Genomic DNA, 54384 nt, shown 5'->3' with positions numbered 1-54384 from the left:
TCGATCGCATTCCCTCTCTATCGCACCAATACAACAGTGCGAGCGAAATGGGCTGTAAACGTCAAGTGCCAATTCGTGGTACGGCTACTGACAATGACAAAACGTAATGCCTAAGATGTTGTGGCCAATGATGATGATGATGACATACCTATTTCAAAAAGGACCGATGAGATACCCAATTAAACGCAGACGACAGTTGCACATAGTTATTTAATTTTGTCTCTTGAGGGTAGTACAGGAAATTCACCTAATTAGTGTACCGCACAAACTTTGTTCGCGGTCCACTTATGGGATCACATCGGTCTTGCAAATCAGTTACAAACGGTGTAAAATGCAGGTGAAAGACGAGTGAAATTTGCATAGGATTATTAATAACGTCAACGCGACGAAAACATGAGTCGAAATCTAATAAATTATAAAATGGACATAATAAATTCAAAAGAACACGACAAAGGACTCGCTCGAATAGAAATAAATAAACTACAAAAAACCATAACTATGTCAAAAAGCATGTTTATATGTCGCCGCCGTCGCCGGGGATATTACGTGGTGCTTGCATAATTTATATCTAGTCGGCTATAAATATTATATGAAAGTTAACGGGTTGTAAATACATCAATGGCGGTAGTACTAATAGCAGAATTATATAAAGTGTAGATAAATTATATAAAGGTGAACGTATAGAGATTTGAAATAGGTGAAACCTTTGTGGAAACGTCTTTCTTGAAACTACCTTGTTATTATTGCAGATTATTTGATGAGTTTGTATTTTTACAAGCTTATTTCTAAGTTTGTTTACTTAATAAAATTGCAAACTATGTCTGACTATTGTTTTCGAACTGTACGAGTATGACACCCCGCTACGTGCCGCTACTGATAGATATAATATATATTCTACCTACATTAACATACCGCATCTCTAATTGACCTTTCTCCGAAAAATGTCTGCTAAATGGCTACCAAATAGAATTTAACCACTATATATTTACGTTTGAAATTTTATGGATTCCTTAAAACTAACAACAAAGAACTTACCTACAGATTATTTATATTTTCGTCATAACAGTTAAGTACGCGAGCCTGATTGCAGACCTTATTGATTGCACAACTCTTTCAGACATTTAATAACATTCTTATCTTCTTGCCCGTAACTCCAAGTCTCGGGCTAGGCAGTATCGTATAGCAGTAGCCATTCGATTTTAGGCATATATGTAGGTACAGTCAATAGTATCGGATGTGACTACACGTTAAAAGTATCTACTAATATCTAATAGCTTTACAAATAGAGATATATGTCTACTTATATGTTAACTTTTGAAAGCAAATGGTAGAGATATCTCTATAAAAATATTAAAGGGTGTGCCCCAGTGGCGAGTTGATTTTTCCGCTACTATGCATACTAACTGTAGGTAAACATTCTGAGAAAACCCACTATAAGTATTACGTGTAGACTAGACCAAACCCATCTTGCTACATTTTCCAACGGACCCCGCAGTACCACGGCCGGGGAGCGGTAGTTTTTAATAAATTCCCGCACAGCGCGGCCATTTTTCATTCTGCTCATTACGGCAACCCTTTGCGATCCACCCCTGTAGCGTTGGCAAGCGAAGGGAAAACTATGTCTGGTGCAAAACTGGACATTTCACACTTTAAAGTTTAGGTACATGCGGCCTAGCATAATGAAAAATAATACAAGCTAAAACTTTGCATTTTGATAGATCAAGAGATCATGCAGTCTATACAATAGAAATAAAAACAAAAGGCTACCTAATTTAGATACCTAATCGCCAAGGCCCCATGAAACTGAGTAGAAATGACCCAAAAGTTCTCCTGAGAGAACTCTCAGGTAACGTGTCCCATCGCTTTGTGCAATTTATCTTATTCATCATACATCATCTCCACTCACCATAAAATATACATTAGGTAACCAAAACGCAAAATCTCGCAAAATTCTATTAAAATGACATATCTGTTATCGTACCCACAAGCTTTTTGAAAAATGTGCGATTAGATAGACTATCTAACTCAGGTGTGGATTGTAAATTCATACGGAGGATCTAAGAATGAAAATATAAAATATCTTAAAGTTAAATGTTGTTTTGCAATCAGTACCCGCGCCGCGGCATTTTTCATCCCGGCCTGATTACATCCACTGTAGTGTTAATATAGGGAGCTGGAACTATTGTGGGTACCTAGGGGTACCTATACTTATTAGTCTACGTACAACCTATATGTATAGGATATACATACATATATGGCATCTGATCTGTGAAGCTAGATGTAATTTACATGCAAATGAGAGTTTTTCTCTCGAAATAAGAATTCTATTAGGAGATATAATCAATAAACTAAATCTTTATAGACCTTAAGCAAAAAAGCACTCACAGAACATTGAATTGATAGTAAACAATGTTACTATGGTAGAGAATACCTGTAAATACAAATAGCATCGCTCATCATCATCACCAAAGCTCCTTTCAATGGAAAAAAGATGAGCAATTGGCAACCCTAATGTGAACACCATTGCCGACATTGCCATAACCATAAACATTCTACCAAGGAATGAGTTAAAAAATGCTTCCAATATGGTTATGTGCTTATGTGTTCTCTGTTTACCGCGTGTAACACAAAAAGGTCAAATTGTACAATGGAAAGCAGCAGCAGTATATGTGCAGTGTTCTCTTGGTCCTAAGTGACCTTGATGTATCGAAAGAGCCCGCTGTTGTTACTTACCTGTAACTAAAAATGTACTCGTAAGTCGTATGATCCCAATCCAATCGCAATGACCTTTCAAAGTCTCACGCCAAAGCTGACGCTGGACGGGTCAAATCGAATCCATTTCACCCCGTACCGACACCATACCATACCATGCAGACCTCATAAAACTGTTTACGGACTTACCTTTACGGCGGTCTTAAAGTGAAAAGTATTTTTTATGCGCCGTTTACGATGCAGTTACGGCTGGTTGGCGCCAACGTTTGGCAAACGTTTGAAGCCTGTGTTACGATATGATCGTGTTGATGGAATTAATAATTCTGCTCATTCATATTGTTTCGTGCAAATTTTCCCTTTTCTCATCATCTTATCGTATTTGCAATTGCAGCCTAAAGGAACCTCCGCTCTGGGGGTCTAGCCAAGATGACAATCGTTGGTAGAAAACGACAATCGAAACTTAAATAATGTATGCAAATAGTCACGTGACTATTCGCATTCATCCCGATTTTTTCTTTTCGTTTGTCGAATTGGCCTCTATGTTTCAAATGAAGGCTTCGTCACACAGGCGCGTTTTACGGGCGGGGCGTGAGCGTTTTGTATGTAAAAGCGGCGCGCTCCGCTCACGCCGCGCCCGGAAAACGCGCCTGTGTGCCGAAGCCTTCAGGTTCTGCGTTGTCTGTCTGTAATAATATCCTAATAGATTGCAGAATGTTTTTTCTTAACGGCCTACGCAAGTACGCATGCACTGCCCTCATCTTGTTAGACTCCACCCGCTGGCCAAGCCAACATTAGTCTTCAGTATCCCTGGTAGATTTCCCAACAATGCGTGATAGGAAACTTCGGAAGCAAAACACCAAAACACGGTGCCAAATATTTTATTTATTTAAGTATATAAACGCTTTTGACGACGCACATTCGCGTGTCAGCCCGCAGTTATGGCTCCAACCTGTCTTTGCAATGAAATTCCACAATTTTATATTAATCGCGATTTTTTACAGTTAGTTATAAAAAATAATGTCGCAGGTAAGGTGTTTTATCGCGACGCATTAACGGGCTAAGGCTAATAAACTTGCCTTCTTGTTCGTGAAACATTTTATATCGAATATGCTCTTTCCCAGTATAAGTAGACCTTCAAATTCACAGCCTTTTTGTGTAAGATGGTCCCTTAATTATTTTTTGCTGTCGTGTATACTCCGCTGCGCTCGGCAAAATGACTACTTAGTCGAGATTAGATTAGAGGAATTAGTCCAACTGCCATGAGTTTATAAGACCGGATACCAGAGGCCTTAAAGCTTGACAGGCCCTCCACTCCACCTTGGAATCCGTAGCAACCATGAGTACTTAATCGGTGATACAATGATTAAGTAAGGTCAATGTGGCTAATTCCGTCTCACTTCCGTCTACTAGCGTTTTTCTCGAACAACGAACAAAATTGATAAATTCATCGACAAAGCAGCGATTGCTTTTAGTTTCAGCAATTAAAAGCTAATGGGTTTTTTCCTACGATTGAAAATCAAAGAAATATGTATACGCTCGTGGACGGAATAGGCCCTATGACGGAATTAGCCACACTGATCTTACCTACCGTAAAATCACCCAACTGTAGTAGTCCAATAGTACAATTCTAATGTTAGTTTTAGTATTTTCTGTGTGTTACTCAATTTTAGGTCTACGCTGAACTGGGCAATGCAGCAGTTTAGGAACCTAATCTGCCTAGAACCTTAAATGGGCACTGTTTTTTTTTCATTACCAGCTTTTCTTAGTTCCCAGCCTTTCCAGGGCGGGACGCCTTAAATGCCTAAAACCGTCTGAAGACATTTCTCCATGACTTCTTCTATCAATTCTACTCCACTGTGGGCAACTTTAATTATTTTTAGCAACAGTTTAGGAACTTAATCTGACTCGAACCTTAAATAGGCACAGTTTATTCCATTGCCAGCTTCCTTCCTAGTTCCCAGGACGCCTTAAATGCCTGAAAGTGCCCGCGTGCCTCCGTCCCGGGCAAAAAGTTAAGAGCGGCTCCAGTCGGAAACTTTTGATAGCCATTCGCTCGATCACAGTGCGTCTTTTTAACCCCGGAATCCGGATCAAGGATGTTGCGAATATCCGCATCCGCAACCGCGGAACATCCGCATACGCATAAAATTGACGCGGAGTTTAATGCGGATGCGGATGTGGAACAGGTCGGTACAGGAACGTCTTGGCATCGGCGTAAGTGCTAGACTGCTAGGTAATTTAGTCATTAGCCAAAAAAACCTATTAGAAATGAGCAGTCAAGCGTGAGTGGGACTTAATGTACCGAACCCTTGGAACGCGAGTCCGACTCGCACTTGGCCGGTTTTTTGAAATAAAAATTACTAAAATGTAATTTTTGACGTTTTTCATGTACCTATCTTGACATCCGCATCCGCGTCCGCGGATGTCAAAAAATCGGCATACGCAAAATCCCTGATCCGGATGCAAAAAGTGTGTAGTTATGTTTGACGCCAATGTCTGTGGCATTGTAGCTCTCCAACGAATGGGCCGATTTCGATGCGTTTTTTACGTGAAAGCGAGTTTTCTTGCGGTGTTTCAGTTTGAAGAGTATCAGCTCTTTTCCAAAAGGATTTAAGGTATTCTTGACGTAAACTGCATTTTGTTGGCATTAAGCGTAGGGGGTTAAAAATTATATTTATACCTAGGTAGTTATTTAGATAGATACTTAAGTTGGGGGGCGTTCAAATATTACGTAGCGCAATTTTCGAAGTTTTTGGCCTCCCCTTCCGCCGTAACGTAACGTTTTCGTGTACAACCCGCCTATAGGACGCCGGACTGTAAGCCTGACCAGGCTTAGTGAAGCATGCAATCTCATATATATATTATACTACTCTTTGATGCAAACTAAATATTACAGCTACGAATTAAACGCACTGTCATGTCGAACGGGGTATAATCTCAATCTGTCAACCCTACCTCGGCGCGCCGTAGCCTTCACTACAAAAACGCCGCCGCGCTCAAAGCGGTGCCGCGTCAGTCTGGCCTGCAGGGTTGTCACTCGTAGGACCACCAACCTACCTGAGAGCTATGTAGGCCAAAAATACAATCTATCTTAATAGAGTAAGGTTCATTTTGCGTTGTGCAGTAACACAAACTTACCTGACGTTTCGACAAGCAATGATAAGCTCTATCGAAGTATGATAAAGTTGAGTTTCGATATCAGCAACGTATGTCACTGAGAAACATAAGCGAGGTATGAAATAAGAATAAGCTATGGCACAGATTATATAATAGTTCTTACGAACAGATACTTATCTCTCAAAGAAAACGCAAATACCTACCGTTTTGATACCTACACAAAAATACAATGGAGTGACCTTCAACGCGCCGCGCGCGCCAGCACAACGCTAGGGTTGCCGACGCTTAGAAATGATTTTACAAATAAGTAGGTACCTACTTAAACTATTCTATAGAAGATACCTACCTAAAATATAAGTGTTAGTTGTCCAACTTGCATTAGAACTTGCCATATAAAATCATAGCGTACAATAACTATACATGAGTAAGATAAGTTGCAATTAGTTATTATAATATTCCGTTTATGCGTTTTATTCCGACAAGTGACTGCGAAACATTTTAAAAGCTGCAGCAACCGCAGTGTTTACGCCGTTGTAGGTATATAAACTAGGTACTTATATTGAGAATGTCTATACTATACTTTTCCTATCTATCGGAAGAGCAATAACGGCTTTTTTATTAATTTTGTTGTTTCTGCATCCATCGACACTACAAGCTGTGTTATTTGTTCGTAAAGAAGACATTTGCCATATTCGAGCGCGCGGCGACGCGACGTGCGTGCGTGAGCGCGTGTGGCAACCAACTGGCTTGCTTTTCTACCGTGAACGGGAACAGATTCGTAGGTATAAAACCGAGCTCGCGCGGAGAGTTCCATAGGCCTGGCTATGGTAGAGCTTATTTGCAACGTGGTAAAAACTTTGGGAGGCAACGAAAACGGATAAGTTAATGTCACATAATTATACATATATAATATTTGATATGTTATAATATATAGGTACCTATACTAGATATACCTACGTAAACATAGTTGGTAGAAAAGCGGTAAGTATGCATATTGCATAGAAAGAAAGTTACGCACACGCTAGCGAATATGTTAGTGCCAAACTAGTGGTGCAGAGTAGGTACTTAGGTGTTTATTCTAAGGAAGTTTTAGGGAGGTAAGCATGTTGGTAACCTATATCGGTGAATGCAGGTCAAATGAGGTACCTAGAAAAAGCGCCAAGCGCGAGTCGGACTTGCGCACGAAGGTTCCGTACCTACCCAAAAAACGGCAAAAAATCCTAAAATCACGTTTGTTGTATGGGACTTGGGAGCCCCACTTGTATATTTATTTTGTTGTTGTTATAGCGGCAACAGAAATACATCATCTGTGAAAATTTTAACTGTCTAGCTGTCACGGTTCATGAGATACAGCCTGGTGACAGACAGACGGACAGAGGAGTCTTAGTAATAGGGTTTTTACCCTTTGGGTACGGAACCCTAAAAAACTAGTTTCGTCGATTTTTAGGGTTCCGTACCCAAAGGGTAAAAACGGGACCCTATTACTAAGACTCCGCTGTCCGTCCGTCCGTCTGTCACCAGGCTGTATCTCACGAACCGTGATAGCTAGACAGTTGAAATTTTCACAGATGATGTGTTTCTGTTGCCGCTATAACAACAAATACTAAAAACAGAATAAAATAAAGATTTAAGTGGGGCTCCCATACAACAAACGTGATTTTTGACCGAAGTTAAGCAACGTCGGGCGGGGTCAGTACTTGGATGGGTGACCGTTTTTTTGCTTGTTTTGCTCTATTTTTTGTTGATGGTGCGGAACCCTCCGTGCGCGAGTCCGACTCGCACTTGGCCGGTTTTTTCCTTGTAAGGCCCAGTGTTCTCCCCGTAGTAGGTACTAATTACTTCATGGAACAGAGTTAAATTTCTTTTGTTTCGTTCGAGTTCAAAACAAAAGAAATTCAATTGATTTCAAATTCAACGGGCAATTTTGTTGATTGTGAAAAATAAAACAATTCACAATAAATTCCACATCTTTATATACAGGACCGTACATCGATACATACTTAGAAATAATTAACATTACTCTACATACAAATAGGTTAACTGATGTATCGAAACCGGAGCCACTACGCTATTCGTACAAAAATAAGTTATCTGTAGCGAATACAAACCATAGACAAAGCTAATTTTCCAATACCAATGGGTCATACACAGGCAATAAGAACTTTTTTCTTTGTGGCTTACTTAGACCGCCCAAATCTTACTTTCAGGAACAGAAAGGACGATTGAGAACACCACTCAGCGATGGATTTGACAATTTGGACACATTAGACACATATAAAACAATACAAAATGGTCATTAAGTCAAGCTGATGTATAGTCAACAGAAATATCGGGGCGGCCGAGGTGCTCAATAATATCTGAACTTTCTGAACACGCACTCTAGCGCCTTCACAACTTTTCACAATATATGCGTGTTAAGATATTTGTGGGCACCTTGCCGACCGATCTGATGGTAACTGTAAAAGTAGTTTTTAGTTGACCTTCTCGAAATAACCTCTAAATCATGCCCTGTCCTGTATAGACAAGAAACAAAATAATTCTTAACAAATCCCTAGCAGATTAGAGCGGCCATGAGCAGAGTTACAGACTAACCTTGCATGCGACGTATTTTGCTGGATGATATTGATGATGGTGAAAAAATATTGTGCATGTATATTTTTCAGTTTAACACAAAATTTATAAATTTATAAATTTATTTATATGTATTTCTGGTTTTTCTGATTTTTGTATTGTCCTACTAGAAGAACATGAATATAAAGTAAATGTTATTTTAGAAACTGTGGTTATGTGGTCATGTGGTTAAATAAAATGATAATAAATTAATTGGTACCAAAATTACTACTATGATTAATTACTATAACATATCTCTGAGAATGAACGAAACACGTAGGTTTTTTTGTTCTCCTGAAGTTAAACCATAAGACAACAATTGGTATTGCAAATTACAGTTTGCCGATTTAAGCCTTGAAACACTTGTATCGACTCCAGGGCATAAAAGATTGAAAATGAAACAAATAATTGTAATAAAATTCTTTACCTCCCTTTATTGGATGTGGGTGTGAGCGCAAAGGAAACAAATCTATTTACAAATTTTACTTACGTACGGTCAATCCATTGGCAATCGGGAAATAAAATCTGCGGTCGTTAAGAATTTGTGTGAATCTTAGAGTAAAAAAAATTTCGCAAATTAATGATATTAAATTCCATGTACTAAAATGGATAGTTAGAAAATACGTTTTTGCGTTATTGGGTACCTACCTATAGTAGTTACTACAATTTCATAAAATACATAACGAATACTCTAAAACTAAGGAAAATTATACGACTTATAGCTAAAATAAATACTTAAAAAAACGCAAGGAATACAGAAAACAGATTTTTGGTAACTTATTTTAGCTAGGCATTAAAAATAATAATGGGATAAAGGAAAACTGCAGAAAATGTAGTTCGGAAATAATACCCAGAAGAATCCTAGATCCCTAAAGACCTTAATAATTTAAATCACAAAACAAATGATCTATTACACACGAAACTGCATCTAATTGCTATACAATGTGTGGTATTATAGAATCTATTTGCCTAGATTTTTTAATTGTCATATGCTTAAAACACATTCAGTTCTGTTTTTATTAATAAATCAAGGCATCAGAACAACAGCAAAACTTATATAAATCTAAAACGTCTTGGTACTGTTTATTGGTCTTTAAAAAGGTTACAATATGACAGCAAAATATAAATGTTATTCATTATATAAAAAAAATACATTAATGTCCTCTGCGACATCGACGGTCTAGTAAATAAAAATAGTACATATTAGCAATGCTGCTCTGCCTACTAAGTGATAAATTTATTATTTTTAAAGACCAATTATACACATGCCAATAAAAAATATTACATAAATAATGTACAAATTGTCGAGTGATGCATTATATGTTTAAAAAATATAAATTACATTTTTATTAATTTAATATCAATTAATTAATTTTGTGATAACATGTATCAACAGTTTAATTCAATTGTGCGTATTTTAATGACATTCATTTAAAATAATTGCTGATATGGCAATTCATTTTTAATAAGCCTATACATATTCCAACTTCCAAGTACACGTCTCATCTCCTCGTGAAAATAAACGTTGCGTTGGTACAATGTGATTGTACATGAATACACGAGTAACATGAATGAACAAAAAATTAAAAAAACGATACATCATGTTAGAAATCATGTGACAAATGTAGAGTTTATCCAAATAATTATCTTGTCTTAGACAAAAACCCTCCCGTAATAAAAAAAGAGATCAGCATTAAATACGTAGATTTCATGGAAAATACCAAAGAAAATATGTATAACTATTCTTATCAACATCGACCGTCAATTTGCTTCATGTATTTCTTCCAAAATGATCGGTCAAAACTGTCAGATCAATTGAGTGATTACATACACATTATACAAACAACTACTTTCTCAATTATATTTTCTGAACGATCGACCCTGTTATGGTTGGGGGTTTTGAATAAAGGAGAGGCTGCATTCAATTGCCAATGCAAAAAGAAATATGCACACGCACAGGTATTTGCCGATCCTCGATTATTTAAAGCATGTTTATGATCGCTCAATGGTTTTGCCTTTTTGTCCCTTATGAAGAACAATTCCGTTTACGTAGGATTGTAAAATAAAATTATTCATCAACTGTCAATTTGACAGATGGGTCGATACTGACAGCCTCACTTTTCACCAGTGACTACAAATAGTCCAAATCGATTATATTACATTGTGGCAGTGACCATGCTGGTCTTTCCAATATTTACACTTCCCACGTCGCGATTCTTAATTACATTCTATAAATTCATTTGAGCATTCCTACAATAGTTTGCACACATTTAGTATAGCTAACCGCCGCCGCCGCCGTTATCTTTCCTATTTTGTTACCAAGTTTTAATGAATAAAAAAACAATTGAGATTTTTTTCACAACAAAAAAAAAACATTTGTGATATCCACATAGTGTCATTAAAATAGTAACATTAAGAAAGTGAACGGCGTTTGAGTTACTAAATTATGTACAAACATTTTAAAAACGCTGATTCGCCACTTTTAGGTGAAACACTATGAAAATTCAACTTACTAGAAAAATAACATTTATGTTTAGCTTTATAAATATAACTTACAGTTATACATCTACGTAAAGAGAATTTCAAAGCCTCCGCAACTTTGTGCCAATTTTCAATTTGTTCGACCAAACCAAATGTACTTTATAAAGTACATATTATGGAAAACTAAAAATCGTCAATACATAAATTTACATCTTCGCAAATTTCATATTCACGATAAAAGATCCTACCTATTATTAGACGTAGTTGACTATAAAAGCTCTATTTTGTATTTTATAAATAACACCGACGCCGGATATAAAAGCTAAGAAAGTACGAGTAGTAGACACTTTTGCAATATTTCCTACGGAACAGCGAACTGGAAATACGTCTGGGGATACTTAGACATAGTCTATGTGTATGGGATTCCTCGTTCAGCGTGTTGAATCATGACTCATAGGGCCTTGGAGGTTTACAAGAGAAATGTAAGGAACTAGTGTACACAATTTTTCATTTACATGTAAGTATGCTACTATGCTTCTTTTTCTGAGATCGTGATGCTTTTCCGTTACGATTCTTTAAATTTGCTCATAAAAATGTATGACATACTTACATGTTATGTCATATGTCACATATGTGCACCTACTGCTCATTAATGAATAGTAATCGGAGATACTAACAGAAAATAATTGTCATTCAAAATTCATAAACTCGGAGTCTCGGAAAACCAAAGTTGATTTTAAAAATTCAACACAAAAAACGAAAATGTAATCCACGCAAGTACAATAGGCATATTTTCTCGTTTCATATTTGTAATTCGAACTTGCCTGAACAGAAGTAGGTACAATTTATTTCATGAGAGCTACGAATTTGTACTACACGTAGTACATACAGCTTTCGGGTATGGTATCAGATATTTTCCACTGACAACTATTTAAGCACAAAAAATAATAGTACCAACAGCAGCCAAACCTTTTGGAAGTGACCTGGATATCACGGACGCGCGTCGTTGGAGGATTCCACGTCACTGGAGCTACTGGACACTGATTTCTTGGGCTTGTATTCTGTAATGACCACAGTTACGCCGCTTACTGTTACCTGGTGGGAGAGAATATATTGTAACACTCGTTTTCGTAGGATATCTTGATAGTTCAGACGTGTGGATTTCCTTATTGGTAATATCTGTACAGTGGTTTTTATATGGATTTAAAAAAATAAAATTATTTAAAAACAGGTATCGTATTGGCCTTAGTTACCACACACCATGGCCTGATAGTGATATTTAAGTTTGGGGAAACCAGAGCCCATAACAACGAATCCACTGTTCGGGTCTGAGCGGAGCATGCGGTAAATGTTGCTAAGGCGGGAGGGTCACGGCTTCTTTTTGTGAGTTTGAGGACGGTATGCCGTATGGCGTATAGGGCGTATATATGAGGGCGTATAGACAGTATGTACCTCTCTGGTCTGCGCGGAGCTGCGGTCGACGTTGCTGAGGCGAGGGGGTCGCCGCTTCTTTTTGAGCGAGTTGGCAGAGCGAGGTCGCTTCTGCGAGCTGGTGGGGGCGGTGCCGCCTGACTACGGGCAAGTATAGACAGTATGTACCTCTCTGGTCTGCGCGGAGCTGCGGTCGACGTTGCTGAGGCGAGGGGGTCGCCGCTTCTTTTTGAGCGAGTTGGCGGAGCGAGATCTCTTCTTTGAACTTGGGGGCGGTGCCGCCTGACTACGGGCAAGTATAGCCAGTATGCAATGTATATCTCTGGTCTGCGCGGAGCTGCGGTCGACGTTGCTGAGGCGAGGGGGTCGCCGCTTCTTTTTGAGCGAGTTGGCGGAGCGAGGTCTTTTCTGTGAGCGGGTGTGGGCGTTGCCGCCTGACTACGGGCAAGTATAGACAGATGTACCTCTCTGGTCTGCGCGGAGCTGCGGTCGACGTTGCAGAGCCGAGGGGATCGCCGCTTCTTTTTGAGCGAGTTGGCGGAGCGAGGTCTCTTCTGCGAGCTGGTGGGGCGGTGCTGCCTGACTACGGGCAAGTATAGACAGTATGTACCTCTCTGGTCTGCGCGAAGCTGCGGTCGACGTTGCTGAGGCGCCCTCGCCTCAGCAACGTCGACCGCACGAAAAGAAGCGGCGACTCCCTAGTCGCCGCTTCTTTTTTAAACGAGTTGGCGGAGCGAGGTCTCTTCTGTGAGTTGGTGGGAGCGGTGCCGCCTGACTACGGGCAAGTATAGCCAGTATGTACCTCTCTGGTCTGCGCGGAGCTGCGGTCGACGTTGCTGAGGCGAGGGGGTCGCCGCTTCTTTTTGAGCGAGTTGGCGGAGCGAGGTCTCTTCTGCGAGCTGGTGGGGGCGGTGCCGGCCGCCTGCGCCGCCACCAGCGCCGGGTTGATGCGCGGCTTTCGGGTTGACGTGCCTGAACATACCACGTCAAGTTTATCTAACATTTTTCCCGAGTACTTTTGTGGGAAGTTCTACTCAAACCTTCTGAGCAGTGAATTAGGTATCGTACATAAAAGCGCAATACCGCCATCCCGGTGTTTTAGTTCTTTATATAGGTCACGGGTAGAGAAGTACTATTGTATCTGATTATTACTGTTAGCACGCGATCATTCTAATAAGGTAGGTAGGTTTGTTCTGTACCTACAGCACAGTGAATTAGGTATACCTATTCATAGTTGCGCTTTACCTCGATCTTAATGTTTAAGTACTTTGTATAGGACACCGGTTGAAAAAAATACTAGGTAATTTAAGATACCTAGTGTCTGATCGAAGTTTCGGTTTCAGCAGTATTGGGCATATGATTATGTACATACCTAGAAAATCATGTTTCGGCCGAAGGTTTGGTTTCCGCCGAAACTATAGTAAAACTGAACCGAAATTTAAGATCTCAGCACAGATTTATCTGCTCTCGCTATACGAAGCTGGCTAGAATCAATAAAATGATGAGACCAGAGTTAGGGGGCAGTCCATAAATTACGTCATCTATTTTTGACGATTTTCGACCCCCCCCCCCCCTAAAATCATCCAAAAATCATGTTTAGAATGACATCATCCAATGTCAAGACCCCCCCCCCCCTAATTTGAAATGACGTAATTTATGAATAGCCCCTAGGTACCTATACCTTACTACTTACCTAAACAGGTCTAAAAGGTAGCGCTGGTGGCCTAGCGGTAAGAGCATGCGACTTGCAATCCGGAGGTCGCGGGTTCGAACCCCGGCTCGTACCAATGAGTTTTTCGGAACTTATGTACGAAATATCATTTGATATTTACCAGTCGCTTTTCGGTGAAGGAAAACATCGTGAGGAAACCTGACTAATCCCAATACGGGCCTAGTTTACCCTCTGGGTTGGAAGGTCAGATGGCAGTCGCTTTCGTAAAAACTAGTGCCCACGCCAATTACTGGGATTAGTTGCCAAGCGGACCCCAGACTCCCATGAGCCGTGGCCAAAATGCCGGGACAACGCGAGGAAGAAGAAGAAGTCTAAAAGGTAGTAAAAACGTCTGCATATTATACATTCTGCATGTAACAATCGTAAAAAAGACATTAAAATTTGTTATAAATGTTATAGGTAAATAAAATTACAGCCGAGCCGTCCCAATCAATTTTTCTTAGAAAAAAAGTGGCTTAAAAAGGTTTCCAGGTCAGATAAAAAAATATCTGTTTAGTCAAATACATAGATAGAAATAATAATACTAACGCTACCTTGACTTGACTCGCTCCGAAGTCTGTACGGTTACCATCAGTTTTTCACTGACATAAACGCCGTCGAGAACGTAATTTACTTTCTATACATCTCGCTCGCACTCGCATATTAGTGCAAACGAGATGTATAGAGAGTAAATTACGTTCTCGACGGCGTTTATGTCAGTGACAAACTGATGGTAACCGTACTGATCAAATAAAACTAACAAGTGCATACGTGAACTTGTGTCCTACATTACCTGCGAAACGTCACCCGGGGTCAATGAATGCATTACGCACCCGACCAAATTAAAAACACGTGTTCATACAGATCCGCCAATACAACTAACAGCATTTTAATTTAGTCGGGTTATACGCGATGTTGGCGCCACTCGATATGCCGGCCGATTTCAGAACTAAATTTACGAGGGAATTTGTTTACATTACCGATATCGGTGCATTTTATGCGACATAAAATTTAAGTGCAAGTTGAAATTAGGAGGAAAAGTAAACTTTTGTGAAATAAAATAGATTTTTGTTTGTACGTATAAATGTGTGAGTTTAAAACAAAATGAGTTCGGTACAAATTCATACATGTCTTTTTTTTGCAGGTACCTAGCCTTAGGAATTAGAATAGGCCTTAGTACATCTACGTACACATAGATGCTGTGTGTTCCATTGTACGAACTTCTTAGGACTAGATAGACATTAGACACCTCAGACAAAACTTTAATCGATATTCCAATTCCAAGTAGGTACAACATTCAGGTTAACTTCACATCAAAGAATTTCGATATATCATAGCATCAGAGACGAATCTGCTTTGCGGTTGACGCAAAAACCGCAAAAATTCTCATACGTGGCTCGATAATGCACAGAAATGTTGAACCTACAGGTCGTTAACTCACAAAAGGACTTTAAGGACAAAGGGCAAATAACACTGCTATCAGTGCTATCTTTCTATCATAGTTACCTTTCCTGACGTCACACATCGAGCACTTGAAGGCTTCTGCATTGTTCCTGTACGTGCAAACGCTGCAATCCCAATAGTTTTCTTCAAGAACCTTAGAAGGCCTTTTGGCTCTCCGAATCGCATTTTTCTTGTCCATTTTCACTAACTTAAGTCTAATTATAACTAGCACACGTTAATCATGATACTTTAGAGTAACCACAGCAGTTCTTCAAGCACTTATTTAAGATATTCCTAATAGGAATCATTATTTTTGTTTTATCTTGCACGAAAACGTACACCACGGTTCGCCATGACAGCTCGTCATTGCTCGGTCGGTAAAACAGAGCAAGCGCCACTTGCCAATTGAGCGCTGCTTTACCGACGGAATTTAATTTTGCTAGTGGAATATAGATGGCGTTGTCTGACGTACATTCACAAAAATTCAACAAAATCGTTTCACCCATGTTTCACCCATATTTTTACACTTGACTGTACAAACTTGTTTTTCCATTATGTAAACTCAGCTACATAAAAACTGACATTTAATAACCAAATTTTTGCTTTTGTTTAACTCTACTAGGTAGGTACCTTACCCCTAGCCCTCTTATAGTTCGTTTTTTTTAGCATTAGAAATAAGGTAAACAATCTTGATGTGTCTTTTAATTGAAAAACACATTTTAAAAATAAGTTACGGTAAATATGTAACAATTATGAATCTAATACAATCTTCTATAGTCTTCTGCTTTCATAAGTAATAGTTATTGATTTTTAAAAAGTGTTTTTCAATTAAAAGACATGTCAAAATCGCTTACCTTCTTTCAAGTTCTTTCTAATGCTAAAAAAACGAACTTATAGGGTTAGATGTAGGTCGGTACTTACATATGCTTTGCTTATAGGTGTTCCATGGGCGGAAAGTTCAGACTGAAATTAACTTCGCATGACTGCTAGTTTCATATTTAAATGTGGACATGCGCCTAGTTAATTTGTTCATTATAAAAATATAATATTCATGCACTATTTATTGATACACGGTAAAATGGAACTTGCATTAATACTATGGCGTCTTTTGCATGCAAAATTATATACTAGGCCGTGGCAATTTAATCATTATGCCCTAACTAAGGTAAGGTAAAGCTGCATAATATTAGAGCAACTTTTTAATAATCTATGGTTAGGAAGTCTACGGACTAATTTCAGTGACATCGTAGATTTTTATGGGTGGCTCTATCTGTTTATTTATGCCATTTAAATTTAATGTAACGTTCCACATTGTTGATAGGAACTCGATTGAAGAACTACATTCGTTTTTAGCAGAATCTGTGCTTAAAAAAATTTCGAGTCTTATTTTTGAGTGCCGAGTCGAGTCTTTTTTCGAGTACTATGAACAGGACTCGAGTCTCTACAAAAGACTCAGGTGGATAACAAGTTGAATAAAACTCAAGTTTTGACTTAATTATTAGAGTCTGCATAACTGAGTCGAGTCTTTAAACAGAGGACTCAAAGGACTGGAGTCTTAACCAGTAGTTCCAGCATACTCTGTCGTTTGATAAGTCAGTGCAGTTAGATTAGTTAGACAGACTACGACTCTATGTTACAACCAAATATTGACGTGGTTTCTGCCAAGGAATTCCAAAACCGGATTAAAAGTGTCTGTAACTGAGGAGCATCGAGCAAAATCCTAAAATTCCAAAAAAATGCTTGGGCAGTTAAAGTACTACTCTAAGTAGGATGAAGATATTATGTAGAGGTTTAAAAAAATAATAGCGTAGTGTCGGTAGTGTGTACGTGTTACCCTGTCAAACGCTATTTTTCTAAACCCAAATGCATGTTATACATTACCTTTATTAGCAAAAGAGATAAGAATAAAAATAAATATAATATTTCTTCATTCAAGATTTTAAAGCTGCCTTACCTAGGAAAGAAATAATAAGTTAGGGTAGGCTAAATAAAGCCTTATCGTGGTCCACTTACGGTCTACAATAGAGTAACAAGTAAAAACAAACGAAAAACGCTCCACAGATAAAAAAGAGCTTTCATAATGGCTAGCAAAGGCAAAATTCTTAGAAAAGCGGTCCTTTTTACACCCGCTGTCTATGGACGCACAAACTCAACCGTGCAGTTAAAAACAGCGCTAACTCCTAAACATTCCTTCAAAACAGTATGCGATCGCGTTAGTTACAGATTTCGTCACTGGTAAAGTTAAGCTTGTTCTTTTCTATGTGAATTTCTTAGTTTATACCTGAGCGCAATTTTACTTAATGTTAGGTTGCGTTCAATTTTAAACATACCCCCGAGCCAGGTTTTGTGCAGGTTGGATTAATCATATGTATAAACAGTTTTTAACTTTTTTAAACTTTGCGTGAAATTTTCTATGGATTTAATTGCGAAATTGATTGTTTTCGATACTGATTGTAGGTTAGGAGCAACAAAATTAACAACTGTTAAGTTTTTGTTAGAATAAAAGCAATAACAATAACGATTATATTATTATTGTTTAGATAAGTGGTATTGTTGTAGCCAGGTAGTACTAAAGGTACCTACTCAATTATTGGTAGGTACCTACTACATTTAACGGCATTTTTTTGTCCAATGAGGATCAAGAATATCAATGTAATCATTTAATTTAAATAAAAATCATGATTTTATGGCTCCTCTACACGATGGGCCAACGCCGGCCACTGCAAGGGACGCAGCCATGCGGTAGAATGAGATAGCAATATCACTTGCTCCCATAAATGCGTCTCCCTTGGAGTGTCCGGCGTTGGCCCATCGTGTAGAGCACAGAACAAGTTAGAATGGCGATGCGAGCAGGGTACGTGTCGCCGCCAGTTATGAGCAAACGCTCGCATGCTAATACTCGCCCGCGTTGACCGAAAAACGTAAACATGCCGTTTGCGCCACAATAACGTTCAGATTAAGAAGCCAGACATCAAATCTGTCTAAAGGAGGCGTATCCATTCACCAGGCACACAAGTTTTTACTACCGTTGCGCGAGTGTTAGTAAATGTGTAGAGGAACGAGCGGCGACACCGTACACCGGTTCCGATACTAACTGCGCGCGATAGCCGTTCTAACCTCTTTAATATGTTCTGTGGTGTAGAGGAGCCATTACGTTATTGCCCGACCGAGAGAGAAGATCTCCGTTTTCAGCTTTGCCAAAAATGCTATTATATTCTCTACTAGAGTTCTCTTTTCTCTTTTATTTCAATCAAGGCGTAGTTAGAGATGCAATTTTCAAACTTCGGTGTTCGCGGTAGGCCCTCAGATCACATTTCTCAACCGATTCTCGATCGTGATTTACTGATATGGAAATATGGCGGACATGTAAAGCTTATTTACTACATTTTGTACTAGAGTTAGGTCAAGCTAAGTTGGCACCGATTTTGATAGCACAGACTGTGCAAGTGTTACCTTTAAAAAGTAACACTCGCACAGTCTGTGCTATCAAAATCGGTGCCAACTTAGCTTGGTCTAACTCTAACTGTACTTATTAAGTTCTAAACAGCATTTATCTAAGTGTGTATTTAAGTACAAAATACTAAATGATGTCTAAACTGAGTAATCTGACTCGGTTTTGTATATTTCCGAGTGGTTAGTTTTTTCTTATGCAAGAGAGCGCGATACAGAGGGGCTACCGCGAAAAACAAAATTCGCAAATTGCGGGGATCTTTCTCTTTTACTCAAATGAAGTTGTAATTAGAGTGACAGAGAAAAATGCCCGCAATTTGCGAACTTCGATTTTCGCGGTAATAGCCCATGACAGTTATGTTATGACAAATTTCAATTTGAACCAGCATTTGAACTCCTCAACAATAAAAAAAAAACACGAAGCCACAGACTTTATTACCATTTACCACAGATACTCAATAAACGGATCATTTTTCATTCTCTCGGATTTGTGGCGCAGAGTTGTGGCTTACGTTGGCGCCAAAACGTGCACAAAGTGCGAGTTTTGCAGGATTGTCATGTATCTTGTTGGGGGTGCTCAATTTGGTGTGGCGAGGTTTTTGATGGCGGTAAAGACCTCCCGGAAACATAAATGCTTATTTTTTGTGTACTTAGCGGAAAGGTGATTGGTAATATGGGCTATTATAGTTATTTATTTAAATAATATATATAGGTAAATTTGTTGGTCAAGCAGATCTTGTCAGTAGAAAAATGTAGGCGCGAACGGATATCGTCCCATAAAAAAATTGAATTTCGCGCCTTTTTCTACTGATAAGATTTGCTTGACCAGCTATATGTAAGTGTAATTTGGAATTATTCAAAAAATGGTCTACTGTTCAGTTTGTTTTCAAGTGAGGTTTATTGGTGGAATTGTGGTTTTCATGGCCGCTTTTAATGTCGATTTTCGAAAGGTACAATCTGTCTTATTAAATTGTTTATTTAAAATTGATGCAATATAAACAATTAAAGATAAACAATGCGAGCTTTTTGTAATGCCTAAAATAGCATATGCCCTCATATTGACGTAAGGTAACTAAAATCGTAAGAAAATCGAGAGTTTATTCGATAAATAAACTCTCGTCTCATCCTCGGTGGTCGTCATCATATCGTAAGTACTTGTCACTGTTGTTAAAATGTGTTATATTTGTATTGTTTTTTTATTTAAATAAAATCAAGCCTGGCTACACTTTACACCACTTAAGTACTTATTATGCATGTTGAAGAAACAGACCAGGAAAATCGGCAGCAAAATAATATGCAAAAATGTTTGGGAAAATTACTACGCTGATTCATTGTATGCCACTTAATGGCTTGAAAAACAAACACACTTTGTATTACTACATAACAACTGTACGTGTACATTCACATTAATCAATTAAATTAATACTAATGTAATGTAATGGCATTCATCGTCATACCAGGTGAGCAAGCTATTTGTTTTTTAGCCGCGCAATACCAGCTGAACTGCGCAAACATTAAAAACTAAACAAATGACAGACTATCATACCGTGACGTTAGCCCGTCAGGCATATCACAAAATGAACTTGACACGAAAAACAGTGTCGATTTCGTACTGATGGTTTCCAATAGAACCAATGGCCTGGAAACGTTAACGAAAACAAAAGCAAATCAAGCAGATTTAAGGTAAATTAATATTACTAAATCTTTTTTGCTTGAGATTTTGAGACACATGATCTTTTAGTCCACATACCTAAGGTCCTAAGTATGTTTATATACCTACTTATGTAGACAAAAAAAATTATGTCCTCTAAAAACACAAAACGTAACGAGTTTGGATTTTGCCTAATTGTAGGTTGTAAAAAAAATAGTAAGTATTGAAACAGCATGTAAAAACCACAAAACATTCTATCCAGCCTAGGGCTTCCAAATACCGGACTTCTCACAATACCGGTATTAATACCGAAACTGTCTTCATCAATACCGGGATCCCGGTATCCCGGTATTGGATATGAATCGCTTAAAAATATATAGTTTTATTAAAAAGGGGAATTAGAAAGGCTCACTGGAGTACCAGATATGTCCTAAAAGCTATTACTACAATAAACAATCAATACCGCCATCTGCAATAAATTTATTTCACACTCCAGGTTGGCAATAATTTTATCCAATTTGTTGACTTCACCTCACCACCAGTCACATTTGTAGTCCAACTGAACCAACCAAACAACATTTTTTTCAAATTTCCGTCAAAATTGGTTTGCCATTATCACAGTACAGTTATCCTTGATCTTTCGTTTTTTTTTTTTGATAAAATTATGAGAACTAATCACTTATGTTAATGTTAATGTCACTATCATCATAATTCATCACTCACATAACTTCAGGATTCATCCACCACCAACCTCCAAATATTTATCTGACGCATAGGCAACGATCTTGTTTCAATAATAAAATGAGGGCTAGAGACCACTTAGAGTTAGACCAAGAAAAGTCTGCAACGATTTTGACGGCATACGCAGTACGCAGTGCAAGTGTTATTTGTTCGTCATTATTTCATAGAAGTTTGAAAATAACACTTGCACTGCGCGTGCCATCAAAATCGCTGCAGACCCTTCCCGGTCCAACTCTAGATGCGTCTGACGTTTAGTAAGCTTTTTGATACAGCCGAATAATGGATTTAAATGGTTTATACTGCGCATTTCCCTCGTTTTATAAAATACCGGGATCCCGGTATTGCCTTTAAAAATACCGGTATTGAAAAATGCGTTTAAAAAGACGGGATCCCGGTATTTCGGGATCCCGGGATCCCGGTATTGGAAGCCCTAATCCAGCCAACTACAAACCTGAGATGACGCAGTTGAGCGTCCCTCGCACCCCTCACTTGTTGCGCAACGGGACTTATTGTTGCAGTTATACCGACGGCTCGCCCGATGGAAATGCTTTCCACAGAGTAAACAAAGAAAGCTGTAAAAATGTTTCGTGCAACTCGATACGAGTTTATTCGGTACAAAACTGGAAAACTGGGCGCACATTCGTGTTCGGGACTAACGTATAAGGAAATTCACGTGTACCTACCTATGTGAAAATATTTTGGTGTAGGTAGGTACAGCACACACTTAAATATTATTTACTAGCGACCCGCCCCGGTTTCGCACGGGTTAACAAATTATACATGAACCTAGCTTCCTCTTGAATCATCTATTAAAAAAATCAAAATCCGTTGCGTAGTTTTAAAGATCTAAGCATACCTATAGGAACAGACAGCGGGAAGCGACATAAGTTTTATACTATGTAGTGAATTATATTTTACTCAGTGATCAAAATATTCAGTTTCTGTTCATGTATATGTATATCATAAAAATAATCTACTATGTATGTACTTACAATTAGTTAAATGGGCGTTTTTTAAAATAAATATGTATCGAAAACCTGATTCTCACAGATCCTGGTGTTTTTGGGTTCTTTCAACTCAGAATCACTAGCATATTCAATTCTGATGATAAAATAAAATGTCCCAAAAATTTGTATGAAAAAAAAATTTTCATAATAAAACGTGACGTAATGGAATGCCAGGACCCTCAGGATAAGACCCTCTACGTGTTGGCTTCGGCTCCGCGCACGCCTCCAAAATGCCCGGAACGGAACACCATTTTTCCGTCGTAGTGACAGTTCTTATCAGTCATCATTATCATCCTTTCACGCAGACGAAGTCACGGGAAGAAGCTATAGACTGTATAATCCGATCACGGCATTGAATTGAATTAAAATAATTTTTAAGAAAAAAAAACCGACTTCTATGCGGCCCGGTGAAAGATTATTGTAGATGGTGCGCTATGTAGAAAAGGAAGCATTTCGTGTCTGTAAGGCTCGCAGTTCTAACCTAACCTAACCCACTTTTGTTCGGTTCTGTGAGGATAGCAGTTCAAACCTAACCTAACCCACTTAACGGCGCATGCGGTGCGGTGTACGGGGATTTGAGCGGGAGGGGTTTGGCCTCATCATACTTTACACCTACATTTTATGGTAGGTTTATAGTGGTTTATTTAGTTTAGGTATCATAGTGGTTTTCCTGGTCAAGGTCCGGGTCTGTGTCCGAGTCCGGGTCCGAGTCCGGGTCTAGTCCAGGTCCGAGTCCGAATCCGAGTCCAGGTCCGGGTCCGGGTCCGAACCGGTTCCGGGTACGAGTCCGGATCTGGATCCGAGTCCGGGTCCCAGTCCAAGTCAAAATCGAAATTCGAAATCACCAAACATGTACTATGCGTCGTTGAAGAGTTCTGTTCTGATCATCATCAGCAGTTCCAGTTCATCAAATGCGACAGTTTTTAATGTTAATGCTTTATTTTATGATGAAAATACAGAAAATTATATACGTGATCCTTTAAGATTTGAGGAGTTCCCTCGATTTCTCATGGATCCCATGTTCAGAACTTGAGCTTGACATAAATATGGCTTAAAAACCTAACTTGCTTAACAAACATAACGAAAAGAAAAAATCGCCAAACGCGAGCTATGCGTCGTTAAAGAGTTTCGTTCTGGTCATCATCAGCAGTACACTTCCTCAAATGTTACTTTTTAAATGTATATGCTTGATTTGTTGATTAAAACACAACAATCACTATATGTATGCCTTTAAGATTTGAGGAGTTCCCTCGATTCCTTATGGATCTCATCATCAGAACTCGAGCTTGACAGAAATGTGGCTTAAAAACTAAACTTGCTTAACAAACATAACGAAGAGGACGAATCGCCAAACGTGAACTATGGGTCGTTGAAGAGTTCTGTTCTGATCATCATCAGCAGTTCCACTTCATCAAATGCGACAGTTTTTAATAAAAATGCTTGATTTTCTGATGAAAATACAAAAATCTCTATCTATACGCACACTTTTAAGATTTGAGGAGTTCCCTCGATTCCTCATGGATCCCATCATCAGAACTCGAGCTTGACAAAAATGTGGCTTAAAAACTTAACTTGCTTAACAAACATAACGAAGAGGACAAATCGCCAAACATGAACTATGCGTCGTTGAAGAGTTCTGTTCTGATCATCATCAGCAGTTCCACTTCATCAAATGTCACGTTTCTGAATGTATATGCTTGATTTGTTGATAAAAACACAAAAATCACTATATGTATGCCTTTAAGATTTGAGGAGTTCCCTCGATTCCTCATGGATCCCATCATCAGAACTGGGTTTTGACAAAAACGGGACCAATCTGTATGCATATACTTACAATAAAAAAAAAAAAATTCAAAATCGGTCCAGCAATGACGGAGATATGGAGTAACAAACATAAAAAAAAAATAAAAAAAATTAAAAAAAAAAAACATACAACCGAATTGATAACCTCCTCCTCCTCCTATCCTCCTTTTAGATTTGGAAGTCGGTTAAAAACGTTAGAAAACCAAGCATGAAGTGAATTATGTAATTATTTGAAATTTGAATACGCCATGAACCGAATAAGTACCTATATAATTAAAACTCCAAATAACTTTAGAAGCCACAACCATTTTGCTTATTACGTGTAAAACTAATTATTTTCAATTATAGTGTAGAAACAGCGTTAAAATGGTCAAAAACGGCGCCGGCGAAGAGCGAACAGTGCTAAACTGCCGGACACGTTTCTTATTTGCTGGCGTATATATGTTACATATGTGATTGACGTATATGACACCGTAAGATTGTGAACCCGTTAGTTTATAATCTAACGTAGGTTAGGTTAGGTTAGATTATAATCTCCCTACCGTCAGTTTATAATGTAACTAGCGAGATTATAATACCTATGACGAGTGTTTACAATTTTACGGTGACATATATATATCTCAGGACTGGCCTTACGGGCAATAAGAATGGGGCATGAATGGGGTCAGTACACCGGTGTGACACCGCTACAACGCGATTGGTTGATGAGTTCGCATTACGCGCGCGATTGGTCGCAACTAGTTGCGTTAGACTGTACGATTGGCTCGAATTCATGAGTGACACCGTTGAACTAGTACCGTTTTTAGTGCACCTAAGGCCAGTCCTGAGAATCCTGAGATATAAGTCAATGACTTCGGCATTCTTTCGGATCCTCCAACATCTATCATTCATTTCATTGGGTCTCGATCGCAAACATAATACAGCCGTAGGCAACATGCCGCTATAAAAACTATGTATTGTTATCCTATAAACAATAAGGTCTCATGGTAGTCATGGTGTAACATAAACATACCTATAATAATTATGATATTTATGTACCTAGCTCTGTCAGTTTTTATACTCTGGCAAGTCTGGCAAGCCATCTTTGCCAGTAGGTCAAGGCGCGATATTCCATATTCATACATGTCACAAGTTTCAGGAATATGACATGAATAATATCACTAGTATATCTGGGGGCACGGCAGTGCCCCCGCCAATTCATTATTCATATCACAATATAGACGAAAAAAATGTCTTGCGTATTTCCGTAAGCACGATGAAATCAATTGATCCAAGATTGCAGGCTGAAATCAAACCATCCCATGCCTACATTCTTCTCAATGTTTCTAATTAAATAATTTTCTTCGTTCCCAAGAGCACACAACTAATTATGCACACGACCTAACCCTTATTCCATACAAATTACAGTTTCTTTTCGTTTGTCTTTTATTATTTTGTAAAATTGCCCAAGGAAACTTGATTATGCCACGTTAGTACTTCTTAATACGAAAGTTTTAGAGTTTAAATTCGTTTACCATAATGGAAGGAGAAATTGGTGTAAGGAAGGATCCACACACGTTTGCTAAACTAGGCAAACTAGCTGAGAACCGCGATAACCGTGCAGTGGTTTAAGACTTTATGTTTTATAGAATAGGGTTAATAATGGCTGATATTGATTTTTATCGCGGTCGCCTGCCCTCCCATCGGCAAACCTTGTGCAGTTAAGTCAGGTCTTATTTAGAGGGAATACGGCTTGTTTTTAATATGGCCGCCTGTCTACAGCGAGTCTACCGCGAATACCGAATTTCGCAAATTACGAGCATCTTTCTCTGTCACTCCAATTACGCCTTAATTGGAGTAAAAGAGAAAGATGCCCGCAATTTGCTAACTTGGGTGTTCGCGGTAGTTCAGGCCGCTGCATGCCGTGGTTTCGCCTACTAGCGATCTTATCTCGGTGATGTCGCAAAATAAATGAGTAGTACTTACAGACAGACACAAGGTTCCTTTTACATTAAGTATATGTACATATGTATTACTTACTTACTGTTTCTTCCCATTCCCACTCTCCTAAATTTGGTCATCTTAAAGAAAACGAACAATTCGATTGTGTAGGTAAGTACATACATACTTCTAAAATAAATAACATTTCCATTTCATTTCGGTTCGCTAAGGGCCTCCCCACACTAGCATCTCCCGAGAGTCCCGAGCGTCTGCGTCTGCTCGACGCGGCGTTGGCGCAATTGCGCAGCGACGCTATTTTTTTCATAGCGCTGACTTGACGTCGATGATCAAAAGACGCTCTAGTTTGGGATAGCCCTAAATTGTAGTAGTTAGGCAGATGTTCGTGAGCTCAGCGTCGGCGAAAGCTGGCGTGATACCGATGGCTCTGGACCGAGCAAAGTGGCGTGCTCTTGTGTTGGAGGCCTCATTTTGGGACATCAGCCAAGTAAGTAAGTAAGAACCCAATGACGCTATTACGTTAAGAGTCATTCGTTTACGAATTATGAACCACGAACTTAGGTAATCTCACGCTCTTACAGACTACTACTTATTAGGTACCACACGTCTAACGATCACTATAACGTTCAAAAACACGCATACAATCTTATATCATCAAATAGAATTTTAATCCCATATGGAATTCTCACGGTTCATGTTCATACTAGAATTTTAGCAAAAATATTGCCAAGAGATTAAGTGTCCCTCCCTATTCCCTTCCCTAACATCACAGTTGTTAGGTACCTAAAATAACACCAAGTACTATAATACGCTTTTGTTCGTAACAGTACTCACCACGCTGACCAAAGGATATAATATCTTTCGAAATCCCAGATAGACGCTTTATTCCAATTTGTAACTTACTAATAATAACACAAGGTACAATTTGTGATAAAAATATAAATAATAAATACCTACAACGTTTCAAAAGTAATAACCACGCGTCCCTCTCCCAAGCCAAATCCTTTGTCGATTTTTTCTAATCCTGGTAAAACTGTCAAATACTGGCCGGCGGCGTTTAAAAAGAATCAGGATTCGAAATTTGAAGGCGGAAATTTCAAAAGGTTCGGAGCGTTGTCGATGGTTGCCGATAAAAGGTTTAACAGAACTATGGAAAAAATGTCTGTGCCCCGTTCCGCGTTTGAGTCTGGCCGCTTAGAAACTAGAACGGTATTTTTATGGATTCCTTTGGCAGGTCATTATAGCCTATATTGGTTGTCGGTGTGCTTTTCATTTTCTCTAAAAATAGAGCCAAGAAGAAATTATTGGAAAGGGACCACGCAGAAAATGTATGGTCTACAATTTTGCGAATATCCTAATTGTCAGGCACATACAATACCTTTGTATCTTTTACAAATTATATAGTTAGGTATAAATTATAACATATATGTTACATATTACACTATTACATAGTTATTTAAATGCTTAAGTAGGTAGTAGGTGTCATTTGTTTATTTTTTGTCCTACCTTTAATTTAGTCAATTTCTATATAATTACGTTTTTCTACTCCAGCACTTAAATGTGTCAATTAAATGACTGACAGTGATATCTAAAGCAATGTCATTTGAATGCTTTGTCTATAGGCTCATAAGATGACTGCTAGCAGTCATCTTATGAGTATAATACAACTGCTTTATTTTTTTTAAAGATACAAGTTCCGATCATCTTGATTGAAAGAGGTATGTTTTCATTTACAATAATAACTCTTTTTTTTTTTAAATAATAACTCATTTTTTTTTAAATAATAACTCTTTTTTTTTAATAATAACTCTTTTTTTTAATAATAACTCTTTTTTTTTAATAATAACTCTTGTTTTTAATAATAACTCTTTTTTTTTTTTTTTTTTTTTTTTTTTTTTTTTTTTTTTTTTTGCTGCAGCTGTCATAGAAAAAGTAATGTATGCAACAGCTCATAATTGGTTCTTAAAATTCTCGGGTCTTTTTTTACAAAACTCGACTTTTTTTTTTTTTTTTTTTGCTGCAGCTGTCATAGAAAAAGTAATGTATGCAACAGCTCATAATTGGTTCTTAAAATTCTCGGGTCTTTTTTTACAAAACTCGACTACGTCTCGTTTTGTAACTTCGACCCTTGAATTTTAAGAACCCTTATTATATCACTGTTGCATAAACTACTATTTAGATATCCTAAGGATTTGTTGTTCTTTAATTAAAACAACCTTTTAATTTCAAAGAGTCTCTAATTTATAGGGCATGCGATATCAAACGGAATAACAATAACATGTAATTTGACATGAAAAAGAATAAGTTTACTTTCGATTAATTTCCAGTGTCAATAAAAAAAAACTTTAAATGTAAGTATATTTTTAGGAAGAAATTAATCATAATTGTGATAGTTTTCGTGATAAAAGCAAGTCTACCAGTAAATTTTCTTTAACAATTTTAATTTGGGTTTCAAATAAACTGTAAACCATTAAAAATGTCCGCAAAAGAGGTTGAAGAAGCCCTGAAAATTACCAAACTCACTCTACTCATCTCTGGAATTACATTGGAGCATGGAAAGTGGGATCCTCTGTTAAAAATATTGTTTCAAGTGAACTTCCTCTGGCTCCATTCAGACACCCTGGGCGAACTGTTCTGGCTGGTGGAAGGAATACAGATGGGAAAAAGTTTCTTAGAACTCTCCTACATAGCACCTTGTACGACCATCTGCCTACTCTCCTCAGTAAAGGCCACATTTTTCTACGTTAACCAAGACGTTCTGATTGATGTTGTTCAAAAACTTAAAAGTATACATCCAGATGTTGATGATAACAAAGTTACTGACGAAAATACAATTGAAAATGAAGAACTAAACGATGTCGTTAGAAGAAATGTTAATGAATCGACTACTTTCCTAAAAAGTTTGATAAAATTGGACTTAGCGATATGTTTGGGGGTGGTAGTCGCATTTTGTTTGCAACCTATTTCAGCGATGGGATATGAGTATTGGAAAACAGGAACATATAAAGTCACGTTTCCTTTTAATGTCAAGTATTTCTTCGATCCCTACAGTAAGGCTGTGTGGCCTTTCGTCTATTTCCATCTAGTTTGGTCAAGTCAGTATTTTATTATAGGTATTCATTACAAAATATTGAAACACATCAAACTGTCTGAACACAATAAATACATATTAAGTATATCAATAAATCTTTGTTTTTAAAGGTGTAATTAAGTCGAACTTAGTAGGAATTTTGATGCATTTCGATTTTGACATTTTACGATTGACTAAAATAAAGAAGCAGAGCCCTCTTAATTTAGGGTTCCGTACCAAAAAGGTACAAAACGAACCCTTATGGTGCGACTTTGTCCGTCTGTTTAATGGAAGGAAACTTTACTCATACCTACATTCCAAATTGCCTTCTTAATTCTTATTTCAACTCTTTTGATTCCCGTATTTTAATTACCTTCAAACCCGAACAGGTGTATGGTTTGATTTTGATTTCATTAGATTACTTAATCAAAAGTGTTAACGTAATTGGTATCGTTTTGGGTCGTCCCATTCGTTTTTCGTCAAGTTCATAAATTAGTCCTATTCTGCTTTCGTCACTCATTCTACATTGAAAGCCACTGACGAATGTAGAATGGGTGACGAAAGCAGAATAGGACTAATTTAAGAACTTGACGAAAAACGAATGGGACGACCCAAGCAAGACGATACCACGTAATTCTAGAATTACATTCTCTTACTTTGAAATGCTTCAACCGTTCCAGCTTTCATAGCATTCTTCAACACTTTTGGCACGGACACGTTCTTCTTCGCATTCTGCGTGTACATGAGGATGCACTTCCGGATCCTGCAGCGCAGGTTCCAGGACGCAGTGTGCGAGAAAGAGGGGAGACAGTTTGTTGAGGTCGTTAAAAGGCACCAGGATTTGATACAGTTAGTAAATTATGTGTTATATGATCTCGACTCAACTCAACCCTCTACTTTTAGAGGTCTCTAAGCAGCCAACAAATTTGATTTATGTCAATGCGGAAAAGACCGGCTATAAGGAAAGGCCGTCTACAAGATCGTGGCTTTGCGTTTGTACCTACACATACTACTTACAGAAAGTCGGCAGAGCAGATGGAGCCAAGCTCTTCCTTTCTGACTGTGTCTGAGCAACGCGCGTAGTACGTCTAGGTATTACAAATACCAGAGTTCTTATCTTATGATTCTTATGAAATACGATCTTCACTGCATTCAATTTTATAATCTCCACATTGACTTACCTACATCATAAAATTGTATGCTTATGTATGCATAAGATGCTACCGTCAGATAAATAACGTGGCTCCGACATGGTCACATTGCTGGTCACTGAGATTTCCTGCCCAGAGTCCGCTTGATGGCCATCTAGTTTTATACGAAATGCCAGTCCAACCTAACCAGGCAGGCCTTGGGATTAGTTCAGTTTCTTCGCTATGTTTTTTATTGAATACATTTTAAGGTAAATTATCTTTTTTCTATGTTTCAGCTTAGCGGACCAAGTGGAAGTCCTGTACTCCAAATCTACCCTCTTCAACATCGTCACCAGTTCCGTTCTCATTTGTCTCAGCGCGTTTAACGTTACGGTAAAGTTTGCTACTTAACGTTGATTTGGTTGTTTTATTGTGTCAAAGTCGTGCCTTGACACACTAGTATTTATTTAGTGGAACCAACGTTATTTTTTTTATCGTTACTTTTACCTAATGTCTATATTAGGTCCTACCAAATTATGTAAAAAAGCTAACGACTTTGACAATCGCACTATCTTTTAGCACATACGTCCTTGACATTTTGCGACTTTGGCTTTGGCACAAAATTCGAAAAAGTATTTTTTAATCTGATGGCCTACCACGAAACACGAAAGTCAGATTTACCTCTCTATCACTATTGCATATTCGAGTGATACAGAAGCAGATAAAGAAATTTAAATTTTTCGCGGTAGAGGGTCTCTGCTCGGGTGATGACGATAATGATGTTTAATTGATGTTCGCAGTCGGTGGAAGATATGGGCGTGGTGATATCATTTATGGCATTCCTGTCGATGAGTCTCACGCAGATCTTCCTCCTGTGCTACTTCGGAGACATGCTGATGAAGTCGGTAAGAAATCGGGTGATGATCATCATCAGGAACTGTCAGGAAAGCCATGAACCAGATCACCACGCCCATGTCGTCGGCTGGGTACATCATCATGTTCCGATCAGCCGAGGACATGGGCGTGGTCAATTGGTGATCTGGTTCATGGCGTTCCTGTTTATGAGCCTCACGCAGATCTACCTTCTGGGCAACTTCGAGGACTTGATTTCTGGGCTACTTGATAAAGTCGGTATAAAATGAACTTCATATAGATAGAGCACTATACTAACGCCGGTCCTCTTCCAATAACTGACAATCTACCCTTTTTGAGATTTTCCAACAAAACAAAATGTTGCATGAAAAATTGACAGTTTACCCTATCCTAATATATTTATGTTCATATGCTATTTGTTAAGGTCAAAAAAGGCTGTGGTCTGGTTTCAGAGCATGGAAATAAGCGACGCCATCTACAACAGCGAGTGGTATCAAGCAGATCGTATGAAGAGGAACGTGCTGCTTGTTTTGACCAAGTAGGAATACAATATATAGACGGCTGGGCGGTCAAACCCGATAAATCGAGCAAAAGGGTTTTTGACATTGGAATACCTACATATATGACATTGGAATACTTGGAATATTGTGACATATAAGTAGAGTTCAAATTTGAATGAAAAAATATTATTCACACCACCTATTCGGAAAAGAGCTTATTCTTCCCTGCTAGGAGGGATCAAAGTGGCACTAATTACTCCCTGCTAAGAGGGATCAAAGTGGCACTTTCCTGTTCTAGCACACTCTTTTTACATTTTTTTGCACATAATTTTTTTAGCTTAAATAATCTGTTTAAGCATCAGATTGTGTCAACACTAAGATTTTTTTATTTTCTTCATAGTTGATGTTAAAAGCAGTATGTGTCACACGGTATCAAAATTATTTCGTCTTGGGCGTTAACACTGGAATCCCTCATTACGCTCAGGATTCAATGTATACGCCCTTGACGGAAATATATCATTTTGACACAAACTACTATATCGGGTTTGACCTCTCAGCCCTCGATTATATACTTTTCTTAGATTACTTTCTACTAGGTATATGTAATAGACTCGAACGTACAAATTTTCTTTTCCACTAAAAGAAAACTTGTACGGTGCGGATCGAGAAAGTTTGTACGCTGGTAAAACTTGGAAGTATGGGCTTGCAAGCTCATTTCGTAGATACATATTGTGGAAAAATTACTAACTAATAGTTCGGATACCTATAACATTTAAAAAATGTATGATTATCTAACTAAACTTTATTTGTTCGTATGTCGAGAGGCCCGTATCCGTCACCTGCGTTCTTCACCCTTGCAAAAAATAGTGATTTTTTGACAAACCACACACGAAGGGTTATTATGTTGTTCCATAATTATGATTCCCAGATCACGTAGACCATGTAAACTGACAGCTGCCCGGTTCGCGGATGTCAATTTGACAGCATTCACTACGGTAAGTCTTGCAACAGTTGCAACGCACTGCACATGATAGGGTCATTGCGCTCGTTCGCCGTCCAGCTCTAGTAGCACGGTCGCATTTTTATCATTTATCACCATGCCTGTCACGTTCTAACAAGTATGTAAGTGCGAAAGTGACGGGCTTAGTGATAGTGGATAAAAAATGGAACCGTGCTGAGCCCGCAGCTCTGGATTTCGTCCATTTGAACAAGTTGTTACAAACAATTGCTTAAAATTTGAATACAAACCTACCTTCCTGCACAAGTTTAGACTTACTTCAATCTTATAATGTCTAAACACTAGATCAGGGCCCCTATTCGACATGTGCAACTGTCAAATTTCGCGTCATTTGAAATTCAACTGTTGAAGTTCATTTGAAGTTCATCAAGTGCTGAAGTTCATTTGGTACAAACAATAATTTAACAAAAAACAACTTTGTTTTATTATTACTTTAAGGTTTATAATGGTTTGGTTTGGTTGTCACCTAACTGTGGATTGCTAATGTCAAATTTTGACAAGTAATGATTCCAAAGGTAGACTTGGTTCTCTATGACCTTCGGCACCATCTTGGAGTTTTTGACGTGCGAAAGGGTAATTTATAGCAAAGAGTAAAACTTTTTTTTTTCAGTACGTAAGTTTACATGAATTAATGACATCTTGTGAGCGATAGACCAACGAATGCGCTGTAGGCGATGCGGCGGCGAGTAGTGGAACTTACGTGACAATTTCCATCAATCAAAAAGGGACTACATTGCTGATGGTCGATAAAGGCTATTAATAATTGAATTTTAACAGCAAGAATGCCTTATTGACAAGCGATCTTTTTGTTGAACCCACACCTACACGTCAAATAATGCTTGCTCCACACATTCTCCTATAAACGCTCAAAATTGTTAAAAAAATGAAACAATTTACTCATCACCTCTCTCAACTCAAGCTGCCTATTTCTAAACCACGTTAATAAACCACAAGCCTCCTGTTGGAGCTGAGATTTAAATATTTTAGGTAAATATACCCGTCTCGCTAACGGAAGCGGCACCTAAAACTAATGCGATAAGGACAAGGTGAAAAATCCTGCGTAAAAATCTCAAATATCGAGGTCGAGTACGAAACCTCCTGTTTCCTGTTTACTTTTAACTGTTTCCTCCTCCAAAACTTAACCAATCGTAACCAAATTTGGAAATCTAAATGATTATGAAATTATCTGTGTCGGACCGTTTTGCTTTTTTGGCTAATTGATATCAGTTTTGAATACCACGCCTCTCATTGCGGCATAGTCAATTAGGCCATTTTGGCCATTTTTGAAGGGCTCTAGCGCCTTAAAAAACAAAAATATCAAAAAAAGCAAAACGGTCCGACACAGATATTGACAATATTAATCTGTGTTAAAAAAATCATTGCTCTAGCTTCAAAACCCACGGAGGAAACAGTCGAGTACGTTTGTATGGAGAAATGACCACTCCTGTTGGCTCTTAACACATTTCGTAAACCACATATTCAGAAAAGTCCGTATTTTATTACTAAGTGGAACATGAATAGCTTGTATTACTTTTTTGGCATAAAAGTAATCTAAATTAGTCAAAATATTTTGACTAAATATTGCGCTACTGCTACCTACTATATAGGTACCTACTACCTTAGTAACTTGGTAACTTTGTCAGTCACCAACTATTTTGATGCTACCTACAAAGAGCATCAAAATAGTTGGTGACTGACAGGTCAGGCTTCGGTCTTGGTAAGTAATATAGTCAAATACAGTAGGTCATAAGACCTAACATTACTACCAAGACCTAAAAGTACCTATTGTTTAATATGTATCTACTCAAAGATGATTTTTAATTAAAGGAGATTAAATACATATATGTTATTCAACTACAAATAAAAAAATTAGATCTATTTCAGTTTACACATTTTTTTTCGTTTAATTTTAATAAAACATTAAAGTTTTTAAGCATTCAACTTTATTTAATTTTCTTCACTTTATTATTTTCTGATATTTAAGTAGGTATGGTGTTTCAGGTTGGTAACAGGAAATAAGAAAACCACACCTCTCCAAAAACTCTGCTGGTGATTCACATCTGTAAGTTTAAATATGAAACATGATAAAAACACTTAAATTAAAAACTTAATGTCTGGGAGACCGAGTTTTGCTCGGGAAACATATAATAACCCAAAAATGCGCGTTTTCCCAGAGATAAAACCTAGCTAGATCGATTTTGCGCCCCCGTAAACCTCCATACAGCAAATTCCATCTAAATCCGTTTAGAGCCGTTCCCGAGATCCCCGAAATGTATATACATATAAATAAATAAATAAATTTACAAGAATTGCTCGTTTAAAGGTATTAAAAACTTATAAATAAATTATTAGCCCTAAATCCTGGTAGTGAGTGTAGTGACCTACCAAGTGCGGTAGGGTGCCCTTCTGCAGGCTGCCCGCTTGCCCCGCTGGATAAGAATGCTGATCCGCATCATCAAAAGCATACAGATATAAAGCGCTTTGACAGCTCCTCATAGAGGCAACGCGCGCTAGGCCGCACGCCATAAATCTAAGCTAAAGTCTTAAATTCGAGATCATGAACATGAAATATTGTTCGCTATAATATTAAAATCATAGGTATTAGACCTATGATTTTACTATTATAGCGAAAAGTTAGCAGGAGACGGCCGTGCCGTGGTCGTGATAGGTACAGCATGCGTGGACCAGACAAGCAAACCCTGAATTATGTCCCTACCTATTTGACTATACCTTTGTTCACCATTATGTTCACCTATGTATATTTACTCTTCTTTCCAAGATAATCATCTTTTTCAAGATGTAACCCGTATAATCGGGCTGTATAATTGCCTTAATTTTTTTTACACAAAGTTGTATGTAATCTTAATTCGATAATTAATGATGTTTTACATATTTATCATATACTATTTTGCAAATTTTTCTTGGATATTTGTACGTTGTTTATTTCGATTGACGATTACTATGACAGCGTTTTTTTTTTTCTTTTCTGGCATTTACTACAGTAGCCAGTGTCATGTCGATATAAAAACACTTTAAAAATGGAAAGGTTGAGTCCTCAATACAGTGACATTATAACTCTAACAAGAACCATCCAAAGGGGGGTGGGGGGAAATTTCGTTATCTGCCTCTCTATCACTCTTGCATATACGAGCGAAATTTAATGGTGGCAGATAACGAAATTGGTATCGCGGCAGGCCCTCTTTAAATAAACCGCCTTGATTCATCAATGTTATATTTATTAGGAACAAACGTTGACTGCCGACTGTTCTATATATTATACTACTCTTTGCTGCCCACTTCTAGCGCTGGCGGTACACCGCGAAAATCAGTAAAATGCTGCAAATGGTGTTAAAGGTCTGAAAATCGGTACGATTGATCTTTAGGACATTTGAAACAATTTGACCCGAAGCGCCAACAAATAAAAAAAACGAGAGGAGTTATGACGTCATGTTTTTTTGTATGAAATAAAAAAAAATGTTTAGAAACCTATCGTGTATGGTATTAAACGAAAGGGCTTTCTGAGCCAATGCTAAAAATATATCACATAGTTACATTTCAGTCATTTTGTTTAAATTATAATAAAAATAGTTTTCAAAACATACCAAGTTTGGGCTTCTCCAGATACAATACCATAATTTTTTTTTTGTAAAATATACCTTTAATTATCCCTAATATCCTCATATCTAACCCTAATAAAGCAATTTTGAAATTATTTACATTTAGGTTTTTTTTTTTAATTTTTCAATTTTACAAAGTGTAATAATAGCCCTGCCGAATTACTCAATACGAGTAATAATGTCATTCGGGTAAAATAAGAGTATTGAAACTTGCTTTTTCTACTCCCGTACTTTTATTTGTCATTTAAAGGGTCGTGCACACACCTTTAAACCCCTAACTTATAGTTATCAACACAAGTCTTTAGTCTATTCCCCAAAAAAAATATTTGTGCATACACGCAGTATCTTTTTGGCACTTTTACGATACTTCGTGTAATCACCACTTAAAAAATATTGTATGGAATACATTGTTTCCAATCTAATTTTAATTGTCATTTCTGACAGATGAGTAAACCATATACATGTTTTGGTTAATGGTACGATTATTTTCATCTTTATAGGGCTGTATCTCCTAAACCGTGCGTCGTAGCACAAAAATAATCAAATTTACGTTCCCCTTTGAAACTCCTAAGTAATATTTAGAAAACACAAAAAACAAAAAAATAAAGATTTTTTTTATAGGGTTGTATCTTCTAAACCGTGCGTCGTAGCGCAAAAATATTAAAATGTTCATTCCTCTGTAAGAAACCCTAATTAATATTTAAAAAAAACACAAAAAAGAGATTAAAAAAGACAAAAAAAAAACTTTATAATGCTGTATCTCCTAAACCGTGCGTCGTAGCGCAAAAATAATCAAATTTTCGTTCCCCTTTAAGAGACCCCTAAGTAAGATTTAAAAAACACAAAAAAAGAAAAAGAAAGAAAAAAAAAGAAAAAGAGGAAGAAAAATATTTATAGGGCTGTATCTCCTAAACCGTGCGTCGTAGCGCAAAAATAATAAAATTTTCGTTCCCCTTAAGAATCCCACGCACTGAACAACCTATCACATTAGGACATGAAACAATCATCATCATCCATTTTTATTATTATTTCATTGCATTTCAAAGTAAGTGCTTGGTCGTAGAAAAAGTATTGTATGCAACGTTGTTTAACTGAGTCAAAAAATACTAGTGGCGTCTTTATTAACAATTTTCGGTTGTTGTTTGTTGTTATTGTTACTCACGCCACTCGCCTTTTTTGACCTCTCTTAAACAACAGTTGCATAAAATACTATTACATGTTCCTTTGGTAATATCTAAGCTTTAAGTAAGAAAAAGTTCTGATGAGTGGGGGGCGGAGAACTCGGGAAAGGGGGGACGTTAAAGGTGAGTTTTTTCGGTTAATTCTTTCTTAATTATTACATAGACAATTTTTACTACGACTTATAGATTCCGAGATATAAGCGACTTTCTGAAAAAAACCGTTATATATTAATTTTATGCTTTCTTTTTAAATATTTAATTGAGAGATTCATAGATCACACTATGTAAAATTGAAAAAAAAAAAAAAAAACCTAAATGTATATAATTTCAAAATTGCTTTATTAGGGTTAGATATGAGGATATTAGGTATAAGATTAGAGGTATATTTTACAAAAAAAAATTTGCCGTATTGTATCTGGAGAAACCCAAACTTAATTGGTATGTTTTGAAAATTATTTATATTATAATAAAAAAAAATACTGAAATGTAATGATGTGATATATGTTTGGAATCGGCTCAGAAAGCCCTTTCGTTTAATACCAAACACGATAGGTTTTTAAACAATATTTTTTTATTCCTTACAAAAAAAGATGACGTCATAACTCCTCTCGTTTTCTTTTTATTTGTTGGTGCTTCGGGTCAAATTGTTTCAAATGTTCTACAGATCAATCGTACCGATTTTCATACCTTTAACATCATTTGCAGCATTTTACTGAATTTCTCGGTGTACCGCCAGCGCTATATAGGTATACTTGGTCAACCAGATCTTGACAGTAGAAAAAGGCGGCAATTTTGAAAAATGTAGGCGCGAAGGGATATCGTCCCATGGAAGATTTGAATTTCGTGCCTTTTTTTACTGACAAGATTTGGTTGACCAGCTATATACATATTATACTACTCTTTGCCTACGCCTTTGTTTTAAACTTTTTTTTAACAAGTTTTCACAGACAATTAAAAATTTGACATAGACACATCAAGGCGGTTTGTTTACAAAGGGGCCTATCGGGAAGTGCGAAAATCGAAACTCAGCTATTTGCCTCTTTATCGCTCTAATATGCAAGAGTGATAGAGAGGTTAGATAACAAAATTTCTAATTTATGACTGTATTTTTCTTTAAATATTTTCAAATATAATTAAGTTGCGTTGTTTTATCACAAAGTTAAAAAGACTTAAAAGACCACTGTCTGTATCATCACCATCAGATCAGCTCGATGGTAACCATAAAAATATTGTATTGTCACCCATATTACATATTATGTACTTATGTAAATTTTCAGCTTCATTGAACACCCGAGAAGTGGGTCAAATCTAGACACGCGGTAGCGTGTCCAGCCAAGTTCAAAGAAAAAGGAACTGGCGACGCAGCAACCGTGTGTAATATTACACGAACCATTTCGAGCTACTTTTGACCCCTTCACAACTTGAAACCTACTTAACCTACACACATGAAATTTGGCACATGTATTCAAGTCCCTTAGCTTGTTCAAAATACACTATTTCATAAACATAGCTCAAACAGTTATTGATAAATTAACCTTTAAAAACCGGCATTTTTGTGACTGACTGACATATAGATCAAAAACCTAACCCACTTCCAGGTGACCTATAAACTTGAAATTTGGCATCAAGGTAGACTATTAGGTGTATATAGAAGGAAAAATGTGAAAATTGGAAATGATTGATATTTTGATGGAAAAAAAAATAATTAATACTTATAGACCAAAAACCTAACCCACTTCTAGATCACTTAGAAACTTGATATTTGGCATCAAAGTCGACTATTAGGTGCATATAGAAGGAAAAATGTGAAAACTGGAAATTATTGATATTTCGATGGAAAAAAAATAATTAATACTTATAGACCAAAAACCTAACCCACTTCTAGATGACTTAGAAACTTGATATTTGGCATCAAGGTAGACTATTAGGTGCATATAGAGGGAAAAATCTGAAAACTGGAAATTATTGATATATCGATGGAAAAAAAAATACTTATAGACCAAAAACCTAACCCACTTCTACGAGGGGCGTTCAAAATATTCTCGGTATTGATATCTTACAACCTCTTCTAAAATTTCTTTCGTTACTGGCCGCTAAGGTTTATTCATTGACATTAAAAAAAAGTATAATTCGAACCGAGATGTTCTTTTGTTTTTCTGCAATTGCTGAACAAACATGAACATCATGTGGGAATTGACAATGTTAACTAAATTAGAACATCGATGCGTGATAAAATTCTTGACAAAACAGGGTAAAAATCAAAAAACCATAAAAGAGGAAATGGATTGTGTTTACCGTGAGTCTGCTCCTTCTTTATCTACCATTCAAAAGTGGTCAAGCGAGTTTAAACGTGGAAGGGAGAGTGTTGAAGACGACCCTAGACCTGGCCGGCCTGTAGTAGCTACTTCACAAGAAAATATTGATAAAGTGGAAAAACTTATATTGGAAGATGGTCGAGTGAAGGTAAAATCTATAGCACAAGTAACCAATCTCTCTATTGGTACCGTACATGATATTATCCATGACCATCTTAATATGTCAAAAGTAAGTGCAAGATGGGTTCCGCGAATGCTGACTCGGCTTCAAAAAGACATGCGTGTAGCTTGTTGTTCCGATTTTATTGACCTGTGCGGTGAAAATCCTGATGAGGTGCTGCAAAGAATAGTTACTGGAGATGAAACCTGGGTTCATCATTATGACCCAGAGAGTAAACAAGAGTCCATGCAGTGGCACATTAAGGGTTCAGCTCATCCCAAGAAGTTCAAGGTCATTCCTTCAGCTGGCAAGGTCATGGCCACGAAATTTGGGGATTGTGAAGGAGTATTACTGATCGATTATAAAGAAAAAGGTGTAAATATCACAGGACAGTACTACGCTAACATTCTACGTCAATTAAAGGATGCAATCAAAGAAAAGAGGCGAGGAAAGTTAACCAAAGGTGTTATGCTTCTGCATGACAACGCCCCCGTCCATACTGCTCATATTGCCAAGGCAGCTATTGTTGAATGTGGGTTTGAAACTGTTACTCACCCACCGTATAGTCCGGACTTAGCCCCCAGCGACTTCTTTTTGTTCCCCAATCTTAAAAAGGATCTGCGTGGAAATAAATTTTCCGATGATGAAGCATTGAAGGCGGCAGTGGAGGAGCATTTTTACACCAAAGATAAAAAATATTTTTATGCAGGATTAAAAAAAATAATTGATCGATCTTTTAAGTGTATGAACATAGGGGGGGAGTATATTGAAAAATAAAAATATCAAACTTTTCGTACTTGTTTGTTTTCATTCTCATACCGAGAATATATTGAACACCCCTCGTAGATTACTTAGAAACTTGATATTTGGAATGAAAGTAGACTATAAGGCGTATACAAAAGAAAAAATGTGAAACTGAAACTTTTTGACAATTAACCGCGCGTTAGCGAGGGTCTCCTTTTCAGCTTAGGCAAACTGCTTTCATGATGAATACTATAGTAATTTCTGTACAAAAAGTAATGATATCCCAACAAAAACATAAATGTGAAATGAGAGCCAAGTTCAATATTGAGAATATGTGTCGTTGTTAACTCGCCGACAAAAGAATTGAGATCTATATGGGTGCCAAGTTCTGTGCTGTGTAGAAAATCCTGAAATTATAAAGGATTTGTCTTGGCTAGTTTTTACGTATAGGCATATAGGTAATATATATTTTTCTGTTAGTTTTTCAAAAACTTGGTTTGTTGTTAAAAACTAGCCAAGACAAATCCTTTATAATTTCAGGATTTTCTACACAGCACAGAACATGGCACCCATATAGATCTCAATTCTTGTGTCGGCGAGTCAACAACGACACGTATTCTCAATATTGAACTTGGCTCTCATTTCACATTTATGTTTTTGTTGGGATTTAATTTGCATGATTTGATTGGAACCACATTGGAACAGACAGACAACCAACGGGACAGATGAAACTAAGTAAAAGCTTGAAAAAATGTGGCTTTTTCAATTTCTATTGCAACTTCAGATGAAAACGGGGTCTCTATTGTTTCCCAAATAGTTTTATAATGTATTGTTTGCTCGAATTTTCGTTAGTCATAATTCATTTGGTTCAGAAACGCGTCACTTTTCAGGATTGCCATAAAACAAATCTAACCTAACCTAACCTATCTATAGGATAACCTAACTAAAATCTTGAAATGTTAACGGTTTCAGTTTTATGAGTAATGATAATATGACAAACAATACATTATGACTTAAAACTTTATGGGAAACAACGGGACCCCATGAAAACGTCCTTATTGAAGCATAAGGACCCTTAATTTATGGAAAGCCACATATAACAACCAATTCGAGGCTACTAGGTGGCAAAATACGACTCAATACGAGTAGGTAGGTCAAATACGCGAGAGTAAGGATTTATATTTGGCCAAATATTCTTGTGACAAAGTTATTCTTCCTCGCGTTATCTCGATTTTGCCACGGATCATGAGAACCTATTGTTCGCTTGACAATTAATCCCAAGGAATAGCGTAGGCACTAGTTTTTCCGAAAGCAACTGCCATCTAACCTTCCAACCCAGAGGGTAAACTAGGCCTTATTGGGATCTGTTAGGCTGTTAAAGTTTAAAGTTACCTACTCGTAAGTCTCGTAACACAACATATAAGTTTCACATAACAAAATTACTTACATATATATATATATATTATGTACCTAAACATATTACTTTTCTAAAAAAAGGACTGAAATCTAGTGCTGCGAAGAAACGGTATTTTTGTTCGGCTTTTTTGTTGCTATTTTGGCATATGGATACATGGTAGAAGAAGTAAGTATGGAATCTTCCTCCGTTTTGCGTGGTCCGACGCACCTGGCCGGGTTTTCGCGATTTTCCGTCAATGTCTGTCAATACCTTATTTCTTATGAACACCTAAAATAATAAGTTTAAAATTAATCTCAATGTCTCCAGTTTGCTGTTCATTCAAACTGACAAAATCCAAATTTCTGAGGCAATATACGACCGCTGTCTTATATAAGCCATTAAAATTCATCATGAATAACCCCACGTTGCGTTGTTATAAATTTAATTAAATAAATAATTATTGTATTTAATTTATAACAACTAATTAGGCATAGCGTCCAATTTAGAATATGACACAGGCACTAGTTCTTACGAATTTTACCTTAATTTATTAATCAAAGGACCTGAGGTAAAAGTGAGAAGAGGTTAATAAGCAGATGCACCAGCTAGTCGCCGACGCTCCGCTTCCCCCGGGATTAGCCCTTAAGCCTGCACCTAACAGACTGGCTCATAGGGGGCTATGAGCTTGCTGTTGCGTCAATTTTCATTTTTAGAAAAAAAAACTAGTCTACTAACTACTAACAACACAATAAATGCTTATTTTGCCGCATTCTTCACTATCTCTCCCTATTTCACTGCCATCTAACCCAGAGGACAAAAAAATAGCTTATTGTGGCTACTGGCTACTCCGTCTTCCTCATGACTCATGATATTTTACTTCACCATAAAGTAATTGGTGTAATATCAAATGATATTTTTCACACAAGTTACAAGAAGTTCATTGCTAAGAGCCGGGGTTAGGACCCACGACGATTGGTTTAAAATTTAAACTTTATATATAATTTGTTACCTAGTAATTATACTAAATCTGTTTTCTTTTTGACATTTAGTGGTATATGTATTGCTGTATGTTTATTGTCAAGTTTTTTTTAATTCTGGACAATTGTCATATATTCCTTTTCATGATAGATCTACACCAACGCAACTGCATGTCATGTTCTTGCGGTTTATTTTTATAACGCCAAGATCGAAATTTGACTGTTAACTCCATCTTGCGTCGAGTAGGGGAATCAAAAAACTATAGAAAATAGAAATGTACTTTACTCTATGCCATAGAATCCCCTTTTAAATGTCATAAATCCAAACATGGCGGCCATACCAATAGACAACCAAGTCTAGCGATGAAATGATTTGTTTACATGAGATTCACTGACAGGTGACACACTTTACCTATTCGACAACCCATGATTGTTCAGATTCAAATGAACTTCAACATGCGACGTCAAAAGTGGCATGTCGAATAAGGCCCCAGATGTAACTAGCAATGGTCTGCACATCGCAGAATTTTTATACTAAAACTGCCGATTTCTGAACTAAGCTTTGTTTTTTTTTATATCCCAGATCGATTAGCCAATTTACTATACAATCGTCTTGCTTTTGTTGCCTTTGTACCAATTTGTAAAATGACAGATTGGTCGGGGTAAAAATGTGTCTAAAAACGAGGATTAACCGAATGAACACGAACGCAAGAAATTAAGCGTTTACCTTTACCTATACGGAACTCCCCATCCAGATATTTTGTGGACAGGCAATTTCAATTCGGAGATTTCTGAGTCACCTGCCGTATAACCTGGTCACGCTTATCATCACACATGCCGTGACACAGCATACGTCATGACACCGCACGTTAGTAAGAGACATAAGAGATAAATGCTATGTCATTTGTCATCTGCAATAAGAGCGACTATGACACAATACGCCTGCGAAAGATATAAGTAGAGTTATTATTGAAATTTTCTCTGATATTTTACAGTCTAGGCAAAATTATTTGTCTGATAAAGATAGTTTTTTAATCATGTACCTAGGCTTATGAACGTCAAATAAAGCTACACCTGCTCTAACCCCACACCTCTGCCCCGAGAAGATTAAAAACCCCCCTCAATTGGAGGAGGGTATCTCAATATGGGACCGGCAACAAACTCGGCGGGACGCATTTTTTCAAAACCGCCCCGCCCCTCCCTGGCCCCCGTAAGTTACACAACTTAATGATAGGTAGGTAATACATTATTTTATTGTTTAATTTCAGATACTCAGTCGATCGTGGTCTCTCTTCGCTCTTCTGAAGACTGTTTACAAGTAAACAATGACTGAAACCTATTCAGTGATATAAAAAGAATTCAGTCATTTCTAGTTCAACCATGGTTCTAACTTCATAGACATTAGTTGTCACTTATTTAGAAATCGTAAAAGACAATCCACCAATTCTTTTATGAATTATATTATAATTATTATGTAGGTATAATTAATTATAAAAAATCATCAATGTCCATGTGATTAAACGGTATTACAATTAATTCATCTGAATTAATCTTGTTATTAATATTTTAATTTATTTATGACCATCACAGTATTATAGTAAGTTTTTATAAATTGTTAGGCATTTAATGTACAATTTTTACTGCAGTCATATGTTGCGTAATTAGTAGATCGTATACTTGCTGGCCACTGTGTACGAAAAGCAGTTAGACTTTCAGAAAAGCCCTTGTTATTGCACTTAGTGCCTATAAATACTAGAATTTAGTATCCAAATTGACTAATACTAGTACATTTGGGTCAGTCCGACGGTTCGCACCTGCCGCTCTCCTTTCTCGGCTTCTATAAATACCTACTCACATAGCTGGTATTAGGTATTCGGGCTTCATATGGCACGGTCTATTCCCATCTGTTACCACCAAGTTGTTACCACTGGTAACTGCTGGGATTTTTAACAAGCTTTTATTAGGTCGACCTGTATGTAACTAACTATGTAATGGAATCTAAGGTAACTAATTTAACCATCTTCCAAGGATCGTAGCGTCATGAAAATTGGCAGCTGTATGTAGTTCTGATGACAATACAATAATATGGTACTGTCGAACTGATCTGATGATGGAGACAGGAGGTGGCCATAGGAACTCTCGACCTGTATGTAACTAACATGTACCTAATGGAATCTAAGGTAACTAATTTAACCATCTTCCAAGGATCGTAGCGTCATGAAAATTGGCAGCTGTATGTAGTTCTGTTGACAATACAATAATATGGCACTGTCGAACTGATTTGATGATGGAGACAGGAGGTGGCCATAGGAACTCTGTGATGAAACAACGCAACCTAATTGTGTTAGGGGTTTTTAGAATTGTCTTGACGAGTATTGGTTGTCTGTTGTAAAAAATGTACAGTCAGCGATAAAAGCTTGTACTTACCAAAACTTAAATTTTTGCCAAAAACTTATTTTCTCACCGTTTACCACTGGGGGTGGGGACAACTGAGAAATAAAAGCTAAGGTGACAATCACTTGCGCTACGACAGCGGAACGCTTTGTGCCTGTCTCACTCTTTCTTATTAGTGCGACAGTGACAGTTCGCTACGGAGCGTAAACGATTGGCATGTTGGCTACGCACCCAGTAGTATCAATTCTTTTTCGCGAACTGGTAACAACTTGGTGGTAACTAATATGTAGTGGGAATAACCGTATGGTACAGTCACCTGTATTTTGCAATATGTTACTCTTAGAAGGGCGCAAGAATATGTGACACGCTCTTATGGCTCTACAAATAAGACCGTGTCAGATATTTTTGCGGCCTTCGTTGTGTAACATATTATTGCAGGCGACTGTACTGTACTGTGGCATGGATTGTATATTAATTACCGTCTTGATGAAATCTACACATTCTTTAATGTTGTAAGTACCTGTAGGTACAAAATAATCTAAGTTCTAGCGGTTGCAGCGAATCTCGGATCCAGTTTATACTCGTAATAGTCGTAATCATCACTTCCGTTGATATCGTCTTCATTCGAACCAGTGGTCTCCGTGCGACCAACTCAAACAATGCCCGAGAAAAACTATCCGTTCAGGGGGTCTACCGCGAACACCGAAGTTCACAAATTAAGGGCATCTTTCTCTATTACTCCCACTAAAACCGCATTAGAGTGATAGAGAAAGATGCCCGCAATTTACAAACTACGGTGATCGCGGTACGCCCTCGGGTTTCCAAGGGCCTTGTAATTGTAACATACACCCGTTACCACCCTTACCACAACCAAATAAAACTCAAACTCTTTACCCCGACTGTACGCAACATTGTCAATTCACAAAGTTACGTTTGCGTTCCAAAACAACCTTATTTGTACCTTGTTTAAAGCTAAGATCGATAATTAGATGGTTTATATTTGACAACGATCGTAATGCTACGATGCTCGACTTTATATCAACGAGGCAACTTCCATTTTCGAATATTAATCGTCTAAGTAGCCACTTGTTATATTACCGAGATATTCATGCGGTCGATAAGATCTTATGCCATGAGAATAAAAGTGTTTTGGGCTTGATGTGGAGGTAAGAGGTGAGTGGTCTGGGGACACGACAGCGAGAACCCGTGTGCGGCGGAATGCAACGATACCGAGATCGACTGATACACGTGAGATAAGTATTCTAAAATAAAAATATAATAATTTATGTTATTATTTTGTTCGTGACTTCTGGCTGTGTAATGGACCCTATAATGGACGTGGAACCGGTAATGGGACATAAAACCACAAATCCTCTAAAATAAGTATGTAAAAGTAGTTTATATACACTGGAAATTTTACCATAAATAAGAGTCATAGAGCTGTTTAAGTTTGACTTTTTATTAATTTCGGTTACTTTTTAAGAAATTGGGGCCAATCCAAAAGTTGTCGTGTCACTGGAAAAGTAACCAGTAAGAATTCTTAACAACTTCGCTAAGAGAGGTGAGTTCATATATTAAATTGTAATTAATTCGTACTTGGTGTAAACTAGAATGTGTTTTGTTAAGTGCATTTACCATGAGATAAGGTATACAACACACTATGTTGTGACTCTAGAAATGTATAAAAAATAGTGGTATTTTGCCCAATCCCATTATAGGAGCTGTAAAACTGCATACCTCCTATGATGGGACAATTTACATAATGATGCTTGCCATGGCGTAATTTCATGTTTAAACAATACAGAAGTATAATGTAGTTACGAACTATGTCAGAAGGTCTCCTCGGGCTTCGGATAATTTAATATCGTTTTTACAAAATTTTATTTAACTTGCCCTATTAGTTTGTATGTTAGTTAGTGTGGTTCAAATCTTGGAAATGGAATTTGAGCCACTTTCGGATTTCCGAAATTTTGGATACGTATGCAAATCGGATGACAATGCAATATTATGATAACATGGACCTGATCTCATGATGGAGACAGGAGGTGGCCATAGGAACTCTGTGATAAACGCAACCTAATTGTGTTTGGATTTGTTAGAATTGTCTCGATTAGTTGGCTGTCGAAAGAAAAATACATTTTACATAAAAGCTTATACCAAAAATGACTATATCTAGTTTTTTGCCAAAAACTTATTCCCAATTCCAATATCTTATACTGATAGGGTATGTCCATTATAGGAGGCCCATTACTGGATCCACGTCCATTACCGGGGTACCATTACTGGAGCTTTGGTGTCCATGACTGGAGAAAAAACACATACTTTTAATTTATTAATTATGTGGAAACTAATTGCAGTATCTTTGATATAACACGCCTGAAACATGAAAGAAGGATAGGATATTCATCTTTTAACAAGCTATAAGCGGTAGAACTTTTACATGTATTAGGGAAATATCACTAATACTCCAAATTTCCTCTTAAATGTCCCATGACTGGTGCCGCTACTATAACAGGGTTATTTTGCATTAAGTAATTAATAAAGCATGCAAGTATTGAATAATACTTTTGTAGTTCTACGTAAGAGGTATTTAACCTACTAAAGGTAAGGAGACACATGTGCACGTCGAACCCTCTGTAGGTATAAGTAAGTATACCTACAATAAAATGTTTAACAAGCAGAGCGATACTCCAAATTGTATATTGAAGGAAAAAATGGAAAAAAGTTACGTTTCTGGCAGATCTTGAACCCGCAACGGCCACAAGCTCCGCAATCCGTGTGTTGCTCTTAACCACCCCAAAGACTGTATTGTAAAACGTTGTACTATACACGTGCGAAAAGGTAATTCGCAACTCGTATCGATTTAAAACACTCCCTTCGGTCGTGTTTCAATTTATCGCCACTCATCGATATTAAACTTTCGTGAGACATATTTTAAACTGTTGCGAATCGCCACTCCTTGGGAATTTCCTACTTTTCGCACTTGTATCGTAATGGATATGTTATTGGGTTGTTGACCCGTCTCTGTTAGTACAGTCAACTCAAAAATATATCCCATAGCTCTTACGTCAGCGAATTAAGATCTATGAGATATATTTTTGAGTAAGTTGTATGCACCCATATTTTTACACCTGACTGTCCCTACCTACTGAAAATTAGAAAATACCTGAAAAAAGTTTGCCCCTTCATATTGTGACATGATTATTGACTAGAGAACGATATCAATCGGTGGCAATGATAACTGACATCAAAAAATACCTTGTATAAAATGTAATACCTATACGATATCTTCAGATCAGTATTAGCTAAACCGAACCTCATGTGTAGCTCGTCGCTTGACATAAGGCAGGCGGGGCCTCGAGTGCCTTGTCTTATTTTTTCTTTTTACTTTTTTTTACAGTTTTTTCGTCGAGAAATCTGTATTGCACGATACACGAACTCTTTTTATTACGTAAGTATTTGTTGAAAAAAGTGTTCGTGGCTCGAATTACGTTTTCGTTCGAAAACGCCCTAAAAAAAATTGGATTAGTTTTTTTAGTCGCAAAAAATTGGGCTAGTTAGAGTTAATGAAAAGCAGAAGCTTGAAATGGGGTTGCATAGTTAAGGTTGGTGTTTTTGTGGTAATATCTTACCTTATGTAGGCTGTCAATTTAAGGATGATGCACGCTAGACCGGTCCGTGGCCGGGCCGGAGCTTCCGGCACTTTGTTTTCTATGGAAAGCACCACGTGATCACCGATCAGCTGTCATAGAAAAATGACGCCTCGGCCCTGGCACGGCCCGGTCTAGCGTGAGTTATCCTTTTTACGCATGTGTAAATTAGTTTATGCTCGTTGGCTACAAGTAGTAGTATTACAACTTATGTAACTTCGCAATCTACTTTAATCTACTTTTGTCTAGTCTAGAAGGACGAAGAGGAAAAAAAGGCTAGTTATCACGGTTCATGAGTTACATGCAGCCTGGTGACAGGCAGACGGACGGACAGACGGACAGCGGTCCTAGTAATAGGGTCACGTTTTTACCCTTCAACGGGTTCTGAAACACAGAAACAGTTATACCCTGTGTCGTTACAGGTGTCCATGGGCGACGGTAATCGCTTACCATCAGGAGATTCGTCTACTCGTTTGCCTCCTATATCATAAAAACTACTTACCATAGTCAAAAGTATTACGTATACAAAGTTTCCAAATGCATTTCAAGCCGTTAGTACAAAAGCATAAGGTACATTCTCGTGTGACTCAAATAATTATAGCTTATGGTGTAGTGTCAAAGAACTACCCCGTGGAACAGGTTTTTAAATTTATCGGTTGTGAATTTTTGGAGCGTGTGTGGTATGGTTGTGTGTGTGTGTGTATGTGTGTGTGGGTCTTGACGAACCCTAGTGGGCTTTAGAAGTAGATGCCAAGGGTGTGAGCTAAATTACTAGGGGTGTGCCAAGCGAAAATGTATTAGGGGTACGGCAAAAGTGCAATATTAGTTAATTTTAAATGTTTTTGTGTATATCGATTAAGATCGGTTTTCCTAGTATAGCGGTTTAGCGGTGCAGTAGACGGCTGCTATATGAGCCGTCTCCATACTAAATAATACGGCTAAATATGGATGTCGTAGGTAGTATTTGTGTGGAGACGCCGCTATATGACGGCACCGCTTTCGGAGGAAACCAAAGCTTTAGAGCAGCGGTCGGCAACCTTTTAGCAGCTAAGAGCCACGTCATAGTACTTAACGAAGTTGACGCAGGCCGTACTTTGTTGAATATTTATGACTTTATCAGACATTGTCGTTTGTCAATATTACCTACAAAATAGCCAGGGAGGCTCGCGGGCCGCAAGTGACAGACAGGTTTACGGGCCGCATTTTACTATCCTCTGGATGTCATATATAGTTTGTCAAAGGACTGTCTCATTTCAAACATAGACAGAGATAATCACACTATCTTTGTTTTACACTAGTACCATATGGTACTGATATCAGCACCCTAAAAAAAACGACGAATATTAGTTTCCCTGGTTCTTACTGACTGACAAATTGGTTTGACCAACAATAGCACCTAAACACTGCAAACCGTTTTTTCTAGCAACTTTCAGACCCAAACAAAACATAAATCCAACTGAAATATTAATCAGCCCCGGCAACCCTAGCGCGCGCCGCGGGGGTTGGCCCATCGCCCATACGCCACCACGCACACTCACACACACACACGTGTACGAGTAATAAAGCGACGCCCAGCTGGGCCCATGTGTGACTATTTGACAGGTTCGGGGAAACAAGTGACGGTGCATGGAGTAGAGTATGCAGAAATGCAACGGCCAACGGTTGAATTGACAGATAGTTTGGTGAAAAAGGGTGTCTTTTAAACTTAATTGTTATTTTTTTTTCAGAAGGTTTTAATTTTTCCACTGAGAATTAGTTAACTAGGTACTTATTTATTTTTAGTAGGTACTTGAGCAAACAGGGGAAACGATTTATTTGTCAACGATGTAGGTACCCTAAATACTTGCGCGCTAAACCATTTTCATGCGTTAATAGAAGCACAATATAGGTACATATACATACTTATTTACGAGTTCTTGTGAGTCATTCTATATTTTCCTATTAAACGTGACGGCGTGACACAATATCCTTATATGTACTATTTTTAAGGTAAATTAAAGTAATGTAATATATGTTCTACTGGACACCTTATGGCAGTAGAATAAAGTTGTTATAAAGTGTAATCCCAGTTACCAGACCCTGGATAAATTATTCGTAATCGTAGGTACCTAACTAAACAAGCGTTAAGGCTTCGGCACACAGGCGCGTTTTCCGGGCGGGGCGTGAGCGTTTTCTATGTAAAAGCGTCGCGCCTGGAAAACGCGCCTGTGTGACGAAGCCTTTAGTCATTGGCGAGTCATCTTTGTCGTCCACTCCTCTGGTTATTTACATATTTTAGTGGAATCATGGCTTTCCTGTAACATGTACCAGATACCAGCAGCGACATACACTATTTTATTAACACGCTTTTATTAGGTCGACCTGTATGTAACTATGTAATGGAATCTTGCAAGTTAAATTTGATCCACTTCCCGGTTTCCGATTGAGCTGAAATTTTGCATACACATGTAAGTCGGGTGACAATGCAATATTATGGTACCATCGAGTTGATCTGATGATGGAGACAGGAGGTGGCTATAGGAACTCTGTGATGAAACAACGGAACCTAATTGTGTTAGGGGTTTTTAGAATTGTCTCGATGAGTATTAGTTGTCTGTCGTAAGAAAAGTACAGTCAGCGATAAAAGCGTGTACCAAAAATTTATTTTTTGCCAAAAACTTATTTTATTGATTATTTAGATTAACACTTAGGTACTTAAAGTCAGGCTACATATATTAAAAGGAGTGACATTATACTAAGTCTAGGTACCTACATAATATCCATAGACCCATGTCTATGATGGCTGCGTTTTTAGCGTCCGCCACATCATGATAGGACATGTACCTATTTATTAAGTGAGAGGATGACACGAAAATCGATAAAACTACGACCATCCTATCCTTATTGGGATCCCTAAAACTCGAAAATACTTAACCACGTTTTTGCCCTACCTAACAGTACAGATATACGAGTAAACACTGCAGAAGGGTAAGATGGCCGGCTATTTATCATTTGTCACCATGCCTGTCATGTCCTAACAAGTGCGAAAGTGACGCATTATATGACAGCTTTTGTCACTATGCCTAAACAGCCTAAATATGTATAACTTCCCCACCACACAAAACAAAGGTTTAGGTACGAGTTGTATACATATAAATAAGATGGTGCTTGTAAAGAGAACCGACTATTGCCGTAGGGCTGAAGGTTTTAGAGCTTCGGACCGAGTTCCGAACGTTCCCCTAAACCCGATTCCACCCCTGGCGGGTGTTAGGTTCAAAATTTCATGGGTTACGGGCTTACTGATAACCATGGAAATACGCTTACAGTATAAACTTATTTTTTTAACGCATAGCATTTCTATGAGGCAATTTAGGTAAATCTCTTTATTATTTTATCGATGTCCTATTATGACTAGCTTAGACTAGGTATTTTAAGCATAGAAACCAAGTGCCATAAAAACGACCTGTTAAAAAAATGAACCTCTTAAAAATTACGATCTCCATATCTAACGCTACCGTAAAACCACCCAATTATAGTATGTAATGTACTATCCTGTACTATAACTGTGGTACACAAGTTCAACACGTATCAAAACCAAAGTTAATTTTTGATTTTGTATGATTTTTTATTCCTTTCATAAAAATATTTTGCGTCAGATCAGAACTGCTAAATTCAAATATGGATGTAATATTTAGTCACGCTCTAGCGTGAAAAAATGAATGGTTCAAAATGAATCTTTGTTCTAACAAAGATTCATTTTGAACCATAGTTGGGAACTTTTGAACTTTACGGCATTACAATAATCGAGTGAGAAAGCGATACTAAAACATTATTCCATATAAATCGGCGGATAAAATGATGATGTTATTGATGTTAAATTAAAAGGAAGAATCACTTATATCTGGGCTGACGGAAAGACGACCCGGTCTTGTCCTTGATCTCTAACTTCCTTATTCTTATCTAACTTATTTCAGAAAAAAACCGGCCAAGTGCGAGTCGGACTCGCGCACGAAGGGTTCCGTAGGTACCATTACGCAAAAACCGGAAAGATAACACGTTTGTTGTATGGGAGCCCCAATTACTTAAATATTTATTTTATTTTGTTTTTAGTAGGTATTTGTTGTTATAGCGGGAACAGAAATACATCATTTGTGAAAATTTCAACTGTCTAGCTATCACGGTTTATGAGTTACAGCACTTACAGCCTGGTGACAGACAGACGGACAGCGGAGTTTAGTAATAGGGTCCCGTTTTTATCCTTTGGATATGGAACCCTAAAAACTCATTGTCTCAGTGCCATTGAGGCAACATTGTTTATTTCCTTGTGTTTCTTTGTACACAATTAATATCAGTCTTTGAAGTTAAACGAAAGTAAAAATAGTTGTATACAACAAATAACCATTAGGTTTACTTTACAGCTTGTTTACAAATTAAATTGTAAACTCCCTTATTGCATCTTTTGTTCGTGAGTTTACGATTTTGCTCCAAACCGTTTGATTTCGCCGACGATGCTAAAGCTAATTATTTTATTGCAGTGCCGTTTTAGTTTTATTTTAATGGTAATGTTTTACTTTCCCGTTAGGCAATAACTTTAGAATTGGTGCTCTCACTTAAACCTTGTCTTTGTGGAACAAATATATACCGACATTTTGTATTCCATCCTTATACAGTAATGTAAATAATACAATAGGTCCTATTGAATAGGGTAATTTCCTGTATAATTTTGTTGGTAGGTTACCAAACCCAACAACATTGATAACGGGTTTGCAGTTCATCAAAAATTAGGATTGGCATTATACGCTCTCATTTTAAAATTTTATCTTATACCGTCAGTACCGTCACAGACCCGTTAAACGAGCAATTCTTGTTTATTTATTTTTTATATATATATTTCGGAAACGGCTCTAACGATTTCGATGAAATTTGATATATGAGGGTTTTCGGGGGCGAAAAATCGATCTAGCTAGGTCTTATCTCTGGGAAGACGTTCTTTTTTGACTTTTTATATGTTTTCCGAGCAAAACTCGGTCTTCCAGATTTTGTTATTTCAGAATGTCACGAAACAACATGAAAATTGACATGAACAATCTATGTCTGGTTAGGCACTATTTTTCGTTGCTAGAAATTGTAATACTAAGAAATTAAAGCTGGAGAAGTTTTACGTACGGAACTTCTAAACGCTCCATTTTCTTTTTCAAAATGTTTAAGGCCAGTAGTCCACGGAAGCGTAATGAAATACGTTGTCATCTGCTGATAGTTCTCTTGCAGCTACGAACAGTTTACAA

General features: G+C 37.6%; 2 protein-coding genes across 2 annotated transcripts; one reads left to right on the top strand and one right to left on the bottom strand.

Moving 5' to 3' along the window:
• Positions 1-11714: 11714 nt before the first annotated feature.
• On the bottom strand, positions 11715-15983 carry LOC134662216 (YY1-associated factor 2). Its single transcript, XM_063518483.1, has 3 exons — positions 15569-15983; positions 13154-13323; positions 11715-12015 (listed from the first exon to the last, which is right to left on the bottom strand). Exons 1-3 carry the CDS (start codon positions 15702-15704, stop codon positions 11911-11913), a joined length of 411 nt encoding a protein of 136 aa, XP_063374553.1. The 5' UTR covers positions 15705-15983; the 3' UTR covers positions 11715-11910.
• Positions 15984-28571: 12588 nt separating this feature from the next.
• Positions 28572-44398, top strand: LOC134662214 (odorant receptor 67c-like). Its single transcript, XM_063518482.1, has 7 exons — positions 28572-29190; positions 29846-30014; positions 30592-30688; positions 31096-31200; positions 31621-31706; positions 32597-32663; positions 44345-44398. The coding sequence occupies exons 1-7, from the start codon at positions 28572-28574 to the stop codon at positions 44396-44398; spliced, it is 1197 nt and encodes a 398-aa protein (XP_063374552.1).
• The last annotated feature ends 9986 nt before the right edge of the window (positions 44399-54384 follow it).

Source organism: Cydia amplana, chromosome 2, assembly GCF_948474715.1.
Source record: "Cydia amplana chromosome 2, ilCydAmpl1.1, whole genome shotgun sequence".
Classification (NCBI taxonomy): Eukaryota; Metazoa; Arthropoda; class Insecta; order Lepidoptera; family Tortricidae; genus Cydia; species Cydia amplana.
Note: the sequence above shows the minus strand (reverse complement) of the source record. Positions and strands in the feature narration are given on the sequence as shown.

Coding starts and splice junctions, on each gene's coding strand:
- LOC134662216 (XM_063518483.1), bottom strand. CDS start 15,704: ATGGACAAGAAAAATGCGATTCGGAGAGCCAAAAGGCCTTCTAAGGTT. Junction 13,324..15,568: donor GATGTGTGACGTCAGGAAAG/GTAACTATGATA, acceptor TGGTATGTTCAG/GCACGTCAACCCGAAAGCCG. Junction 12,016..13,153: donor GCTCCGCGCAGACCAGAGAG/GTACATACTGGC, acceptor CTCTCCCACCAG/GTAACAGTAAGCGGCGTAAC.
- LOC134662214 (XM_063518482.1), top strand. CDS start 28,572: ATGTCCGCAAAAGAGGTTGAAGAAGCCCTGAAAATTACCAAACTCACT. Junction 30,689..31,095: donor TCAGCGCGTTTAACGTTACG/GTAAAGTTTGCT, acceptor TGATGTTCGCAG/TCGGTGGAAGATATGGGCGT. Junction 31,707..32,596: donor GTGCTGCTTGTTTTGACCAA/GTAGGAATACAA, acceptor TATGATTCCCAG/ATCACGTAGACCATGTAAAC.